This window comes from Tyto alba, unplaced genomic scaffold (genome assembly GCF_018691265.1).
Source record: "Tyto alba isolate M040663 unplaced genomic scaffold, T.alba_DEE_v4.0 Super-Scaffold_1, whole genome shotgun sequence".
Classification (NCBI taxonomy): Eukaryota; Metazoa; Chordata; class Aves; order Strigiformes; family Tytonidae; genus Tyto; species Tyto alba.
Genome location: NW_024881261.1, coordinates 19,161,461 through 19,218,698, shown reverse-complemented (window position 1 = coordinate 19,218,698; position 57,238 = coordinate 19,161,461). Strand labels below are relative to the sequence as shown.

General features: G+C 39.9%; 1 protein-coding gene across 1 annotated transcript; it reads left to right on the top strand.

Annotated features, from left to right (window-relative positions):
* The first annotated feature begins 801 nt into the window (after positions 1–801).
* TNKS2 (tankyrase 2) lies at positions 802–37,387 on the top strand. Its single transcript, XM_032984150.2, has 27 exons — positions 802–1,159; positions 7,050–7,274; positions 8,251–8,346; positions 8,661–8,697; positions 9,012–9,087; positions 10,410–10,504; positions 11,691–11,757; positions 13,432–13,618; positions 14,504–14,625; positions 15,137–15,228; positions 15,315–15,393; positions 16,416–16,587; positions 17,292–17,371; positions 17,770–17,915; positions 18,334–18,499; positions 18,799–19,018; positions 19,952–20,061; positions 20,789–20,977; positions 21,775–22,027; positions 22,664–22,746; positions 23,347–23,467; positions 26,016–26,113; positions 26,765–26,839; positions 27,846–27,951; positions 29,543–29,729; positions 31,151–31,307; positions 31,601–37,387. The coding sequence occupies exons 1-27, from the start codon at positions 952–954 to the stop codon at positions 31,661–31,663; spliced, it is 3,510 nt and encodes a 1,169-aa protein (XP_032840041.2). The 5' UTR covers positions 802–951; the 3' UTR covers positions 31,664–37,387.
* The last annotated feature ends 19,851 nt before the right edge of the window (positions 37,388–57,238 follow it).

The following is a 57,238-nucleotide window of genomic DNA, read 5'->3' as shown; positions in this document are numbered from 1 at the left end:
TGTTCTTCCAAAACCTCAAATTGGCTAAGTCAACTAACAGTATTTTCTAATACCTGTTTTCTAAGAAAGAAAACTATCTAATTTATGGCGTTTAAGTTCCATTTCATAGATATTATGCAAGCACTTAATGTCCTTTTGAGCAACATATTTTGCTATCTAAGGATCATGACATTATTAGCACGTAGTTGTCACCTCCTATTCTACATTTAACTAATGTAAACAGCAAAGGAACATTTGTATTCTTTTGGGACAAACTGCTAGCACTGTACTTGAACTTTTGTGCTACAAATCTTCCCTTAGAAAGGAGCAGGCAGCAGATTAAAGACAGACTATGAGTGGTATCTTTTATCTTGCTTTCTCTCCAACTTTGAAAAGAAATGTACTGAAAAGGTGTCTCGCATTAACAGGAATCCGGTTGCAGATTTCTTCTGGAGCAGCAAGAGCCTTCAGGGTGGGAGGGGAAGGAAGGAGAGAGGCCACACTTTCAGACAAGCTTCGCGAAGTGGAGAAGTCCACTAGGCCGGGAGCGCCCTCAGTTCAAGCACCCCAGCAGCGGCCCGGCCCCGGCTCCAGGCCCCAGCGACGAGCGCGAGCGCCCGCCCCCGCAGCGGCTCCCGCAGCTCCAGGGAAACACCGGCTGCTGCGGGACGCGACGGGCACCCTCCGCTCCCCGACCACCGCCCGGAAGCCACAGCGGGGCGGCCGCAGCTGGACGGCCGATACCGCGACGAGCCCCCGCCTCCTCCCGGCACCCCCACAGGCTGGCGGCGAGCGCAAGCGCAGTACGGCCAGCAGCGCCGCTGCTGCTGCCGGCGCGGCCGCTCCGCCCGGATCCCTCCGCCGAGATGCGCCGGTCCCAGCGCCCCGCCCAGCGGCGCGTGCGGAGGGGTGCTGCGCGCCGCGGACTGTGAGCCGGAGCTGCGGGGCCGCCAGCGGCGGGCCCGGCCCGGCATGGCGGGGCGGAGGTGCGCGGGCGGGGCGGCCGCCCTGGCGGAGGCGCCGGGCTGCGGGGCGGCGGCGGCGGCGGAGCCGGCTCGAGAGCTCTTCGAGGCCTGCAGGAACGGGGACGTGGAGCGGGTCAAGCGGCTGGTGCGGCCCGAGAACGTGAACAGCCGAGACACGGCGGGCAGGAAGTCCAGCCCGCTGCACTTCGCCGCAGGTACCGGCCCGAGGCCGCCATTACCACCCCTGCGGGGACGGGGGAGCGCAGAGGGCAGCCGCGCCGGGCGCCAGGCCGCGCACCTCTGCCTCCCTCGGGGCGCGGGGCCTGGGCAGGGCGGGGGCCGGGCCGGGCCGCGGGGCTGCGCTCGGTCGCTGCCGCCGCCTCCCGGCCCGGGCGCAGCTCCGGGGCTCGCAGCGCGCCTCCACCCCCCCCGCGCCCAGCGCCCGGCCCGCGGCTGTGGGCGCCTGTGGGTGCGACGCCCGCTCTCGCGTGGCTGATAAGGCTGATGAACCACGCGGTGGTGGTTGCTGAGCAGTACAGGTGGCGTCTTGTTTCTGCCTTTTTTTTTTTTTTTTTTAATAAACTTCAGCTGGCGTTGAGGACATCTGGACTGGGGTTTAGACAGTTCGTGTTGTGGCATGTGAGCTCTGACAGGTGACATATGTCCCAGGTACTGTTTCCATTGATCTCAGCAGGCCTACTCATTTTTAGAATTCCACATATGAAGGGTGCCTGTCAGATAACACCTTTTCTAAGCTTTTTGCATTCTTATCTTTAACAAATAGACTTTGTTAACTCAGGACTTAGGTATGCGAACAACTGCTATCACTGGTAATAGGCCAGAAGATTGTATCCCACCTTTTCAGACAAAGACCTGACTGTGACTGTTGTTTTCGTTTTGCTTGTTTTGATTTGATTACAGCATTAGTTGTAGGACCCCAAGGCTGGCAGGCTGCAGAAGGCAGCAGCAGCTTTTCAGCTATGGAAAGTGGATAGTAATAAGTTTGCTTCTTCACCAAATTATTTTGGAAAAGGTTTCTGCTTAGATGTTCTTTTCTCATATTCAGTAAACTTAACAGGTCTAAGTTCTTGAAAGCCTCTTCAGGACAGCTGCATTTCACAGATTTAAAAAACTTGATCAAGGAGAGAGCCTAGGAGACAAAATACCCTGTCAGGAAAACAATTTTGCAGCTATCTTTTTATATGTAGCAGTCCTGCCTCTTCACTAATAACCTCTGAACTTCTAAACAAATGAGTATGTTTTAGAAGATTTTGGGCAAGTGAAGGGTTTTCTGTTTTTCTTTGTACCTAAGGAGTTCTTCATGCAATGTAGTGACCTAGTTTATCTCTCTGGACATGGGTGATCTGTCGTAACTTTGAAAAACACAACTCCTGAGCTACAGAAAGCTTTTTTCTTAAAAAATGCATAGCAAGAAGTTCATGTAGTTGTTAGACTTCTAATGTTAAACAGGTCAGTGTGTAAATGGGAGAGACTGTTGCCATGCTTATGTCTACTTCAGACTTGATACAGAGAAATTAATTGCTCCTCTCACAAGACTGTAGGAAATGCCAAAAGTTTCTGATTAACATGTGACATAAAATACTTGCATAATTGCTTGATTTAACACTCTTCCACCACTTCAGGTAGAACTCTGCTGTTGTCAGCCTACCTGCGATAGACACAGTGTGAAAGATGGATATAAGTAACTCCTGTCTTTTGGGGTTATTGGTTTTGTTTGGCTTTTCCCCCATTAGTCACAGCTGGAGTAATACTAACTTCTTTTGTCTTCTGTCTCTAAAGGAATTACATTCCAGGAAGTAAAAATCTGTTGTATTCTTGCTTTGTTTAGCCTAGGTGGCTAGATGTTCTTAGAAAATACATTACAAAACTTCTCTGACTTTCATTTAGTTTCTAGACTTGTTTTTTAGAAGAGGTGAAGCTGAAATAGGAAGATGGGTTTTGTACTACCCTTTTTTCTTTTTTTAGTGCCATTCTGGGGTCTGAACTTGGGTGCCATTTTTTAAGTCTTTTCTCAGATCTTACCTAGCAATTTAAAGAAATAAATTCCTCTTTTTCCATGTGTCATTTTGTAGCGGTGGATTTTAAAATATATTTTAAAAATTACTGCAAGCTCTCACTGGGCACGTGTCATCATTAGAATTAACACATATTGGGATCTTGGTGAAGGTTGTGCTTTGGATTTTGTACTATACAATTTTGTGTGTAGTAGTTAAGTTGTACTGAAGTGTAAGTCAAGAGCCCACGACCCTTCACAATGGAATAGGCTCAGACTTCTTGCACCATAAGCTGCATCTACTTCTTCAATTTAATCCTTTTTGTTGCAGTGTATGCCGAACTTGAAAGTATCACAAGGTTTTAGGGACTTGGCAGGAAGCAATATGCCCTTCCTACAAACTAAAATTCATCAAAACAATGAAGGCCTGGGGCAGGGGAGAAGAATTGGATCTCAGTTGTTTCTGTTAGCTTTTCATCCAGTCAAAATTAGGTGAATGTAAGTTATGACACAACAGTGACTGTAAATAAATAAATTTTGTAAAAAAAAAAAAAATTATACAGTTACATGTTTCTATTGTGATAAATATTCAGGATTTGTCAGCCAGAAGTTTGTAACTTTTCTGGGAACAAGTACAGCGAGCTACTCAGCTGTCATAGATGGTAGAAGAGCATCAGCTGGAAACCCTGAGTAGCCCTTGTGCTTTGCAGTAAGAAATAAAGTGTTTGTGATGATGAGACAGTTATCTTGCACAGTTGCAAGCTGTGATGCCATTTAGTTGGTCTTTTGATAGAAGTTCAAGAGCCAAAAGAACCCTCCTGCCCCTTAAAAACTACTTTTTTTTTTTTAAGTGTTGAAATTGTTTTTGCAGCAGTGTACTAATGGCAAAAATGAACTGTTACAGTAGGTAGTGGCCCCCTTCCCTGTGCCAGCAAAGGCTGTCCCCTCTTTCTACTCTCAGTGAAAACAAGAGGAGGGAGAGATCATTATACAGTTTGGCTGCCTGCTCTGTACACATACATCATTTAGAAAATAATGAGAAAATACTTCTCCTTCCATATATGGTGCCCTCTTGTACAGATGCTTCCACAGGGAAGTAAGGAATCCCTGCTGTGCACTCAGTGCTGAAGAGAAGTCACAAAAATTGGTGTGATGCAAGTGAGCACATTGAAATAACTGCAGGTGGTTCCGGGGTGTTGCTATACTTAGGGTATTTTCTGAATGGATGCAGGCTTTGCACAGAGAGAAGCTACTGCTTGTTCATGAGCTCTATCTCTGATTGAACCTATGTACTAAATAGAGGGCATCAAGGTGAATTCTCTTTGGCTATAACGAGGTTTACTACAGCTGATTTTCAGTTATGGTATTGATTCTTGCAAAGGTTGGCATTTTACGTTTAAAAACATGGCTATACATCAAAGCTTTGAGGGATGGGAATGCCTTTTGTATAAGAATGAGTGGTTTAGCTACTGGACGTGTAACTTCTGGACAGAGAATTTGATCAGTGGCTTTCCTAATATAACTAAAGCAATTCTGTAAAACTTTTTTGGTGCTGAAATACGATTGTACCAATCAGTCTGTCATCAAGCAACAGCTTTGATGATGTGTTTGCAGGACTCTGGGACTTGTAAAAAAATCTCATCTGAATGGATCCTTGAGGAACTTAGCAAATTTTGAGTATACATTCAACCCAGAAACAGAATTTTTTAAATTTTGAAGAAAGAAGAGTCAGGAGGACACATTTAAGAAAAACAATATTCGTATTATCTAGTTATGAAAGCTAAATTTATTTAAGAATGAGAAATATGCTGCATATAGCTTACTATAAAGACAATATGGTTGCCTGGGTATATATTGTATAGGTACTTTTTTTTTTGGCAGCAGAAACATGCATGTATGTGCAGTAAATGTGGCTTACTGTGCCTGTGCAGATAAATTGCTTTTGTATGGACCATATGTCTGATCCAGTTCTCCTCTCAAGTGTGCTGAGCTCCTGTTCTCTGTTAGGACAGGCAAGGTGTCTTCTGTTAATTAGAAGATGGGTAACTGTAATGGTGAGACTCAAAAGTGAATTTTCGGTATAGTTTGTGGTTCGATTGACGTTAAGGTGCTAGCAAGCTGAGATTTGTGTTATTAGTAATGTATTTTGAAGAATTAAAGCACATCACCAATATAGTCTTGTGTCTATTACTTGAAAATACCTTGGAGTTCATTCTGGGATTAAAAAGTTTCACATAGAATTAGTTTTATAATAATCAGAAATCTGTGGGGAATGTGGTTCTTTACCAGACTGCTGAGGGAAGAGGAGGGAGAAAAGATAAAAATTAACAACGGCTTTTCTGAATACCTTTCCTGGCCTCTATCTTTGGCATATACAGCTTGCATATGAGATCTTCTCTTAACAAGCAGAATTCAGAAATGGCTTAATGGCAATGTTTGTTTTTTGAGCTGCGAATAGCAAAGGTGAAAGTGCTTCTTGCTCCAGCATTTCAGTTGCTGTTGGTCTGGGAGAAGGATTTACTGAATTGTCAGGTTTAGTGAAGAACATACTATGAAAAACTTAAGTTGCAACTAAACTAAAACTAAAACATTCATTTGTAACTAAAATCTGACAATTCTCACACAATTCTGTGGCTTTGTCACTGAAATGCTGTGTAGTTACTAGGAATAAACATAATTTCTAGGTTAAGGTTGCAGGGATTTATACCTACCTACTGACCTTCCAGGGATGATTTGTAACAAATGTAAAATTTGCTACAATCTGAGTATTGCTGCTGTTGGCAACTGTGGAATGAGTCAGTCTGAAGCAAAAGCTCAAGGCTTCATTCCCACCCAGGAGAACGGTTTGTAACTCAGAAGAGCCAAGTCCTGCACACACAGGTTGTTTCCCAGAAGTTACTTGGCACAAGTCTCATATATACCAAAATATGGCTCTTACCTGTCCTAATAATCCCCATGACCCCAAAATACCTCCATGGAACCTTTGAGGGATTTCTGTGGTCAGTGGCCTTTGGAATGTAACCAGATGGATAAAATGGCTACAAGCAAAAGCCCTAAGTCATTCTGGCCTCTTGTGAAGATACTAGAGAAAACAGATAAAGTTTGATATCCTGGTTTATTTTCTGTTACATAAATGTGCAAAACACAGCTGAAATTAAACAACAGTAGCTATACAGTGGGCTTATAAGAGCAGTTACTTTATTTATGTTATGTTTCTAGCCCCAAATGTACAAGTGGGCTTATTTTTTTGCTCTCTATGAACTTGAATAACAGTTTTGTAAAAAAGTGCCTTGGAATGTATAAGAGAATTTTTGTGCTTCATTAATGATCAAATATTTATAATCATTTTAGACATCACTGAAAATAGACATTTTGAATATCTTTAAATTATAGTTGTGCATAGTCTCATGATAAATTTCTTCAATGGAGAATTGTTTCAGGTAAACATCTTAAATCTCTAAAGGTTTTTTTAAGTGATGGAAACTGTGTGCACATTATGTTAATTAATTCTTAGAAAGTGAATAGCCATGTTTCTAGTTTTAACCTGAGAACAGTGCTGCTTACTTGCTTTTGCTTTTTTTGAAAAACAAGCAATGTGTTTCTGTAAAATACTTTTCTTGCTATAGGAATCTTTCTTTAAAAGCTTAGAATATGAAATGTACATGCATTGGCTTGTAGCCAGTCTCATCCTTACTGCTCCCAGGGCTCATATATTGGTCCATCCACAAACCGGCTGTGGGTTGGCAGAGTATCATACAAAATATCATTTGGCTTAATAGCCATATGAAATGACTAAAAAAGGGGGTTTGTCAGTGTTTTGTTCTTTTTGTTATTTTTTCAAGAAGCTGTTGACTCATGGGAGCCCTATCAAGATACTAATTGTTCCAGTAATCTTGAATATTATTTTTCTACTGATTTTAATGTAATTTTTAGGGGTTTCAAAAACAGCCTTGGTATGTAAATGCTCCTTTAGTAAAGAATGACAGTTGTGATTGTTTAGAGTGGTTACTGTTATTTAAGTTGTTGTTTTAATCTGCATATGTGGGACAGGGAATTCACCCCACCCTGACACCTTTTCTCCTCTCTTCCAGGTTTTGGTCGGAAGGATGTAGTTGAATATTTACTTCAAAGTGGTGCCAATGTCCACGCGCGAGATGATGGAGGCCTTATTCCTCTTCACAACGCTTGCTCTTTTGGTCATGCTGAAGTTGTCAATCTTCTCTTGCGGCATGGTGCAGATCCTAATGCCCGAGATAATTGGAATTACACTCCCCTTCATGAAGCTGCCATTAAGGGCAAAACAGATGTCTGCATTGGTAATTTTCTCCCACTCTTCTTGTGACTGACTCATTTCTTTTCACTGTGAAAAATCAAGAACATTTAAAGATGGTTTTTACTCAGGTGAAGCTATGGCTGGTATAAGGATTAAAACTAAAAATCTTTCATAAACTTAAATTCATATGCCAGTCTTCTAATAAACAAGTTTTTAGATACATTTTTGGTAATTGCCTAAGTATAAAGTTTCACATTGACATCATGGGAAAAGAGCTTTAGAGTGACATGATGGAGCTAGATTCCCTTCTACTTCAACCTAGACTCTTACGCTGCCTTCTGCTGCTACTTGCGCTACAGTGAAAAGAACAAAACTGGTTTTATGAATTCATTCTGTCGCTATGTAGTAGTAATGTTAATTTGGTTAAGGATAGGAGCTAAACTTCAATTATATTGACCACTTGTTTTGTCTACACAGTTCTTAAGAGTCAGGAAGAGATAGGAAGTTAGATATGTGGTCAAGAAACTAATTTTTTGATTGTGTGGTTTGCTCTCATTTACTTTACTACGGAGCACATCTGGAGGGTTGTGTATACAATATTGCCTGTTTGGCCCCAATATGAGTGCAAGATGCATGTCCTCCTACTGCTGTGTACAGTTTAGGGCACAGTCACTTGTGGATTTGAGGCAGCATGCTCTGAATCTGGTGGTAGCTGCTGTTTTTTGTGGTGTCAGCCACACAGTCTTTCAACTGAGACTGCCTCCTGCCAGTCTGTGACTGTTGCATTTATGCTCTGCCTTTTTTTTTTTTTTTTTTCCACAAAATGTGTCTAGGCATGTTTCAGTGGTTAAACTGTTCACAGGTGACATTAAGGAATTCTGACATTAAAAATTTGAGAGGGTAAGTTAGGATCAGTACCTGGATGTTTATTTTGTTGCTTGTGGCTTACAGAAATGATAGATCTCATAAGTCTTGTCTTACAGAATTGTTTTGTCATGGAAAACTTTGTCATTTTCTAGTACTGCTGCAGCATGGTGCTGAACCAACCATCCGGAACACAGATGGAAGAACAGCTTTGGATTTAGCAGACCCATCTGCAAAAGCAGTGCTGACTGGTAGGTGATAATCTTTAGATTATGTTATGTCTAATAACAGTCAAATAAATGTAATACAGTATTTTTGGTTTTGTCTTTCTGATATTACTTTAACTTCTCTCTGTTTAATAATTCTAAATAGAAATTACCATATGGCTTTCATCTCAGTCATGGAATGTGTTCTGGATAAACAGCTTATTGTGCTAGTTAAGTAATGGACTGTCAAATTTTTAGCGCATATGTTCTCTAAAATTTTGGAAGAGGAGTATAAGTAGTGAACTTCATGTATATAAATACTTATTTAACAACTAAAGAAACTCCCTTTTGTCTTCCAGGTGAATACAAGAAAGATGAACTCTTAGAAAGTGCCAGGTATGCATGTTTGGAAGATACCTGGAATTTAGTTACGTTTTCAGAATTGTATGTAATTAATATATATATATATTGGCTTTTGAGCTGCCATTCCACCTAGATGCTAAGCTTCGGCTGTTATCCGAGAATAAAGCTACAAAAACAGTTATATAAATGCATTTTCGCTTTTCTTTTAATGCTGGCAATACAGAAGTGATTGTATTACTTCAGAACAGATCTGCTAAACATTATAGCAAGAAAAAATATAAAAACATAATAAGCTACTAAAAACTGGAATAAAAATAGTTCTGCCCATTTCATATCTTGTTTTTCAGGAGTGGAAACGAAGAGAAGATGATGTCTCTTCTTACACCATTAAATGTTAACTGTCATGCAAGTGACGGCAGAAAGGTATTTTTGTGTAAAGCCCAGTTAAAATTAGTTCACTCTTACATGTTTCACAGTATTTTTTTTGACCAGATTTTAAGCATGTTAAACATAAAATCTATTTTCTTTAATATATGTGGGAAAATAAGATTGTACCTCTCTAGCAGCTAGCTGATTTTTTGTTTGTTTTTTAACCTTAAAAGGACTGTGTAGGTATTTACATCTAGGAGCAATAAACAGACACATTTTCAGTTGGAACTTCTGCTTGACATTCACAGCTGCAGTAATAAAGGAGGAATGCCTTTTCATAGATTCTTGTTGCTGTCACAAACAGATAGACACAGGCCCCTTATGTGCCATATGCTCTCGGCAAGTTACCACTGCTGTTTCAGAAACAAGTCATTCATCACTATAAGTATTGGTAAAGAACTATATGAAGAACATTCAAAATCTCCATGCTAAAAATTCCTGATAATCTCCTGGCTTCAGCCCCTAGCCTACCAAAGGTTCAGATTATTGAGTATCAATTTTTGTCATCCTCAGTGTTCTCATTAAATATGTGTACTCATTCACTTAGGTTTTGTTCAGATGAGTTTCCATGTTTAAGGCTTTGTGGTAAGATATTGGGATATGCAAAACACTTATGCATCTCTTTTTTATTATCTTCTAATTATGAGGCTCATCCTCTAGGAACTGTATAAATCCAGGTCAGTTGATGGATTTGTAAACAAAGAGGATAAGATTTCTCTTCACTAATTTGTAGTTCAGCCCTTGGTGCTGCTGCTGAGTATGCTTGAGTTGATTTCCTAGTAAAGATCATAGAGCAGTTACCCAACTGTGCTGTGGAAGGTGAGAATTTAGAAAAGAAGATTAAGTTTCCCGTGCACCCCACTAACTGCATTCACAGATGTAAATAACAATCTCTGTCAATAATTTCTAAATGTAATCTGTTGATTGGCAGGGAGACCTCTTTATAGTTTAGTGGTCATTGTTTCTAATAGCCATCTTATTTCCCCTTTCACATGGGACGTAGTCTGTCTCAGGAAAGTATAGTTATGGTAGGCTAAAAGACAAAAATGGACTGCAGAAGTCAAAAATCCTTTAGGGAGGAGAATTGTATTAATGATGGAATAAATTCAGGATTTGTGTTTATGATAACTGCAAGAGTAGTTGGTAAACAACATAGTTATCAAATGTCTGATTCAAGCACGCTGTTGGTTTTTTAACTGTTGCAAGTACTTTATGGACTTCAGTAATTACTACTGTTAACCAGTTTTGAAATAAATAAATATAAAATCAACCCTTGATTTTGTGTTACTAATTACTTCTACATTCTGTCCTTTCAGTCTACTCCTTTACATTTAGCAGCTGGGTATAACCGTGTAAAAATAGTGCAGCTCTTACTGCAACATGGGGCTGACGTACATGCTAAGGATAAAGGGTAGGTTCGTTTTTCCTTTGTTCAGAATAAACGTGATTTGTTAAAAATTTAGATGAAGTAAAGAATAGTTAGTATTACTATTTCAGCCATTAAGAATTTCTAACTGGAGACCATTATGCTATCTTTAACCTTTCTCTTATGACAAAAATACAGTGCGTACAGGCTTAAGACTTGTGAATCAGTAGAAACCAAATTGATGTCACAACAGAACATACTGCCTTTTAGGTATCACTAGCCAAATTAATATCTCTTGTTTAATAAAATACATTCATACACCACTGTGAAATCAGCAAATATTTCCATGGTTGAGTCAATCCTAATTTTCTTTCTATTTTTAAGTTTCTGTGCTTCTTTTTGCAAAGAATGTGGTAAAAATTGAAGATCTATTTCCCAGAGGTTTTATTTGGGCTATGTTTTTAAGCCTTTGGGTGTTACGTGAGGAAATGTAGTGAAATCTAGACATGCTGAGTTTATTTAGTTACATAAAATATAATAAAACCCGTGTTTTTATGTACATTAAAGATTATGGAAAACGAGCTCTTATTCCTCCTTTTTCCCGGGTTCACTTTACAGCTACATATATAGCTGCCTGATCAGACAGCTTTAATTGTCCCCTTGGAGCTGGAATTCACTTCTGTCATTTCTCCCTTACTAGCCCACAGTGAAAGGATTCATTTTGGGCAATTTCTCACTTGCTCCTAAGATCACTGGGTTTAAGAGAGTATGAAACTGACTTTAAAAACTCTAGCTCTGCTGTTACTGTAGAATATTGTACAATTACTTAAACATTAGCCAGTAAGACTTTAGTTTCCAAGGGAGAAGATAAGATTACAGCAATGTTCTTGTGAAAAAGAAAATAATTAATGTCACTCCTGAAAATCCCCTGCAGCTACTTCTTCCTGCTTAGGGTTCTGAGTCTGATCAGAACCATTTCGTTTGCAGTAAGATGGTGCAATTAAATTCTCATCTTTGATTATTTTACATGTTTATTTTTCTGAAAAATCCCAATGGAATTTTCTGGGTTCTTCAACTTCTTATTTCCCCTCAACTTCATTTGGACATCTCTGATATTATTTTTGTAAAATGTTCAAGGTGCAACATAGTACCGTTTGTAATGTTATAGATGCATTTGGAATTGAAATATGCATACTAAAATAATTATCCTCCCCTTTTCTCTCCTATATAGAGATTTGGTGCCACTTCACAATGCTTGTTCCTATGGTCATTATGAAGTAACAGAGCTTCTAGTAAAGGTTGGTCTTTGAAGAGATTAAATTGTGTATTATTAAATAAGAACAGCTTATAATGGACTGATGCAAGTTGCATATTTTTTTAAATTTGTACTTAGGTTTACAAAATTTAAAGAATTATAGATTGCCTTTGTTCTACATGTTAGTTAGCGATCATTAAGCTGGAGCTACTGAATCTTCTTCTTGCAAGGAGGCTTTTTCCTTATAAATGTGCTTTCTGTTTTTAACTCTCTCTGCTCCAAAGTTTAATGTTTTTGTACCAAGGAAGTGCTTTTTGTCTCAACCGTCCCACTCTCACCCAAAAAAACCCCCTCAAAAACAGCAATATTGTGAGTTTGTCAATAGAAAAATATTTGAGAAGACAGAGTATTAAGAGGTTTTTGACAAGAATACTGGTAAAGATTGTAAATGTTTTAAAATTAGAGTAATCAGTCTCGCGAGGGAGTGAACTTTACAACATTAATTCTGTCCCTGAATTGTAGCCTTCACCCCAAAGAAAGAAAAAGGTGTCAGTTTTCCTAACGTAAGTGAACTCTCAGAACTGAAGTGTCTTACCTGAATTTTGTTAATCTTGAAGATAAAGTATGATGCACATTAAATTAGTGGCTCGAAGTGTGTCCTGCAAAAATCTGTGAATGTTGTCCACCAAGGGACTTTTGAACTGTGCCCATTCTCAGCTGCTGTAGCAAGTCATGATCATTGTAATAGCTGAGGGTGTTCTGTTAGATAACACTAGATGTTTGGGTGATCAGGGAATAGCTGTTGTTGCTCTATCCTGTGTCTCAGTCCCCACTAATTCCATGTGTTTTTGTATTTAGCAAAAATTAAGTAAAAAATTACTGAGAAAAAAAAAAAAACATATATTGTAATACATATAAAAAGCCAAGATTTTTTATATACTTCAGAAGCCAATTGTAAAGTGAATCTTTACAGCTGTGGTACTAGACAAAAAAAAAACGTCTTGCCTAGACACTATTGCATACCTTAAGACTTAAGCTAGAGTTGTATTCCCTGTTGGATTTCTGCTCCAGTGAATTTTGAATTATTTTTTTGCAAAGCATTACAGCTTTAACAGGAGCAATGTGAAGAAGTATGTCCTACCAGACCTGCTTACAGATAGAGCTCAAGGTGCATGCATAATGTCACTGGAGAAGAATTACACAGCTACTAATCATCCAAAAGTATTACAGAGTATTACTTAAATTAAGTCAACTTGGAGTGCGTATCTCCTCCTAGATACTTTGACATTCATATCTTGCGGGGTATTCACAGAACATGTATTTATCTCAGTGCAACTGCTTGCTCTAGACTTTTTCTAGAGCAGAAAGAAACAGGAGCTTGTTCAAAGGTGATTTGGAGTGTATGAATTAGGCTCTTTCTCCAATTTGACCTGTAGCAGAGGTACTCTTCCTTTAGAGACGCTGGAGAAGACCTGAAGAGACTAGCCTGCCTTTGGCTTCTTTGAATGTACCTATGAGACACTGGGATTAAAAACTGCAATGTGCTGAAATGTTGTATATTATTGAAAATGAAAGTCTGGAGAATGTCATGGATACAGTTTGCATACAAGCATTGATTTACTTATTTTAAGTCTATTGTGTTGAAACTAATGAGAGAAGTCTTTTTCTAATTATCTGGTTTTGATATTGCATCTTTTTTACCTCTTTCCCTTTCAAGCATGGAGCATGTGTGAATGCAATGGATCTGTGGCAATTCACCCCTCTGCATGAAGCAGCTTCTAAGAACAGGGTGGAAGTATGTTCTCTTTTGTTAAGTTATGGTGCTGACCCAACACTGTTGAACTGTCACAACAAAAGCACCATTGATTTGGCTCCAACACCCCAATTAAAAGAACGATTAGCATGTGAGTATAAAGTAAGATCAATTCTACAGTTAGAGATTGTAATGTGTACTTAGGTTCCCTAGACACTGACCTGCTGGAAATAAGGTTTGGAAAATGCTTACACGTTCCAAGCAATTGTGCAATGTTGGACAGTACGTTTCAGTGCTTATAATTTGAGATTGCTAGATTTTCAGAACATAGGCATTTAAAATAATGTCAGTTTTATAATCATGTGGTTGTGATGCGGTTTGTAGCTTTTCCTCCCTGAATACATGCTTTCCCTCATGACCTTGCCAGTACACTTTAATTTTCCGTACTTGCTCCTGTCATTGCATCAAGACTGTTGAAATACTCATTTTTATTCCCCTGTGTTTTGTTTAAAGAAAATAAAATGCATAACTGTTTAGAATGCTGAATATGTTTGAGTATGCCACAATCACTGAAAGTTCAAAGAAATTGAGGAAAGACATTGATTTTTGTCCAGCAAACTAAGGAGTTGAAAAGAATGCCCTTGAGTGGTCAGACAGTAACTTTCTGGGATATGTACAAAAACTATCAGTAAATAATGTTAGCGTCTAGAAAGGTCAGAAGCTGAGATTTATATATGCTTGAATTGGTACATATGCAAAGAGAGGAACTTAGGACAGTGGTGAGTGAAATAGATCTTGTTTAGCCAGTTTGGATATCTCTGGTTTTGGTTTAGAAACAATGTGCATTCCTGTTGTGTTTTGACTTAGCTAACAAGTGTCTGTCCAGTGATGTAAAAGCTTAAGTCTGGGTTGGAAATGTCTGCACCATGGTCTGTTGAATAAAATTAACATTTTTATATAACTGAAAGAAAATCCTCTTGATCCTTCTCAAATTAAGGAGTGTAACCTTATGGTATATATTTATTTATTTTTAAAGATGAATTCAAAGGTCACTCACTGCTGCAGGCTGCAAGAGAATCAGATGTAGCTCGTATAAAGAAACATCTTTCTTTGGAGACAGTGAACTTCAAGCATCCTCAAACACATGAGACAGCATTGGTAATATCTCAGAATTTATTAATTACTTTGCATATATTGTGGCTGACCTAAACACACTAGGTAATAGTTTAGAACTAAAAATTTCAGTGTCAAACAGTGTAATTCAGAGCAGCCTGGAATATCCAGTGTCTAGTTAAACAGATAACATTGGCTAATATTTTGTTCTTAAGGTTAATATTAAGACTAGTCTAAATTGCCTGTTCAATTTAGGTTGTCTGAATGACTGTTTTTCTGTAGAATGGTCTGGTTTTAACCAACAGCAGCCTACGTATGTTAACTTTGTAAAGCTTGAAGGTTTTCACCAATTATTGGAGAAGGAGCTCTGGAAAATACCAGAGTTAGAACCAAAAGCCCACATGGAATCTCCCGAATTAGTAAGCTTCTACATGTTTTGGGTTTTTTTTCTGTTGACTTAGCACACAACCAGCTCTTAACTGCCAGCTGATCAGCAAGCAGTAAAACCTGTGTATTGCTAGCTAGTTGCTAATGCTACAATTTTTAATGTTCTCAGCACTGTGCTGCTGCATCTCCATATCCTAAGAGAAAACAAGTATGTGAATTGTTGCTGAGGAAAGGAGCCAACATCAATGAAAAAACAAAAGAGTAAGTGGTTACAAATGAATACTCCTAAGTGTTTGTTTACTAGATTTTGCAAAATACATTTTTGATTTTTTTTTTCTTTCTTAAAGCTTCTTGACTCCTCTGCATGTGGCATCAGAAAAGGCTCATAATGATGTTGTTGAAGTAGTTGTGAAACATGAAGCTAAGGTATGAGTATTCATGCTTTTTTTTTTATTATTAAGGTTTGCCTGTTATATAGGCTTTCACACAATGAGAAAGGATAGCTGAGTAGACAGACTTTTCTAAAATAATTAATTTTGGAAGGTTGTCAGTTATACACTTAAGACAAAGGCCATCAATCCATCAGTATATTGAGGCATCATCGTTGTGGTCCTATTGTCTAAGAAGTACAGATGTAGTTCTTCTCACTGAGATCTTGTGGTGTCTTATTCAGTGCTTCATTATCCAGCAGTAGTAATGAAATGCTTAAGGAAAAAAAAAAATAAGGGATATATATGAACAACAAGAAGCTAGAGTTAACTGTATAACAGGTAGACTTTACGTGGTGTTGTGTGCAGTAAAAATTACAGTGAAGGCAAAATGTTAATTCATAACATAGTGTTTAGTTCAAATTTCCACGAAAATAAAAAGTGGAGAGGTGATCATCTCTTTAATGCTTGAATCCTCCAAAACTATGAGTTGAATCTCTCTCTCATGGAAATTTGATTACAGCCCGACTGCTGTGTTTTTTCCAAAGCAATGATCAAAACCAGAGGAACAGTAGAGAACACAAGTAACCTTTGGGTGCAGAGTTTTAAGTTGTTAAATATGCCTTGACTGAAACACCTAGAAAGTCTTCAGTCTGAAAAATCACAATAAGCCAATGCAGGTAAAAGCTGTTCTATGTGTTTGCACTGAGGATTTGTGCTGCTATGAGTAAAATAACAGCTTGCTTCTGTATGTGGTAAAATTGCTGTAACTGTTTACACTGGATTATCCACATGCCTTTAAAAGGGGCCTGCCTGTTCTTCCTCAGTAAGTGTAGTTACAACTCTATGAACTGCTTTGGTTTAAATTTTATCTTTTGAAATGTCACAGCCTTTGGAGATGTGCTGACTATGTTCTTTTAATTAAAGTAAGAAGAATGCTTGCGAAATTCTCCCCATCAGCAATAAAACCAGCTTTAATACTAAGTTTTGATGGTGATATTTCTTGTCTGTTATTTTTAGGTTAATGCCTTAGATAACCTTGGCCAGACCTCTCTTCATAGAGCAGCACATTGTGGTCATCTTCAGACGTGCAGATTGCTGTTGAGTTCTGGATGTGATCCTTCCATTGTGTCTCTTCAGGGCTTTACAGCCTTACAAATGGGGACTGAAAGTGTGCAACAGCTACTGCAAGGTATAACTGTTTTATTCAAGATCCACTTCTGAAGTAATGTGGTGCTGCACTTGTCATTTCAAGTGCTGTCAAGGAATAATAGTGAACACAAGTCAAAAAAAAAAAAAAGTCCTTTCTACAAAAGACAGTACTGGGTTGTGCAGTTCTTATTGCACAACCATGTCCACAGAGAGTGCCTGCTCTAGGTGTAGTTAACAATATCATTTACTCTGTAGTATTCAGCTACACAGATTGTCAGAGAGGCTCAGAATGTTTCCCCGTATAGTCACCGGGAATAATTTTGGAAAATTCCTGGTGTAGGCAGGGGGGAGTCTTCTAAGTAGAAAATGAGTTTCAAAGGCAAAAAATGGCTGCTTTGCATTTGTGAGTAGGGACAACAGGGTACATGGATTTTCAAGAGTAAGATTTGGACATTATACACATAGACTGCATCAGGAAGCTTAGCTAATTCTGAAACTGAAATAGGAATATTTAGTTGGTTTCACAGTACTTCAAGATGGACAGGAAGCATGTTGCTAAAGGCAACTTTGGAAGCACTGTTAGAGCTAATAGCTACAATAGATAGTAAGAAAATACAAAATTTGTCTATAATTGGTTAACTTTTTTTTAAGGGAAATACTTGAAATATCCAAATGATTTCCTATCGTAACAAATTCCGTCATCTACATACACTTGCCTGTTATGCAACTTTATTTATTTTGCAGAAGGTATCCCATTAGGTAATTCTGATGCAGATCGACAGTTGCTGGAGGCTGCAAAGGCTGGAGATGTGGATACTGTAAAAGTAAGCTTAAACCTGTCTGAAAAACAAGAGGAAGCTGTAGCACAAACTATCATTTCTCAAAACAGTCTATCAGACAGCCCTTCGCTGACTGTTCTGGAGTTGTGATACCTTTTATAAAACCTTTGTATTGTGCAAATGCTACAGATGAAAAAATGTAATGTTCACCACCGCCAGAAGTTTGTCTTATATAAAAGCGTAAATGAGAAGTCACAGGTGTGGATTTATGAGGAGGGAGTATTTAATTTTTTTTTTCTTGGGACACAATCTATGAAAAGTAAATGTTTTATGTAAAAATAGATGAAGAAATAAATTTTATTTTTAATGAAACCAATTTTTCAACTTAAAAGTGTGTCAACACTATATGTAGTGATGTATGTTTTGTTTTGGGAATTTCACAGAAACTATGTACAATTCAGAGTGTGAACTGCAGAGATATTGAAGGACGTCAGTCTACACCACTTCATTTTGCAGCTGGATATAATAGAGTATCCGTTGTCGAATATCTTCTTCAGCATGGAGCTGATGTGCATGCAAAAGATAAGGGGTAAATACTCAAATGTATGTTTTCTTGGCATTTGTAATTGCTAATACCTGTCAGCTCTTGAATATTGCTAGCTGATAAGCATCGCACCTTTCTTCAGGCATTTAAATTTTTGTTTTCATGGAAAGTTCTGTCAGAATCAAGATGTTCAGATTATCCACAAAAGCATTTTGCAGTACTTGAGACTAGAGCATCAAGAATTTCTCTGGCCCCGTGTTTTTACTTCTCTTCAGTGCCACTGCTGATTGTGTGTCTACCACTTTGGCAGTAGATACTCCTACTATATTAGACTTGTGGAAAATTTTTTTTTTTTTTAATATTTTTGTTACGGTTTGATGATTGAAGGTGCATTGCATTTTAAGGTTATAAAAAAGACCCAATTTTTAAAGATAATTTTTCTCTTTTTTTTTTTTGTTTTCAGAGGACTTGTCCCTTTACATAATGCTTGCTCATACGGTCACTATGAAGTTGCAGAACTTCTGGTTAAACATGGTGCAGTTGTCAATGTAGCCGACTTGTGGAAATTTACTCCCTTGCATGAAGCTGCAGCAAAAGGAAAATATGAGATTTGCAAACTCCTGTTACAGGTATTACATATGCTTATGAGAAGTTACTTGCTTTTCTTTCTTGTTCAGTCTGAAATGTGATTGGACTTCTTTGAGAAACTGATTTGTGTTTTGTCATTTCTAAATGATAGTAGTTAAATGTATGTTTTCAGTAAAATGGATACTATTAGCAACCGTTGTCCTTTCTCACACAGTAAATGGAAGACTCTCTCTAAAGGATTTGAATATGTCAGAATATTTGCTCAATAAGGCATCAGATGCATAAGATCCAATATGTTTATTCTACTTACATACTTGTCACCTGTTTTTTATGTACACAGCATGGAGCTGACCCTACAAAGAAAAACAGAGATGGAAATACTCCTCTAGACCTTGTTAAAGATGGTGATACTGATATTCAGGACCTACTTAGAGGAGATGCAGCTCTACTAGATGCTGCAAAGAAAGGTTGTTTGGCCCGAGTGAAAAAGCTGTGTTCACCTGACAATGTCAACTGTCGGGACACTCAAGGACGGCATTCAACACCACTACATTTAGCAGGTCAGTGTTTCAGTTAACTGGTTTGATCAGAGTTACTGGTTCCTGTGGCTGAACTTTCTGTAATTAAGGAGGTTTAAATTATAGCTTCAAGCTAGAGGATTACATATTTTTTCTTTAAAAAAAAAAAAAAAGAAAATTAGTATTTTATTGTCCTGGTTGGGGCTGGGCTAGAGTTCCTGTTGGTCTGGCAGCAGGAGTGCTGCAGCACCCTGAGACCCCAGGGGCTCCCCAGGTCCCAGTGCCCTCACCTGTGTGCGGGGGCGGGGGGAGCACAGCTGGAGGGCTGGGCCCCGATTGGCCGATAGTCCATGTCATGTGACATTGTGCTCACTATATAAAGGCAGGAGAGGGCCGGGAGAGGCTGCCACTTCTGGGAGTGTGGCTGTGGGGCCTTTGTGTTTGGGATCGCTGGCCAGGAGCAGGCGGGTGTCGGTCGGCGGGTGGTGAGCAGCTGTATTGTACATTACCTGTTGATACTGCTGTCAGTGTATTATTCTGTTACTATTATTAGACTGTTCTTATCTCAACCCGCGAGTCTCCCTTTGCCCCTCCGATTCCCTCCCCATTCCCAAGTGGGGGGAGGGTGGGTGAGCGACTGTGTGGCATTTAGCTGCTGAGTAGGCTCAAACCACAACATTTATGCATATTCATCTTATGTTCCTCTTCTAAACTATTTAATGACTTTAATTTCCTGTTCTCTCTAGCCAAAAAGGGTCTTTTATTGTTTATCGACAGAGGTTTTAAAACCAAATACTCTTAAATACAGTTAAGCGTCCTCTCTAATAGGTAATGCACTGTCATCACAGGGATTGACATCTTAACTTTCAAGTAATTTAAGTGAATTACTACTTTTCTACAGCCTGTTGAGTTGTTTTGTTTTGGTTTGGTTTTTTTAATATGTTCTGTCTGTTGTGTCCTTTTGCAACCTTCCAGCTGGCTACAACAATTTGGAGGTTGCAGAGTACCTGCTACAGCATGGAGCAGATGTGAATGCACAGGATAAAGGAGGTTTGATTCCTCTGCATAATGCAGCATCTTACGGGGTAAACATCTCAAACTTTGAGGCTTGCTTTATTAAAAAAAAAAAGTGATAGATTTAATTGACAACATTGTGAGCCAATATTCTCTAGAAAGCTTCTGCCATTGAGTTGTAATGTCATCTTATTTGTAAAACCTAAAATGCAAAAAAAAAAAAAAAAATCTGTTATAGTCAGCTCATTGTATAGGTGGAGACTTGATTTTGTAAAATCATGGTTGGATTTTAAAGAATTGAGATTTCTGAGCATGAATGCTTAGAAAGCCAGCAGCCTGAAAGGTGTTCTCTTAAATGCACTTCCTTACCTGTGCCAGTTGAATTTATCGGCAAGATCTCATTTTTACTTATTTGGCTGGTGTTGAGACACCAGTTGTTTTTCTGGACTTCCTGGATCTTTGTGCTTGGATCAAGTCTTTAATCAAAACAGTTGAAGTACTTTCCAAACTGGAAGTTCAAATTCAGGGTTTTTTCCTTCAGATTCCCCTGGATTTGGGATTCTATTGTAGTCTATCCTTTTTTTCACAAGAGAGTAAATCTTAACTTTTTACTGGTATGTTATAGGTGAGGAAGAAAACAACTTGTTTCAATACTTGTTGTTGTTGTTGATCATAATTAAAAGTACATCTAAGAAAATGCAAAACAAGGATTACAGGGAAGTGTCAGAAATAGTTCTGAGATAACTTAACACAATGTGGTACCTTGGATTTATTTAACAGGTGTTTTTTATTTTCCAGCATGTTGATGTAGCAGCTTTACTTATAAAGTATAATGCATGTGTGAATGCTACTGACAAATGGGCATTCACACCTCTGCATGAAGCAGCTCAGAAAGGAAGGACACAGCTTTGTGCCTTGTTACTGGCACATGGGGCTGATCCTACTCTGAAAAACCAAGAAGGACAAACACCATTGGACCTGGTCACTGTAAGCAATGGGGCTGCTCTTAGGAAATCTGTACTTACCTGCCATTTGTGGCAGCTCATCTAAAAACTGCCCTTTAAAAAAAAAGTAGTAATATGGCAACTTCTTAAAATTTAAAATACTGTGGTTTCTCTGCTGTTTATATGTGCCTGATAAGGAAAGTCAGTAGAGCCTTTATAAACCTTCTTTAAATATTTTCTTGCTCAAAATTTCTTATTTCAAAATGCAGGGGGGGTGGAGAACAAAAAGGAGAAAAAAAAAAAAACACAAAAAAAAACCAAAAAAAAACCAACAACAACAAAAGGAATTCATGCTTATAATTTGATGCTTTTAATTCGATACTAATAGAAAAATTGTGGCAATAAAATGTAAGCAAACTTTGTAGCAACATAACTTTAGGAAACTATCTGTCAGTTAAGTTTTTAGCTCTAAGTGTTATAATACAATTCAAAGCTATACTCAGAGTAACTGTTTTGTTTCATAAATGCTGGTTGCCACTAGAAGCTTTTGTTAGTTCTTACTATAAAATGAATTCTGTTTAACTGTCCCTAAAGTTTTTTTTTAAATATTCCAGTCTTTTTACCTTATTACAGCTTTTATTTCTAAGCATTTTACAGTTTCATGTATGCTGTTAGCACAGAAGGCCATTTGTAAACTGCATTGTAAAATACATGTTTTTCCAATATGCATTGATTTATTTTGCCATGTACTTAGGAAGTCTGAAATAATGATAATGTGTTCTAGGACAAAATGCTGTGTAACAGTGTTCCTGTTCTGATAAGTTGTTTTCTGCTATTTAGGCAGATGATGTCAGCGCGTTATTGACAGCTGCAATGCCTCCTTCTGCCTTACCGTCTTGCTACAAACCTCAGGTTATAAGTGTGTCTCAGACTACAGGTTCTACAGCTGATGCCCTGTCTTCTGTTCCGTCCAGTCCATCCAGTCTGTCTGCTGCAAGTAGTCTTGACAACTTGTCTGGTAGTTTCTCTGAACTTCCTTCTGTTGTTGGTACAAACAGTGCAGAGGGAACTACTGTTCTGGAGAAAAAAGAAGGTGAGGCTTTCGCAGTTAGGAATGAATAACATTTTCTACCATATGGTAAAAAGAATACATAAGTGTGAAGTTTCCTACACAGTTACTATGACAGATGCAGTATCCCTACTCCTTATGATGTCGTTAATAAGGAACAGAAGTCTAAAGTCTTGTAGTATAAAATTTTAGTACTTGACCCTTACAGAATCTTTAAAATGTTCCTTTTTTTGCTGTACAGAACCAAAATGGTGAATTGTGTTTCAAAAGAGAAGTCAAACGAAATTTGGCTCCATACCAAGCAGTATTTTACTACAAACTTTATCTCATTTTTAAGAGGCCATTCTTAGATCAGATGTCTTGAAAAGGTTACTTCTGTAACATTTTAGTTCTCAAAATATTTTCTGTTTCTGGTAGGTAGTTAGTTGCTTATCTCATGGAGGCACAAAGACTGCTCTTGGAAGGACTAGAAATCTTAACAGTACTCGGGTAGATTAATTAATAGTTGCCACTGGTTAGCAATACAGATATTTATTCCCCATTTTCAGAAGACCAGGAATTTCTGTCTCTTTCTTTATTGCCACAGACAGTGTAAGATGTGTATGCTTTATTTTAAAGTATGTCTATGAATGTTCATTGTGAGTTTTTTTTCTCACTCAGTTTCAGGTGTAGATTTTAGTATAAATCAATTTGTACGGAACCTTGGCCTTGAACATCTAATTGACATATTTGAGAGAGAGCAGGTAAGTAGCGTAACTATTGCTGGATATTCAGCTAGAAAGCAAAGGAATAAATACTGACTCTTTAGAATAACATAATGAGACATTTAAAATGAGTGAATGTCAGAGGGAGTGGAATGAAGGAAAGGAGTGTAACTGGATTTTTTTTAAATGTTATATATAATATAAATATATATCAAAATATATATATAAAAAAAACTGGGGGCAATAATTATATCAGTTCAAGAGTGTAGGCGTGCTTTCTTTCAGCAGTATGAATGGTGGAGTAAATAAGTAGTCAGTGTTGATCAGTAATTTCTGGGTTTGTTTCTGTTGGCTTGAATACATCTAGAAAACTATTTCTCAGTCAGAAACATAATCCTTGCAAGCAATAAGAGTTACACAATTGCAGTTTGTAGGATATTTATTTAAAGACAAAAGTTTGGAGAAAACAGTTGAGTAAAAGTGAAGTATGAGAATAATACGATAAACTCTAATGTTCATGTTCTTTTCACACTTGTTTTTTATCTCAGCTATTGAGAGGTATATTTTCACTGTCATTGGCAGCTGTTTTAGTCTGTTTATGCTGTTATACAAAAAAAAATTATGTTCCCTTCATTATAGATAACACTGGATGTATTGGTCGAAATGGGACACAAAGAATTGAAGGAAATTGGAATTAATGCTTATGGCCATAGGCATAAAATCATTAAAGGAGTTGAAAGACTAATTTCTGGACAGCAAGGTATATACTTGTTTCAAATTATTATGTAATACTGCCTTTATAGAATCCATTTTTATAAATGCTTTAGATTATTCCAGATTGTATCTCATTTAAAAAGAAGTGATAATAACACTTATCCTAGAAAATAGCACTTCAAATTATATTAATATCTTTTGACTTGAAGCATAAGTGCTTTTATTTGTGATGTGAACTATTGTGAATCTTGCCTTTCAGTTCTCTAGTGTATTTTTTTTCATTGTAATCACTGTTTTGTGTTTACTTAGGTAAAGTGTAGATCTAGTGTAAAATGATTGTAAGCTTTTTGAGGTAGGGGAGTATTTATCTTCAGATTACTGGAGAACAGAACACATTTTCGATTGATGGGTTAGGGACTGTTTAGGTACTGTACCATTGGGTTCTGCAAAAGAATACTGTGTTTGCTCTCTCAGAAAGCCAACTGAAATTCTTACGTATACTTTTCTGTAAAAATACAGTTGGTGTTCTTCAGTGAACCAAAATTAACGTAACTGCTTTGTTTAACAGCTTCAGCTTGTATTGGAGTTTATGCTAAAGCCTCTTTATTTGTGCAGCACTGTTGATACCAGCACAATCTTGGGAACAGTATGCTTCATTTAACTATGGCGGCATAACAGACAAAAAAAAAAAAAAAAAAAAAAACACCCCAAAAAACCCACCACCACTTTTTTTTTCCTCCTTGTTTCACTGAAACATCACTTACTGTTGTCTTTCTATGTTTCATAGAAATTGAATGAATTAGTTAGAATTGGTAGGGGGGTTTTCCCCTCTTGAGACAGTCTGTGAATTCTCACTCTAAAATCTGTACTCCATAGTAATGAGTCACTATCCCAAGCTCTAAATTATTTTTTGCTCCTTAAAACAGTATTAACGAACCCTTAAGCTAATCCTTTTCCTAGTAATGAAGTATGTAAGTGAATCTTCAGAATTTTCTTGTCAGGTGTTTTTTGACAGATTTATTGAGTATTTTGGACAGAAGTTACTTTATGATGACATGTCAGCCTCATGTCCTGTTTGAGTTCTAAGTTTACATAACCAGTGATCATATACAGGTTTTACCTTCCAAGTAGGACTGATGTATTTTTGAACGTATGTATATCTGTACATATTTTAATATGTCTGTATATAGACAGAATGTCAAACATCTAAATCCCTCAAAACTCCCACCCCCATTCTTTCTAGACTCTTCCTGTCTTGCCATAAAAGGCCTGACATTTTTATTTGTAACATTAACTACAGGCATAAGTAATTCAACAGAATATTTGAACAGCTCTTGATTTTTTTTTTTCTAGGGTGTGTTTTTAGAGTGGGAAGGATTGTTGTTGTTTGGTTGTTCTGTCAATTTTCTATATCTTGCTGTTGTGCTCTTGCACTCAAGTATGTTAGCATTGGTATTTTGGCATCTCTTCTGAACACAGTATAGCCATTATTTCAAGGTTAGTAGGGCTTTTTTGGAAGAGCTTTATTTTGGTGCTTTCTTGCCAGAGTTTCTTGCTCCTGAACACTATTCCAGTTGCATACTGCTAACATTAGGCTCCTGACTGTGGATGAATCTGTAATTTCCCTTTTCCCCACATTATTCCTTTATAGAGAGATTATGACAGACCCGGCATCTAAGTTTGGTCACCTGCTAGTTGTCTGGGAAGGCTGAGGGCAAAGATACTCGATACACACTGTCTTTGTATTCTTATGCTCAGTAATTACATTCCTGTCACTTGCCAGTTCTGATTGAAGTCTGTATGTAAATCAGCAATGGATTCTGCATAAAAATCCAATTTTATTTTGCATATTTTAAATGATAGAAAAGTTCTCTTTAAGCGTTCAGTATCCTTCAAGTATTCAGTACCAGGTTCAGGCCTTTTAGCTTCACAGATGATCTTAGTTCTTTGGTCAGCTCTTTCTGCACGATCCATGGGAAAAATATTCCTACTGCATTAGCACTTCAAATCAGTTCTCTTGTTCATGATACCATTTCCATCAGTAGTCACAGACTGTACAGGGACAGGTAGCTCACTGTTTCCCTGCCTAGAGTTGAAATGAGCTCTTAAGCAAGCAACTGCTTATATACAGTTTCCCTGTCCTGTACCTAAACATACTGAGATAAGAACAGGCAAATGGGTTAGTGTGTCTGCAATGTTTATTCTTGTCGAGAGAATGATCTATCAGTATCCACAGATCAATAAAAATGATTGCCATTAATCTGCATCCATCTGCTGTTGTGTTTCTCATGGCATTTATAGTGTATGCATGATAATGTAGGAGTAGAGTTTATAAACACAGATGCTGAAAAAGTTTATTTGAAACCAGTGAAATTATTTGAGGGATCACACTTTGACATATGCAAAAACGTATGTGGCCGATGAAAAGCAATTACAATCATTGGTAATCTCTGCCTTAGCAGCTAACCTCTTTGTCTTGTAAATTGAATTTTGAGAAAACCGTCCCTTTAAAAAGAAAAATCTCTTACTGGTTAGCACTCCAGCAGTTTTAAAGCAGTTTCTGAAACTGTTCTTGTGTTTTGTTATATTTACAGGACTTAACCCTTACCTGACACTAAATACTTCTGGTAGTGGAACTATTCTCATAGATCTTTCTACTGAAGATAAGGAATTTCAATCAGTAGAAGAGGAGGTATGCCCTTCTTTGTAGTCTTTCAGTATTTTTGTTATTTCTATAAAGAAGTAGATAAAGAAGTATTGGTAGATAACAGTGCAATAAACATCTCTAAACCTAAGAAAAACTTGCATAAGGATACTTCAAATTCCAAACTTTGACTGCATCACTTATAAACTGTGCTCATGACCTCCATATTTTTTTTTCTTATGTTATCACTGCTTGTAGTATTTTTAAAATCTCTACTATATAGAAAAGTTCTTTGATATAACATACAAATTCTGTGCTACCAACTGCCTGTCTGTTATACACAGTTTTAAATCCCTTCCTTCCAAAGTGTCCTAATCACACAGGACAAAATTCTGAAGAAATGATATTCTAAATGGACTAGTGACAATATTTTTCAATTTGAAAACTAGACTGTGGGCTATTCAAGATAAGGTTTTAAAAAAAAAAAAAAAAAAATCATTAAACCTGTTTCCACAGGTCATCCACAAAATCTGTCATTACTTAACATACAGTCATTGCCTAAAATTTTCTTCTGTGATTTTTTTAAAGACAGAATTAGTTCCTTTGATTTCTTTTTTTTTTTTTTTGACTGTGTGGAGGATATATGTTTTGAATGTATTCTGAAACAAAGTGATCCTCCTTAAAATTCTTAATCTTCAGATGCAGAGTACTGTCCGAGAGCATAGAGATGGAGGACATGCTGGTGGAGTCTTCAATAGATACAACATCTTAAAGGTAGCTGTGGCATTTTTATGGTCAATGGTTACACCTTTAGAGTTTTGGCTGAAAAGAAAATGTCCATAAAATCTTCTACATTTGTGGTAAGATATGCTGTTCTGAGCCATGCACAGGAAAAAGATCATCTTCCATGGAAATTCAAAGAGTAAGATTATATGGAAAAACTGCTTATGGGTTAATAGTCACTAAACATTTTATGAGACATTGACATAGAAGGACCTCACAGGAAACTGCAGAATGGTTTAAGAAAAAGACAGAAGATTTTATGGGAAACAAAGGAAGATTTCTGTTGAGGAAATGGCAGGGCAGAAAACAGCAAGAAGTGAAGCATGGAAGTAAGAGTACATATTTTGGCTTGATATAATGCTGAAGAAGCTTAAAACACCAGCTAGTAGACAACCTTGCTTTAAATAGTTTAGTGGAATTTTGGTTTGCCCTTTTTTTTTAACCTGAAGAAATGTTTTTTTTCATTACAATTACAGGATTTTGATTTGAAAATAAGTACTAAGTTTTATTGTGAACTAATGTTACAGTTTCCCCAGTGGAATTGATAAAGTATTTCTGCACACATAAAGCTTTGTCAATGTCCAGCATACCTCTGCAGAGAGTATATAATTTACTTTCTTTTAAAATGCTCTAGAAATCTTTATGGAAGACACTTCCTAGTTTACTAGATGATCATTTTACTAATGGTTTGGCATCAAGCTGTGTTTGGAGTGATACTCAGGTAGGATTGTGACTAAGCCTGCTAAAATTAAATTAAGATGTATTGCTCAACAGATGTTTAAAATTAATTGATTCTTAATTAAGCATATAATTATTATTTACTTAAGTTATTCTACAACAATGAACTTCTGCAGCAAAAGTTAGAGAATTTATGTTTCATTGAGTTCTTGTTTAAGTGGCAGTGGAAGTGTACTGTGGTATAATAGGTTTAACATCTGTCAAGTAAAGGAAACGTATTCTCAGTTTCAGGGCAGAACTTATATTTTGACTGTTTCAGATTCAGAAAGTGTGCAACAAAAAACTGTGGGAAAGATATACTCACAGGAGGAAGGAGGTCTCTGAAGAGAATCATAACCATGCTAATGAAAGGATGCTGTTTCATGGTGAGATACTGAAATGCACCTTATGAACTCATTTCACTGTCAGCACTTTAATGGAGGGTTTCTGCTGGCTCAAACAAAGTAAATTTTCTCAGTGGAAATAGGTTCTAGGGTTTGCATGACTTTACATGAACAAGCGTTTGTATATGTCGCAATGGGGACTTACAACACACTGCATCTTTCTTCTGAAATTTCCATCTCCTCATCTCTCCCTAAAGGAGACTTCAAAGTCCTAAGTGAAAACATTTTAGCAATTATGAATGGACGTTAAGGGATATGCCTGCTCCTTGGTTAATTTACTAATTCTGGTTTATAGGCTCTATGACCAAAATGATTAAAAAACAACCCCAAAACAACCCATTAAAAATGCTATGGGTTGTTTTGGGGTTTGGAGTGGGATTTTCTTGGTTTTTTGTTTTTGTAATTTGAGAAGTTAATTCTTGTTCATCGTTCTAGAAGATACAGCTTATAATTACCAAATTAAAGCCAATTGAAGGCTCTCCTGTGCACAGATGTTTAATTTGCTCACCAGGAAAAATTATATAAGTTCACAGTACATCCTTACAATGAAGGCTACATAGTTCCCAACATATTACATTACTGTTGGAAGCAGCAGTAACACAGTAATTAACTGCTTGCTCAAACTTACAGATATCTAAATTCTGTCTTTTGACTGTGGTCTGTACCCCTGTAAGAGGAAATGGCCTCTTACAGGAATGACCTGTCTTTAAAAGAAAGTCTTTTAAATTAGTTAGATAATAACAAATTATCTCTGGAACAAAGCCACTAATGCCTTATGAGTGGGGTTTTTTCAGTCTTTAGTTTATATAAATTTTTTAACATATGTTTTTAACCATGTATGCCATTTGCAGAAGAAGATGAGCAATTGCCATAGGTTTTTTCCATTCTCATCTGGAATGTTCTTCCGCTTAATATAAAGTTTTATCATCTTTAGGCTGGAGGATAAGTCTTTGGATTATTTTTCCTATAATTCTCAACGTAACTCTGAAATGCTGTGTTCTCTTAGATAAGGTTTCCTCTACAGGTGCTTTCATATTTATATGTACTGTTATAAAAATCCTTACTAAGAAAACCCTGCACTTGCTGTGAAAATTAATGGGCATCAGGTGTCCTGAGATGCAGAATCCAACCATTTTGAACAGGTTATTCTTTAAGGCTAAATTTTATGACAGTTGTAAGTAAATAAATATTGGTTTACATTTATTGCTTTTTAAATGCAATCTGCTTCATGTTAAGAAGGAGATAGGATTTGTGTAGCAATGCATTCAATGAATCTTGGTTAGAATGAAGCTTTGCCAAAGGGAATATAGATTCATGGAGCCTTCTCTTGCAGCAAGAGTTGTCTCAGATATTATCCTTGTAAATCTTTGTTTACAACGTACACTTACTAGCTACTGTCATTTGTATAATACCTCTAGTGAACTGGCTGTGTAAATCTGAATCGGAATTTTTGGAGACTGATTTCCTTGTATGTGTAGAAAAACTGTACTGAAAAGTTGGGAATGGATGATTGGATTGTGACATACAAAAATCTGTATACTGTATTTTCAATATTTTACTTGCTTTCTCTTAGGCTCCCCGTTTGTGAATGCAATCATTCACAAAGGTTTTGATGAGAGACATGCTTATATAGGCGGCATGTTTGGAGCTGGGATTTATTTTGCCGAAAATTCTTCCAAAAGCAATCAATATGTGTATGGAATTGGAGGTGGCACTGGATGTCCAATTCACAAAGATAGATCTTGTTATGTTTGCCACAGGTAAGTCATTCAAAAGAATCTGATTTTGCCTTTGTATATTTTGTTCATAGACCATCAAGTCAGCAGTCTCTCTCTGAAGAAAGATTTGCTTGGTAACCAAACCTTCTCAGCACTCTCTGTATGCTGGACCTAATAGACTTGCAGAAAACTTTGATAGTTAAAGTTTCTTTAAGACTTAAATATCTTCAGTGCATTTAACCAAACTTTTGCCCTTAACTTTTTGTAAAAATTTGACTTAGGTGGCCGGAGAGTGAAGAGGATCTGCTAGATGCTTGTGTGAAAGATGCAGCAATGTGACGGTTTAGTCCATGGCCTGTTAGAGAGGAAGGAGAAATTCAGTGATATTCAAATGCTGTATTTCTTGAGGAGGATGTACTTTGTAGCTGTCAGCCCCCACATCACTGCTGCTTCACACACTAAAATACAGATGTGAATTTGTGGACTTCGTACCACTGAGTTCTTCAGGCCACTTGTCTGCAGAATACTTGTTACGTCTTATTGACACCATCAGTTCAGAATAAAGTTACTGTTATTTCATAGACTTAACTGTGGTAGTGGCCACCGTCTCAACCAGGAGAATACTTTGTGTGTTTGCATGCATACTGTTTTACATTGGTATCACAGGGATAAGGTCATTCTTCCAGTTTCCTTTCTTGAATCTCTGCCCCTTTTCATAGTGCTTATTCTTTTCTGACACTCTCAAATAAAGAGAATAATATCATAGAGTTATAGAGGATGTCAGAATCTTTTCATGCTTTCCAAGTAAGGTTTTTTTTAATTTGTCCTCTGTGAAGAGTTAGAAAAGCAAGGGTTTTGACTGAGCAAAATAGTACCTAACAGTGGTCTAAAAAAATGCTGAGATTCCATTGCCATTACTGTAGTACATGGGTAAAGAAATAAGTACCCTTGTTCTGTCTCTTTATAAAGAAAACAACATAACATACTGACAAATGCTAGTATGAGGTATTTTGTGTTGACCTAGAGTTTCCATTTGGATTTGATGTTGATTTGGTTGTTAGATATAAATCTGATGTTAGAACACAAGTGAATTATGTTGTTAGTATGAGTGATGGGAGTGTGGGAGCACCCTCAGAAAACTTAAACCAAACAATTTTTAAAAAGACATGGAAAGGTAGGGATAATCTTTGAGTACATTTTTACGCATGCTCTTTCCAGTAATTAAGATAAACATTTTTTGATGTTATTACCAAACCTTTCCTCAGACTAAAGAGCTTTTCCAAAGGGAGTGTAACTTTTGTCCTTCAAAACAGAACTTCAGAATTCTGTGAATTACAAAGTGACTAAAGTGGCTTTAAAATTCCACTGTTCTCCTTAAGTAAAAGTTTCAAATTATTAAGATAGTCTTTCTGGAGTTTCATTAGCATATTGTATTCATGGTTCTTTTTCCCCTTTTAACACAGGCAATTGCTGTTCTGTCGTGTAACACTGGGCAAGTCTTTCCTGCAGTTCAGTGCTATGAAAATGGCTCATTCTCCACCAGGACATCACTCAGTTACTGGGCGACCCAGTGTAAATGGATTGGCATTGGCAGAATATGTCATTTACAGAGGGGAGCAGGTAAAGTGCTTTTTTGTTTGGTTCTTCGGACTTTTTAAATAAAAAGGTATGTAATGTTGGGGGGTTTTATTCTTACTTTCGAGGTGATAGAACTTGCTTTTGTCTTAAAACAAACTCCAACTGTGGTTGCAGGTGAAAGGATCTGTGTTTCCTTAATGCTTCAGACATTTTACCTTTGACACTTTGCCTTTTTTTCTTTGGCATAAATACTTCTTTTCCCCTCTGTAGCAAACTTTCTGAATTTATCCAGAAAATGAAATCATAATAAAAAAATGTATGTGTCATTCTTTCAGGCTTATCCAGAATACTTGATTACTTACCAGATTATGAAACCTGAAGCCACCACTGAAGCTTAAGACAAATTACTTGTGGGGGAAACCATAAGACTTTGGATGTGAAGATACCAATGGCTGCCATGTTGTTAATTACAAGTTGTTGAAAAACTTTCATCTACAGGTGGTGCGGTAGCAAATGTGAACAAAATACACCATTTTTGACTTGATAAAGCTTTAATAATGTACAGTATGTTTTTCTAAAATTTCAAAAATGTCCTTTTTTTCAGCACTTTAACAAATACCATTCCAGACAAACTGGGGTTTGGCTGTACTAAATTATAAACAAAAATTAACTTGAAACAATGGTTTTATACAATACTACATTGAAATTTAACAGAAATTATAATGCTCTCTACAGGAACTCATTTTACTAATACTGTGTTCTTTAAAACACTGCATTTACACTGAAAATGTTTTCATTTGTAAAACTGTAAATAAGAGCTTTTGTACTAGCCTGGTATTTATTTACATTGCTTTGTAATATAAGTGTTTTAGAACTGCAATCTTGTACAAAATGTTTTTTCCAGATGTTGGTTTATTCATCTGTGTTCTCATGCACGATAGATTTGAAAAGCCAATTTTTTTCAGGGTTTATCACTTATTTGTGAGGGAGAAAGCAAATTTTATCTGAAGAGGTTTAGAAATACCCAACTTTAGATTGAATACGCAAATTTTTGTTCTGTGTTTTTATTTATGAAATATACATTCCTGAGAATGATGGGCTATGAAAGTAGAGTGTTCCAGCTGAATACTAAAGTGTTTTTCCACCTACTTCCTAGAGTTGCATATTTTATTTCTGTAAAATGTCGTCTGAAGTTTTTATTTAATTATAGGTATAGTTAAAGTGTATCCTCACTTCAAGGCTAGTAAACCTTGCAAGTTACAGTTTTAGTAAATTATTTTCATTGAATGTAGTTGGAAAATTAACCTCAAGGAGGTCTTTCTTGAGTTCCTCTTGCTTACATTTAAGCCGGGAAGTTAAATAGTTTATTCCTAATATGAGGGCAGACAACTTGGCCTTTTTTGTATGCTTATTTTGGTAAATTAATATACCTGTTGGTGCCCTCAGGATATGAGTATTGCGTGGTGGAAATATTAAAAACCATCCTGTCATCTCCTGTGTTTGTTCCATGTTAACATTCAAGCTGTAGTTTAAGCAGGTGCGTAGAAGTGTGTTTATCTGCAGTGGTTTTGGCTGAGTGGAAGTGGTCGGGTGCAAGGTTCCACTCCCTGTGCTCAGCCAGCGGTGCAAGGAGTGTGTAAGTGGGATGAGCGGTTCTTCCACAGCAGCAGTTGCCTTCGGTAGCCCTGGTAAGCCTGTTTGGGTGGAGGAAGAGTACAAAAAATACAACCCCCTGTTCAAGTCTCATTCGGGATTACTGAATGCACCGATCAGTTCAGTCAGCCCTATCATAGCTCTCTTGTGTATTCTGCTTCTATTCTGTCTGCAGTTTTTACCTACATATTTCAAAAATATGTAAATACAAATTATAGTTCATTTGGGGTTAAAGTGGTTAGGAGTATATTTTAGTTGTTTTATATTTCTACATACAGGACACTGTCCCAGAAGACAATTTGTTTGCAGGGCATGTTATCATACCATGGTTTTAAATGTAGTAACTGGTCAAGATAATGAAATCGTCTTGCTGATGTGGTGGTTATGTGATTATGCTCTACGTAAAAAATGTATTGAACCTTACCCAGTTATGTGAGGAATCTGAATAAGATTGCATAACTCTTGCAGAAAGTAATATTGGCTATAAATAAAAAAAGCTTTGATTTTTAGGTACTTTCTCCCAGCATGTTGCCTGTTCCTTAGGTATAGTAATGCTGGAATTCTTGTTCATGCAAAATCTGTTAAGTATGTTTAAAACTTTTTGTTATTGCTAAAATGCTTCATTCTCTATGAATGATCACTTTAATGTCTTGTAAAATATTGTGGTATGATATCATTTTAAGTGGTACCACAACGTTGGTTTTGTCTGTTTGGGGATTTTTTGAGCTCTTTTTTTTTTGCATGATATACCTTGCACTCTGAAGATGGAAGCTGTAATGATTTGATAATACTGACTATTGAGGTGAACCTTTAATCTCTTGTGCAATTAGTTCTGCTTTACTCATCTTGAAGTGTCTTTACATGTACTGTATAACATTCCATATCCATTTAACACTAAATAAATTTAATTCACTGGTTTTCTAGTAGCATGGGAGTAATTACAGACATAGTGTGTCAACCCATTGTTTTAAATGTAAGCATGCACAATACTATAACTGCATCATTAGAGGGGAAATTAATTGCATTAAATATAAAATATTTTAATGTGGATGAAAAACTGTAAATACTGTGGAAGCTTGTAGTTTGGTATATAGCTAACAGCGTTAGCTACCAGTGAAAATGTTTTAATAATAAATCTAGAAGTAAGCTTCAATTTATGCATTTAAAACTCCATTATATGGTCCAAAACTGAAAAAGAAAGCTGCTTTACTTTTCATTTTAAAAAAACAATGTAACCTGAAAATTCTTTTCAGATAACTGCATAGGTAGCAGTATGACACATACGTGAGCCACAGCAAAATTACTGCTTAGATCACTTGTAGTATCACAATAAGTAAGTAACTTTATTTCTATAGGACCACTTACATGATAGGACGTTTCAAAAACCAGACTTGCATAGAAGATTTAAATAGATATGGGCACTAGAGGGCAGGAAAGCAAATGGCTAGTAAGATCGAGGGTGATGAAACTTTCTCTTGGAAGTACAACTTCTAATAAAATTGCTTCTGAAAATTTCACTAATTTAGGTTGTAAAAAATTGAATTTTAACTTTCCATTCTGCTTAGTTTTTTAAAAACTGATTAGTATGAAAACAACTGCTGCAACTAAGCAAATTGAAAATGTTAGTGTTTTTTCTTAAAAACTTTACTCATAAGTCCTTATAAATTACAGTAATTTAGCTAGACTCTTCTGTTTCATATAACTGAAAAACTTAAGCTTGTCCATACAATGCATGTTCAAGAGTTATGTTGGCACTAATTTTGAATGGAAATAACTGTGTATAAAAGGCGTTATCCCTGTCTTTTCTACCCTGAACTTGCTCATTAAACACCATGCTGTGTGTGTATATATATATATATGAGTACACACCCTTGTGCATTCTCACTCACTGTATTCACCGGGAAGCTGAGAAAAAAGTAAAAAAGTGACTTTTTGAGCAGACCACCATTGTCGGTGAGGGTGCTGCAGCCTAAGAACCGTTTCCCTTTTTCTGCTCATCTCCTGAACTTAATAAAACAGTTTTTTCTCTTGCTGGAAACAACTCCACGGGTGGCTTGCCTCCTGCCTTCCAGTAAAAAAGTATAAAGGCTTGATTTGTTCTTGTCTAATGCAACAATACAGCAGACTGTTTTCTTACCTTCAGTGAACTGGAAAATCGGACCGAGTGAGCTCTGCCGCTCTGTGGTTCTTGGAGCTGTGCTTTTCCTGCACACAGGGAAGTTGCAGTAGGAGGTGGAGATCCTGTCAGCAGGGGAAGTGCTATAGTCGAGGGTGTGGAGGGAGGCGTGTGCCTCTTCTTGCCCCTCTCCAGCAAGCATAAGCAGTGGTACTTGTGAGAGTATCAAGGGGTTACTACCCTCTGCCTGTGGCACACTAGATCAGAAAAATCTGCAGGCAGCCAGAACAGAATGCAAGATAAAAAGAAAAAGCACGTAGATGACTGGTTTGAAGTTAACATGTTCTGCCCTTAAAAAGGGTAACGTCGGTAACAGAGAAGACAGACAGGAGGGGAGAGGTACTAATAATGACCAGTAAAGAAAGGCAAGTTCTACAGCACTGAAAAGTTATGGTAAGAATAGCTAATAGGATTATTAGAAACAGCCAGCTTTGAGTTAAAGAGCAAACAAGTGTTGATGTGTAGGCATTACAGGAATTTCAGAATAGCTCTTCTTGAGAAAAGCCACACGTTTAGGAGACGTTGCAGCAAATTCAAAACATTAACATTAGACCTGGGAAATAATGTGTGCAAGAAAAAGAAATGGGATTTAAAAACTGAAGGTAAATGTCCTATACAATAGTTCCTAAAAGAAAACATTGCTTTTGAAGTATTAATTATCAGAGACAAGCTGAAAAACCACAATAGATAGACTACGAGTAAATTAAAGGATGTCACATTAAATTACCTACCTGGGTTCTGTCTAGTGGTGGGATGTGTATGGAGAGGTGCAGGTGTGGATTTTAATGCAGGCAGAAAATTCAAAGGAGGAAGTGGAGGTCAGATCCATCTCTCCATCTGTAATCTCGATAAAACACTAGATTTATTCAGCCACAACTCAAGTGTGTTTCAGCTGGGGTCTTAATGGGTGGCAGCAATGGAGATTGCAGTGGTTTCCTATATGGTACAATTGCAGTGTGCACAATGTTACAGCACAACGCCCTGCTAGGGGAACACTTCCCGGCAGTTTTTCGGTTAGGACCATGAAGAATTTTCAACAGATTATAGCAGTAGTATTTGCAAACCTTAATATTTAAAATAGATGTAAATTGTTTAAGGAGCAAAAGAAAATGCACTAGTGCCTAAGAACGTATGATTGAGACTTTTTATAGTTGGGAAAATGGCCTCGTGTCAGCTGATAATGCTGTTCACAGATCTAGGATGGTACATGCGGGAAAGGATTAGTACTGAATGGTGAAGCTAAGAGAAATAGCCCAGGAAGTGGACTTGAAAGTAGTCACTTATGCCTGAGTTAGCAGTGTATGGTTTTATGTTGTCTAGCTGCTCTTCAAAAATGTAACATTTTCCAGCAATAAATTTGAAAGCTTATTTCACAAGAAATGTGTTCAGTTTTGTGAGGCATAGATCAATAGACATGTATAAAAGTAGCACTTCTTACTAGCCTGATAAAGAAGGAGGTAAATAAATTAAGCAGGTAAATAGGATTGACATGTAAGTAGAACTGAAATTACATCAACAAAGGGAAAAAACGGTTTTGTTGCAAAAATTAGTAACAGTAAATCAATTGGTGTATACAATATTTATGATCCAACTGAAGAGAATATTGTATGGAACAGTTTTTAATTACTGAAATAGTCAAAGTGGAAGCTGACAGCAGTTAAGTGTCATTTTAATTAACGAAAGAATGAATTCCCGAGCAGTCCAAAAGTGTCATCTTTAAATAAATCTGTGTATGATGACCAATACCAGATAATAGTGGTTCCCTATGGGAGTACTTTCACTGAAGCATTGCAAATATGTAATAGAATAAATTAGATTTGGGCTGGTATTAAAGAGCTTCATTTTTAATAACAAACATTCATTAGAGCACCTGTTTTCATAAAGTCTAGTTCAGGATTTAGGGAAAGAACCAGGAGAACTTAGTTTACTAAAACACTAAGATTTATAAATAATAAAAAAACCTACATAAATCAGGGCAGTTTCACAGCTAGCATCGTCCCAGTAATAACATGAGGCCCCTGAAGGACATAGTATAGAAGTATAGTGTATTTAATGCAAGGATTCTAAAACCAGGAATCAGACAATGAAATAAATCTGACTTCAAAATAAGGGGACTAATGGTAAAGCTTATCTCAAAAGACGAGGAATGTGAAAATGCACCAGAAGCTTCAAAACAGGTTTTAAGAAAATAAATGGTTCTGCTATTAGGACTAGAGTCTCTGAATGGACAACAGGTTAGCACTTTACTAGTGAGATGGATTTGTAAAGGTGCAGAGCAGACAGACCTTGAAGATAAAAATTGAGATAAAAAGGGGGGAAGGGGGGGAATTGCCTGAGCATCGCCAAGAGTGGTGGCAGGTATGTTAACAGAGAAAATCTGGTTAGTGGTATACCAGAAGATTTGAAATTACCTACACAAAATTAGAGTGAAAGGCACTAAGTGTCTTGATAAGGAGGCAAAAATAGAGAAGAGTGATGCTCTTAACAATGGTGAAGAGTAAGTCAGATTGCCGAATTTCTCAAATAAAAAACTTCAGTGAACTTTCTATCCAACATCTTATTTATATATGCCATGGAATCATTTTAAGTATCTTTAAAAGCCCCTGAGCAATTATGTAATCAGACTCGAGATGGAGTGGTGGAATCATGAGCTGCCACTAGCACACTTCAAGCAATCCTCAATAGTAGCACAGAGCAGACTAGTCCCAGGGGGGAATTCTAGTGGAAATAATATCGATTACGCATAGGATTGGACAAAAAATATGGAAACCTGCTCTTTTTATGTAATCATGTATTAGACCATATTCCAAGGCACTTCTGAAATATCACCCACTATTAAAAGTGCACTTAATCAATTATAATTTAGGAAACACCTAATAAAAAGAGCGGATTTTTGTAAAATACAAGGAAGAAATAGTAATCATTTTAGACCTGGAGCAATTAAAATAAATGTTTTACACTTACTGTAAATTGAAAGATTTATTCAGGGACATGCTTTAAAACCAGTTTTGGATTTTTTTATAAATGTAAGTACCATGTGTCTGCTGTAGGGAAGCAGTCCAGCAGGAACACTGAAATCATTACAGTAATTTGCAAGAGATAAGACAACCTTGTACATGTGGCAACCTTTAATAGCCAAGGACTTGTACAAGATAGTCTGTAAACAAATAGATACGGATTTAGGTATGCCTGCTTGCTGCCTTCCGAGACTTACCTCCCCATTCTCAGAAATTGCCAGCTTTTCAGCAAAGGAGTTTAACAAAATGTATGGATTAAACATTTTATATATCAAGTTTTGATTGTGTTCATTTTTTTGAAAAGAAGAGAGTAATGATGCGATGTTGTACAATTACTAGCTTAAATATTATTAACTGTGTAATAGGGTGCATTGTTATGTATTGCAGATGTTTTATTGCAATATCAATAAATAACATATTTTCCTTAAAAAAAAAAAAATTTAGAAATAATGCTTAATATGTCTCCTTCACTGGACTGATTTTACAGTACAGATTTTGGGGAGTTCGTGGTTTAGCACCTTTAACCTACTTGAGATACTGTTAAAATAGTGAGTTTAGACTCACTGACCTACTAGTTTTAGCATAATGAATTTTCTCTTATCTGTAAACAAGATGAAATTGCATGTATGTCTCAGAATTCTGTTATTTTCAGAAAAAAAAAATCATAACTGTTTTTATACATAACCTGATTTAGCAATACAGGTATTTTAAGGTTGTTAACTGGAACAGTTGGCTTCTCAAACTCAGGCATAATTTATACTCCCCTGTTGTATCTAATTCTGGAGGTAAAACATACTGAGGATTTTCCAAGCAATTTCATAAAGTATGTCCTTTAGTTTTAAAACTCGCTTTATTCTGGTTTCTTGTTTTTCATAGCATTTTGTTTCTTTTGACCCAGTGGAGTTACTTTATTTACCTGTGGCTACCTAAAAAAAGCCTCACTTCGTTATCACTAGTTCTGCCTTATACTGGGATCAGAATGGGGTTTGGCAAGCAATACTGTGGGGAAAAGCCTGTACACACATTTTTCTCTAAAATTTACTTCCTGAACTAAACTTCTGCTTGTGTACATCCGGAGGAGCTTGAGGGTAGTTCAGGCAGCCAGGAGATCTGCCTCTCTTCCCTGAGCAATACCGAGGGGTCCATATCACGTTCTCCATCATCACTGCTATGGGTTGCTCCGGAGTCAGGGCCACTGTCAGAGAAGCCACTGAACAAATGGTGGTGTAGCCGGCATTCACCTGAAAGGCTGAGGCTCCCATCACTGGCCTTCTGCACCTTCTCCCTTGTTACAGGCCACAGGGACTCACTGGCATTAGGAACCTCGGCTGCTCTGCTGTAGGCTCTGTCCCTGACCTGAAGAAGCGCTAAAAGTCTGTTCCGTATGGCTGGAGCCCCGTGATCTAAAATGTTTGAGTGATGTGGGTGGCATGTGACAGGAATACACACATCCTAAATGAACAGCAGTTTCCATGGGGATCTCTCTACCTGTAGATAGCAGACAGCCCCATATCATTTTTATTGCTGGAAATTCCTGTTTCTCTACAGATGCTTCTCTACAGCATTCTCTATTATTTTGCCTGCTTTATTTTTTCAGCCAAACTCTGTAATAAGGCAATTTAACTCAGAGTTCTGTGATAGTCACAATACCCACTGAGAAGCTGAAAGGCTTTTCAGTTTAGATAAAAGTGAGCTTCATCCAGCTTGCTCCCAGGTAATTTCACACAAAAATATCTGCTGTGGCACTTTAATGTACACCCTGTAAAAACAAATTATCGTAGAATCATAGAACGATTTGGGTTGGAAGGATCATCTAATTTAAAGGCCATTTAGTCCCACTCCCCTGCAGTGAGCAGGGACAACTTCAACTAGAACAGGTTACTCGGGGCCCCATCCAACCTGACTTTAATGTTACCAGGGATGGGGCATCTACCACCTCTCTGGGCAATCTCTTCCAGGGTTTCACCACCCCCATCATAAAAATCAGATTAATTCTGGTGGATACTAAAGAACCAAAATTGCAACTGGAATTTTAAACCTATTATTTGAGAAGGATGAGTTTATATTTCTAGATGTCTTTAATTTATAGAACTTTGCTTGCTTGGAAATAGGCAATTTCTATTCTCGATGTCAAATCGTAAGAGTAAGATCACATCATCATAAAAGCTGTTTGTCATTTTAAGTAGTTTTGAGTAAATAAGGAGTATCTGTCTGAGAGAAAAGGAACTATGTCCAGCTTGTATTTATAGTTTAGGATTCAAGAAATTGAGTTGAGGAATACACACCACTAATTGTTAAGAACAAGATAGAATAATCTGCATATTAATGATGTAAAATGCATGTAAAATCTATAGCTCCATATGTGGAAAGCAGCACAAGCGAGAGCACCAGTTCTGCCAATCAGTCATTCGCATTTCCCACTGTTTTCCTCTATTGTAGCAAAATGTGAGAAGCTGCTCTCAGGCCACACAAACAATGCCCTTTATTGGTCTTTACTGAGGCATGATCAGGCGTCTGTGCTGAGACTGCCAGCCTCAAAGCAGTGCTGCTGGATGACATCTGGCAGCCTGGCTTTGCTACAGATAGATTTATGAGCTGTGAAAGATGGTCAAATTAACATCTTCTGCATTCTTGATAGGATTAGGGTTTCTGGGACATGCAGCCATTTGCATATTGCCCTGATTTACCACATTAGTATTGTGTTCATGGCTCATTTTAATAGATGGGGGGGGGGGGGGGGGGGGGGAGGGCTTTCTCCCTTTACATCCTACTGTTTTTCAGTCACTATTGGCAGTGACACAGCTGTGTTGGTTTAACAAACTTATCAGAAATCACACTTCTTCCTCTGGCTTCTTCCAGTTACAATCTTAATGTAAATCAAGAGCAGCAGCAGTTTTAATAACCTCTTTTACTCAGAGAAAGATGCTCTTCACTAGAGCTCACGCACACAAAGTTGAATGCCTAATGCACTTCTATAAGAGTCCACAAAAATCCCTCAGAGTTAAAGAGAGATCTGACCCAAGCTACCTTTTTACAGCCTTCAGCAATTACTTAAGTTCTTGGAAAACTTTATTTCATCAGTAAAACTTAACTAAAAACCCTGTTAGCATTAAATGTCTGCTCTTTTCCCTCTACCCTTCCTCCCAAATACACACAAGACTCAGACCACATTATTTTTTATTTTGCAAAGCTGGTCATCCAGTGTTGCTAAAAGATAGCCTGTGCTTGTCGCTAGACTGGCGATAGCTTCAGATTGCTGTGTGTGCGCTGAGTGACAATGGCCACACACCCCTCAGCAGCTCCCCAGTGTCCTGCCTGGGTGGTGGCACCGGACAAAGCCTCTTCCTGGGGAACAGGGAAGGGTCTGGGCTGGAGACATTGAGCAAGGCTGACATCAGAGGTGGGAGAGGCGGCTTGTGGGGCCCCCATGGGATAGCAAAGCAGGTGATGGCTGGTGGGGCAAGAGCATGGCCAGCGCTGGGAGATGCTGTAAGACAGCACAGGCCACCAAGAGTGACCGTCGTCCCTTCAAGCCTTCAGGAGTGGGTAGGAGTGTTAGTAATGGTTGTAAAGTGTGGCTCAGATGCACCATTATAGCCCCATTAAATGCAGGGCCAAGGACTGTGTTTAATTCAGCTTCTGATCAAGATACTAGCAGGGAAACTATTAGCTTTTGTCAGTGAAGCCATGATTTTTTTGTCATTCCAGAAAAAAAAAAAAAATCCCATTCTCTTCAGTAGTCTAACTGGTTGAACTTCTTGTCTGAGTGATCAACCCCTTTAAACAGCTATTTTTTCTGCCCTCCAGCTGTTTTCCGGTTAGAAATCAGTGATGTAAGCAAGACACACCGCAGCAGAGTGCTGAAAGGGTGGTTCAGCTGCACAGGCAGCTCACTGCCTGTGGGGCTTGGAAACAACAGCAAGCAGCCAGCCCAAGCCCCGAAAATACAACTCAGAGCATTTACAGACAGAAGTCAAACAGAACTGCGGTTAATTCTGTGTAACAGCATAGATTTCAAGTTTTTCATGATCTTTAGAGATAGAGATCCATGGACTTGCCATGCTGCTGCTGGGACAGCCTGGCACCCTCCAGATGCTCTGAAAAATGTGCCTGGGGAGTTTGTTAGGTACACGGGGTTATCTTAACTCTGCTGTGTAATTCCCTGTACATGATGCTAAGTGAAATATTGCTGGTGGCTAGTTTGAAATCATCCTTCAGACCAGATATAGGAAAACATAAATAAATGTGGACAAAAACATAAATCTTTGTGGACCCCTAATTGCATTTAGTTGCAAGAAATTAACAGCTTATGCTGTAGATTTACAGCCACTTCAAAGGAGTCTTGTCACCAGTCTTGTCACTGAAAGAGCTAGGCTCACCTGCCTTTGGACACTCACCTCACCTCCTCTGCCACCCCTTCCCTGGTGCTGACATGACCATCTAGGGAATCCGACCCAGCCAAAACCCTTCCTGCCCCAGAATGCTTCAACCCAGACTGGTTACCTGATCTTGTTTGTGATGTGGCTGCATAAACACTTGCACTGACATAAAAACATGGGCAATAGCAAAAAAAGGAGAAGGACAAGGCTGACTCTTCCAGCTGCAAGGCCAGCTTCTGCTGACTGAAGTTGATGGCGTAAGCAACATTCCCCAGCCTTGGGGTGCTGGTGCGAGATAACCGGGTTAACTGCACAAGTATGTGGCAAATGAAAGTATGTTTTCCAAAGTGCATAGAAAAGAGAGAGTATCCAACAAATCACTATTTCAAATTTAGAAATAGCACTTAATAAGCACTTAGTCCTTACCCAAACTATGTAAAAATGAAAAATAAATGAGCTATACTTCTTCAAGAACTTATGACTTTTCCAGCCTTATCTTCTGATTTCTCCAATTTTTACACTCAGTTCCAATCCAATTTAAAATTATCTGATGCCTTCTCTCTAGAGCCAATTACTTTTGCTGCAAGTGATGCATGATGGAAATATTTTCGTTAACCTCCTTCAGGACTTAGCTCCAAATTTCCAACAAGAAGTCTGCTCTGGCATCTTAGTTTAAATAACTTGACAGGATTTATCATCTCGGAGTCCCACCACTCCGTCAAGTTGTGGGCAGAAGAACTACAGAGGCAGAAATGTACACGATCATCTGAATCTAATTTCCTTGGTATCAAAGAGCATGAAGGCAATGAAACATCTGCACAATCATGGCAGGTGAGGACCCACATAAAAGGCAGAGCAAGTTGTGACAGATTATATTCTGGTGACACTGGGTGCTTACTCCTAATTTTGTGATGTCATTTTGTTCCTAAGACACTTTTGCCATGGGGGCATAATAAAAGGAAGGCAGCAGCTGGCTCCAGGCGGTTCGGGCTCTCCCCACCATCCTGGCGCTGGCAGAAAGGAACAGCCAGAGACTCTTGGTGGCCCAGTGATGTGTTGTCCCCACAGGTGGCCCCTCCACACAGCTGGCCCCAGCCCCAGGGCTGCCTCATCTCCTAGAAATGAAAATAGGAGCCTTTATCTCCATTAGATCTATAATAACTTCTTAAACCGAACCATTTTCTGTTTCCTGGTACTGTTTTCCTACACGGCTATGGCACCATAAAGTTCCTGGCTCAGAGATGCCCACTGAAACAAAACGTCACGTTACTGCTGCTGTTTACCCTGGACTAATAAAGATTTTTAAAGCCCCCAGAAGCTATTAAGATGCCGTTGATGTGTACATGTGTGGCGGAGCCGGGTACCAGAGGACGCTCATTGGCCCCGCACTGGGTGGGATGACATCAGGCCCTGCTTTCCATAGGGCCTCCAGCTTTCCCCGACGTCTGCTGAGGGCTGCAAGAGAATAGAGCTGAGGGGAGAAAACCTCCACGCTACACCCTCCCAGCTCCAATGAGAACACAGGCAGCTTCAGCTAGGGATAAAAGAACTTAAAAAAAAAAAAAAAAAGCAAAAACAAAAAGAGGGAGACTGTAATCTTGGAGCAGCTATTAATGGGAGATGAATCACAAGAGACCATTTCATGCCGAGGGACTTTAGAGAGCAGCATCCCCAAGTGCCATTAGCTCTCAGCGAGAGTCGTGCTGAAGCCCTTTGCTGTCAGGACAGAAGCATGCATATAAATTTTATACCATTTGTCTTTGAGCAGAGACAAAAGATCAGCTCTAAATCCTCAACATCTTGTCTCGACTAACACGAAATAATACTCTCTTGTGTGGCTGTCTTGTCACTCCTTTCCCATCAAAAGAATACTAGTGATAAATTTATTCATAATTTTGAAAGGTTTTGCTCTTAAAATTAAAAAAGAAGCAGCAAACACATGAGGTTGAGGCTATATTTATTCCTGTTAGTGCAAATCATGCTGCTGCTAAGAATGGTGACTTTGGGAAGCACACAGTACTTCTATTAACTGAAAAGAAGCACAGCTTTAAAAAGTCAGCTAGGTTTTCTGCTGCTTTTTACTAAACTAACTCTGAGGAAGATACATCTCATGTATTTCTAGGTACAAGTGCAGTCTGAAAAAAGATAAGAAATTACTGTAGGATTTTTTGCTCTTTTTCAACATTTTGGAACCCAAGACCAAACATAAGAAATTACTGTAGGATTTTTTGCTCTTTTTCAACATTTTGGGACCTAAGACCTTCACTTATGCATGCAAGAAAACCTGCTGAATCCAGTAGCCAGACTAATAGGGACTCTGGATATAATTTGCAGAATATAATGCTTTAAAATCTTTTTTACTAAATTAACAATGTGTACCAAAGTAGATATTACATACAATTTTACATTTTAGGATTTGGGTCTCTTTTATGGGACCAGATTTTGTTCTAGGTATTTCCTTTGTTAAATAGATCTTTTAACTTCAATACTTTGTGAACATGTAATAAGAAATTATTTAATTCTGTCTTCACTGTGGCACTTTCATCAAATATTTTCTCATTTTATGACAGTTTAAATAGAAAACAACATCATGTTAGAATCTGAAATTAATTACAACATAATCCTAATAAGCCTTATTTTACAAGAAGCAATTATTCCTCGATTTCCTCCGAGAGATGAACATAAAACTTCTCCAGCTGGTCCAACAGCTACCCTACAGTGAGTGTAAAATGGGTGACTGAACTGCACGACGCAGGTGCTCGTGTGGCAATGGTGCTGTGCGTCTCGGGCGCTACCCAAGCAGGCAGGAGAGCCCTCTGCTCAGGGCACACGCCAACAGCAAGTTGTTATTAAATGCATGTACCCGTCCAGGGTGCAAGGACCAGCAGCAAGGACAGAACTCTGAAATATATATCTATAAAATATAGTGCATATATAAAAATATGGAGTGTTTTTTTTGCTGCCAGTGAAGCACCTGTGTGTTTCCCTGGTGCACTGGCCGACCCTCAGTGTTGGTCCCTGCTGGCCGGGGCCGCTTGGGGCGCAGGGGGATCTCCCCGTGGGAAGACTGGATCCGACAGTAAAATCAGAGCCTGGTGTTCAGGCCATGCCTCCCGCTATTCAGGCAGTAGGATTGTGGGCTGAGGTCAGGCTGCGCCTTGCTGACCCTCTCACGCCCTCTCCCCCCACGGAGAAACATGCATCATTAACCTTTGAGTGCTTGAAATAAATTGGGCACAATATTTGCCTTCTGAGAGGCCAGAGCAGACTGTACACACTTCACAAAGCATAGCACATACCGAACAAAGTTAAGCTCTAAAGCACTGAATTACTTCTAAAGCCGTAGATATTTCATACATATTTGTACTTAACAGATCCCTTCCATCGTAAGGAATGAGTGTGAGGGCTGGGAGAGTTAATCTAAACTCTGCAATACTGTAAGGTTAAAAGCCTCTTTCATGTAACTGCATTCATGAACGGAGCTTGGAATTCTTAAAAATCCAAATTGTGACAAAGGGATTTGTTGTTTGGCAAAATGACAAAACCTGCCTTTCACTCATCTCTTGTATTGCTTGACTTTACAGTGAGTCTCAGACAGGGCCTAGAATATGTCAGAGGCATTTAAAGAGAAATTGCCAAAGATTTCAGGTTCCATTATCTAACCGGCTCTCACTTGAATGGTTGTTTGTGTGTGTGTGTGTGTGCATGTGTGTGTGTGCCTCTGCCTTATTCTTAATTGTCAATAGCCTGATGGCTTTTAAGTTCTGTCACAAATCTCCAAAAACATAGCATCCCTTTGTAGGCTCCCTCAGAACAAGTTGGTCGTAAACTCAGGTAGAAAACACCAATATCGGATAATCAGATGTGAAAACATTAAATTTGCAGACACAGGCATGTATTGCTGGTAGAGCTAATAGTTGAACGGAGGCTGCCTGGCCAGATTTCACTTGCTGAAACTGAATTATTCAGAGGAATTGTGAAGGCATGAATAAGATGGAAATTCAGCTCTCCTCTTGCTATGGCAGTGCAGGAAAGCAGGTTAAATCCCAGTTTGTGTCAAACACCTGACAGTTAAACTCAGTTTGTGCCAGACTCTCTTTAGCTCTTGTTATCTCATAGGAGATTGAACTTTCTCATTCAGCCCATGTGACATTCAGCCTCAAGGAGGGTAGGGACACAGGCTAAGTGTAAGTCCTGGTAGCCCAAAACACTAGTCACATCCTCTTTTCCAAAAAACAATTTCTCACGAATATCCGTAATAATTAAATGACTTTTCCTTCCTAGCTGAGGCCTCGTTTTAATCAGCTTTTGGAATAAGCAAGATTTACACACATGCCCTCGCTAGTTGTATAGGGCCTGGAGCGCTAGTGCTCGGAGGCAGCACTAAGGGCTCCCACAGAGAGATGGGGGATGTGCAGGTGCTGAAGCTTGGGCCTTGGAAGCCCTCAGCACCCACCCCTTGGCCAGGGCATTGCGACGCTGGGGGCAGTCTGCAGGCTGGCTGGGACCAAATATGTCACAACAGATAGTACTAAGTACATTTTTGCACTGCTGCATATGTAAATAATGACATCTTTCTCAAGTATATCTCTCCTTATTTCATCCTCCTGCCTTTTTCCTAGTATCGGGCCTTTTCCACATGGAAGCGCCTAGCGCAGAACCCACAAAAGAGTAATTCCTGTTTTGCACTGGGACAAAAGACCGCACTGCTCAAAATTTGGGGTCTGCAACCCCAGAGCCATCCTGGGAGCAGCCACCTTGGGGTTGGCAGCCGTGCCAGGGATGTGTGTGCCGCCAGTCCCCATGCCACGTCTCCTGGCAACCTCCTCTGGCAGTCCACCACTTTGTTTTAGGTTTCATGGCCACTGACATTTCTGGGTGAAACTCTTTGTGGCTTAGGCATTTCAAGGGTGTTTTTTTTTAAAAATTGACCTCCACAGACCGCTTCCCACAGTACCGTGGTGCTTGTGCTGGCACTGACCCAGTGCCACTTGTGGGAGTATCGTCCTTAATCTGTCTGCACTGAGATAGCACAACCTGCTGCCTTTCAATACTCTGCATCTAACTTTGCATGTCCCAAAATGGGTTGGGAAGAGGTGAGCAGGAACAGGAGCAAAGATCGGTGCTGTTTCTGCAGGCCCTGAGTATATAACAAAACAGAGACAGTAATTTTCAGAGTCAGTATTAGTAATGTAGAAGTGTGTGAGAGTACTTGTGTGCTTTGGTGTAGTAACTAATCTGCTGAGGATGCCAGTGCTTGCTAAGCCAAAACTGTAAGTATTTAAAATATGCTTATGACAACTCAGCAATACTGTGGCACCTTAAATTGCAGTAGGTATACTATATGTCACAGTATATTGGCATGCATTGGATTATTTTAATTTCTGTTTCCCTTTACAAACCAAGAATAAATGGATGGATAGTCCTTCAGAGGACAAGAGCTAGTCCCGTTGTCCAGACAGTGCTGAGCACAGTAGCCTTTTGTGGATACTGGACTTATCTCTCACCTCAGTCCAGCATAACTCACAGGTGTTAAGCTAATTTACAGAAATGGAAATGCTTCCAAGTAAGACACAGCCTGTCTGTCTAAAGCTGCCGTCACTGTGAGCATCACTCCTATGCTGAACCTTTGGAGATTTCTGTTCTTAGCCCAAATCTGCTCAGATAGTGAAGAAAGATTTAATTTATTAATTTTGTGAGGTTATTTTATAGGAAGGGATTGTTGAGAACAGCAAGACAGCTTACTGACTGCTTTAAGCTCGCAAAATGAGAGTAACATCTTGCAATTGTCCCTTCAAGATCAGAAAGTGGTGAAAGAGAGATTATTAGTTTGCTATTTAATAGGATCAAGGGTTTCCTATGTATAAAAAGAGTAATTAAAGCCAGCTGAACTAAAAACATACCCAGATTCAGCGTCACTGATTTGTCTCTGATGGAAAATCAAGAAATAGTATTTCCAACTCTTGAGATTCTGTTGGAACCTCCAGACACTAAGATATCTGTTTGCATGGTCTCATGAATGCATGATGAACTGTGAATGCAAACTGGCTACCATCTCTACTGAGCAGCCAAAGGAAAGAAAACAATACTGTGTGTGCTATAAGGCACAAAGGCGATTTTAATTTTTTTTAACCCTGAAAAATTCCAAAGAGTTAGAGATCCCAGAATTCAAACTCCAGAAGCTAAAATGTTGACTGAGTCTTTTTGGTTTTTTGTTTGTTTGTTTGTTTGTTTTAAGATAGCTCATGCTTTTCCTCGAATGACACACCTGGTATCCTGATACATTTAGCTGGCACCACCCTTATGACAATAACCCTACCTGCAACTGCATGTGGGGAAGGTGCCTTCTCATTATTTCTACCCAAGACCACCTGGCTCTGGAGTGGCAGAGCTTATCAGGCCTGCGGGGCAAGCAGCAGGGTTTGCTCTGGCAGGTGGTTGTGCAGGCTCTTCTTGCTGAGGACATTAGGTGTCCAGGTGGAACTGAGGAGGGAAGGATGAGATGACAGAATTCAGCCAAGCCAGGAATCAGAGCAGTGTTGAAGGACCACCACAACAGCAGTGGGAGAACAGAGGTAAGGCTGGCTGCAGAGTGGGCAGATTTGGGTGTCTGAACTAAATCTATAGGGAGTGATAAGTACATGTTGTGGTGGAGCTGTCATAGGGCTGGAAAGGAACAAATCCTGTTGAAGGGGAAGATCTTGGCTACAAAGCCTCCCTGTGTTTGGTTGGCTTAGCTGGTGGTGTCAGTTCTCACCTAAACATGGGAGATGGTGAAAATGTTAAGCAAAAAGATGCAGTATTCCCCCTTAAAAATAAATCTGAGAATCTGACTGTTTTTCTAGCCTTTGGGATCTGCAATATCCAAAGTATAAAAACTGAATATTTGTTGCCATTCAGCTCTAGGCATTGGTGTTATTAACCACAGTAAATGCAATGAATTTACTTGGGTTGTTGTGCTTCATTACTTGGTGGTGCTATAGGAAAGACTTTGAGGTCTTTTGGAGAGTCAGGGGAATAATGTTGTGAAACACGGAGCAAGGGATCCTCTTCTTTCTTCTCCCTCTCAGGTAAAACTATTAATTTGTTCCAGGTTCCTAGTTGGGTTCTTAAACACAGGGTGATGTGGATGACCAAATCAGTTGCCATGGCATTCCACCTTTCCATCTGATGGTGTGAAATATAAGTTCTAACAGCACTGAACAAAGCTGCTGTGCCAGTGCCACAGAAGTAATACAAAGCTGCCTATTTTTGCAAGATGCAGTGCAATGCTATGGCCAGCAGCCTGCTGTATGGCTGTTTGTATGACATACATGTGAAGGAAAGGTGAGCTGTCATTTGAAATTGTTTAAGTCGTGTTCATTGGTGATCAAGCTTTTACAAAGTGATGCTGAGCATTATTCAAGCTACTTGCTGTAAAGGAAAATCCCTTGGCACTCAGAGCTCTATGCAATTGCCCAGATCCTCTTGAGAGTCACTGGGCAGATCCTTATTGCTTCTTGGTGGCCTCCTCACAACCATCTACACAGAAAGTCTGCAAGTGCCCCAGTCATGGGCAGGCACCTGCAGCTGTGTAGGACCACAAGCACCTCAGTGTGCCAGGGGACAGTCTGGGGACAGCTGAGGACTGCTTTGCAGAGCAGGGCATGGTTGTGGCTGCCCTTCTACATCCCCTCACCTGCACTTTGGCAGTGCTCAGGAGTGTCTGTAGCACTGGGTATATGAACCGGGGTCAGGGACTGCAAGCAAGGGGTTTCAATTTGAATACTCCTTCACTGTTAAACAGAGATTAGTGGTGTGGAAGAAGGGCTAAAGGACAGATTCTGAGGGTACACATGCACTTATAGAGCTACATAAGCAATGGTTCTGGTTTGGTGCTTTTGTTGGCTTTTTGCCTTTTTATGTGGCTTTCTTCAAGCATGTTAAGTTGTAGGTTGGGTGCATTTAGAGATTGTCTGGACAGGCCATGTTTAGGACTAGGAATAAGGAGCTCATATTACATATACTTTTTGAATACTGTAGTTCAGCTTTGAAAAGATAATTTCAAAACTAACACTGGATTTGTCTCTAGGCAGTATTTCATCAATCTCAAACCCTCTGATTGACCAATTATGTCATGAACTTACATTAAGGAAAGTGAATGCTACTTGTTATCTTGCCACATCTTGAGCATCAAAGTTGCAAGGGCTGTAAGTCAGCAACTGTTTCTCTCCTGTCTGGGTTAAGTTCAGTTTCAAAAAGTTAAAACTCTGGTTTAGTTCAGTCACATCATGTCTGTAGGCTGCTGTGCATACCTGTGAAGCTGAATAACATTTTGTCCTAATAAGCTTGCCAACTGTGAAATTCAAGCTTTTGCAACATATTACCATTAAAAATAAAATATCTGGTGCTTCCCAATACGACTGCTCCTTTGAACCCTCTTGTTTGAAGGGGACGGGGTTTTATTTTTGACACTGCTCTGTCTGCTTTATGTACCATGTGGTTGTTTTACTGCACCTGTCAGGGATTTGATGTTTAATCACTGGTCCTGTCATGTGTGAGGGGACCATGATGGGTGCACTGCTGTTGCTGGGACGCTGCTTCTCTGTGTTCAGTCTGCTTATTCATTGATGTGTTCTGGTTCAGGAATAATCTATGAGAAGCAGCCCTCTGAGTGACTGCAGAGCTAATTTTGAGATATTTCAGCAGAACAATTAGATTAATATAAGCCTTATCTCTCTGCAGACAGGTATTGTTCTAGTTTCTGCATGAGTGACTCCCCAGGAGGTTTGTTTGTTTGGTTGGTTGGTTGGTTTTTTTTATGAATGAAGGGGGTAGGTCCCTCCCACATTTACCTCAAGTGCAGCTGTGCTTTCTGCTTGGCTGTACTGGGCAGTGGGGCAGAGGAGTTGTTGATGTGCAGTCAGGTATGGGCAGTAGAAATCGTGATCCCTTTTTTAAGAATCTGAGTGGCATGTGTCTAAAGGAGATAAATCGGGACTGAGGAAAACCTGAGCTTTCCTTGCCAAAATGTACCATGGAATTGTGCTCCAGTAAGTGGATAAAGTATTTAACATCCCAAGCCCCTATTCCCTTTTGGTTAAACAACTTGCCTACTTCAACGCTCTGTCCCTCTAAATGTGACTGATGCCATGGCCTTAGCTCATTAGCTAGATGAAACACCACTAATCTCCCAAATCCATTTTGTGTACCTAGCTGCGTCAGAGTTTCTCAATCTTTTCACAGCTGGCTTCTCACCCAACTCTGTTCACGCTCCTGTTTGCAGTCTGTCAGTGATCAACTGCTCTGTGGAAACAGGACCACACTGGCTTGTTGAGCTTGTGACATCTCTGTATGCAAGGAAGTTTCTTCTAGGACTTAGTGTTCAGTGAAGTCCCAGTTGTTCCTTATTTTGCTATAAGTGTCTGGTTTTCTAGATGGGCATTTTCAATGTAACTTTAACCTTTAGGTGTTACAGAAATTTATTTGGGGGAGGGAATCCCCGTCTCTCAGTGTTTACGTCCTTTGAATAACTTAAATGGACTCAAATACACGAACTGTCCCTAGATGCTCTCATCTCAGTTAGCTGCCCGATGTCACGCATGCTGCTCAGGAGCAGGGCTTTGCCGAGAAAGGAGTGACGTGAGCTTCTTGTCATAAAACAGTCACCACTTTATTGGGGAGGAAGAGAGGACAGCTGACAGAGCCGAGGGACGCCGGTGGCAGCGGGGTGAGGGCAGGGAAGGCTGGGCGGACCGGGGCGGCCGGCCGGGCAGAGCTGGGCCCCGGCCCCGGGGACGGGCGGCCGCGCTCCCACCCGTCGGGCCGGGGCCGGCTCAGCCCTCCCAGAAGCCGACGAAGAAGCTGCACAGCGAGTGCCACCGCTCGGCGCAGTAGGCCTCCTCCGGCTCCGCAGCGGGCTCCGCGGTGGCGGCGGGCGGGGAGGGCCCGGGCCCCGGCCCGGGCAGCAGGCGGAGCTGCGCCTCGGGCGGCGCCCGGCCCGGGCCGCAGAGGCGGGCGCTGAGCGGGCCGGCGCGGGCGCAGGGGTGCCGCTGCCGCCGCAGCCGGCCCAGGATCTGCCGCCAGTACTGGCGGCTGCGGGCGCCGTAGGCCGGGCAGCGCCGCGGCTCCCCGCGGTAGGCGCAGCTCCGCGCCGCCCCGCCGCCCGCCGGCGGCCGGCAGCTCAGCCGCAGCTCGCTGGCCCCCGCCGCCGAGCGCAGCTCCCAGCTGCAGCGGTGCCGCTCCGGCGTGGAGAACCGCCCCGCCTGCGCCTCCGCCTCCCCGCCCGCCCCGCTGCCGGCGGCCCCGAGGGCGGCCAGGGCCAGCAGGGCCAGGGGCAGCCTCATCTCCTCGGCGGCCGCGGGAACCTCCTCCGGTGCCTCAGCGACGGAGCGTCCCGGCCCGCCGCATCCTCCGCGCCCTGCGGAGACACGGACGCTGGCGGGCGGGTGCCCCCGCTGCTCTCACCCGCTGCCCGCCCCGGCGGGAGCGCAGCCCCCGGGGTCGCGCCGGGCTGAGCCAGGCGGGTTTTTTTTTGTTTGGTTTTTTTTTTTTTTTTTTTTTTTTTTTTTTAAGCAGAGGGGCGCAGAGTGGGCTTGTCCCCCCAGGACCGGAACCCTCGGGGCTTTCAGATTGTTTCCCCCCGCCCTCTTGGCTCCACTGACGGCGGCGGGACCCCGGGACCACCCCAGCCGGGAAGCCGTAACCCCGGGGCAGCGCGAGCCCGCACCCGCCGGCTGCATCGTCAAAGCGGCGAGCGGCCGCCGCTCCGCAGCCAGAGCCGGTTCCAGGCAAACCGCTCCCCTCAACTCCTCTCGCTTCCCCCCGAACCCGGTTCTCCGCCCCGCCAACGCACCCCGGTACTTTGGACACTCACGGCGCGCTGTGGGGCGGGCAGAGGTGCTCGGCGCTCTCCGGCGGCGGGGCCGGGCGCGGGGGTTATCAAGGGCCGGGGGCTGCCCCCGCCGACGCCCCTCCCCGGCCCGCCGCCCGCGGGGGGACCGCGCGGCGACACGCGGGGAGCGCCGTGCCCCGACGGCACCGGCTTGCGGGAAGTTCCCCGAGCCCCCCCCCCACTCCCTTTCGGTTCGAGGAACCCGCACGCCGGTACCACAGAAGTAGCCCGGGACTGCGGCGCCCTTGGGAGGTGGTGGAGGGAGCGGGGTGGGGGTCGGGTGGCAGCGGCTGTGCGGAGCCTCGCCTCGGGCTGTCTGGGGGGCGGTGTGTGGATTCTAATGGATGGGACTCCATTTATTTATTTTCCTTTTCAATTGATGTAGTTAGATCACAAAAAAGGATTCTCATTTCGGAAGTAAGATATCAGTGTGGCTTATTCTAGGATGGTTATTTTCTGTTAACGTGGAGACAGGCTTCTATATTGGGAGGTTGTGTTTAAAAAAAAAAAAAAAAAAGGCAGAAATTTCAAGAGAGCGTAGATGTGATCTTTATGTTACTGCAGTTTTCGAAATATCAAAAGCCAGTCTGTTCCATCCTACTTACTGCTCTGACCCTCTTACGGAGATCGAAGACAAGCCCTCAAGTGCCCAGTGGTTCCCCGCTGCCGCGGCAGCAGAGCGTGTCCCCACTCCGCACACCGAGCCCAGCACCGCATGGCAGGCGCCCCTCGCCCAAGGCACTTGCAGGGGAGGGCCAGACTAACCCCTGAGCGCTCACAAGCTTTTGGAAAGATTATTACTGAGATGTATATATAGATACGCTCATATCCCCCCATGGATATTTATACCATGTATTTACATTGATGTGGAGATATTATCCAGACCATCGTACTGTTGGTGCAATGCAATAGATGAACTGCAGCTACCCAAAAGCAGGCAGGGCTGTGGGCGCAACGTGGGCTGGGGCAGCCCTGGTTCTCACCCTCCCGGTGTACCCCCATGTCAGCCTCTGGCCGGGGCGGAGCAAGCAGCACAACTGGGGGTAGAGCAAAGCTAAAATGAGTAGCCGCCTTTGTACAAAGAGGTAAACGTTGCTGTAATGGGGACTGACTGGGACAGTAACATCTGCTCTCGGCTTTCTTCTTGTGTCACCCTTCCTTTTACAGTGACTTCTTTAAAGATCCCATATGCTTATAGTAGGGTAAAGTCTGGCAAAGCATCCCAAAAGAGTGCCTCAGTTACACATGGGTATTTGGGGGTACTGGTACTGCTCTAATCTTTTCTCACGGGGCTGGTCTATTTTGGATAACTGATATTCAGTGGGACTCAATGGAAGAGAGAGGGACTGATAATGGCTCATTTCTCTTTCTGTGCAATAAGTTCGAAAAAGGAAAGACTTCCACAAAGACTGACTGAATGACTGCTGAAGAAGAGGTGGGATGGAGAGTTCTTTATCCAATTTGGGAGAGGGGGGAGCGTTTTCAGATAGATGTCCCATTTTCTAGCTGCATTTCACACTTAGAGCTTTCCCTAGCTCTCCCTGGTTGGGGGAGAGGAAGAAGAGCAGGGTAGAGGGGGTCACAAGAAGGAAACAGAATGGCTTTAGACAACAAACCATAGGAGTGGGTTTACAACCAAGAATCTCAAGTGGAAGCTGGTATGTCTTTTTGTCCTGGAGTTATGTACATAGCTATCGCTGAAGGACAAGGCTTAGCTGACCATTAGCTGTGTACGGCTCCTTGCTCAGCGTGCTGGATTGTGTAAATCCCTTTCATGGATGCTGAAGACTTCCCACAGGCTGTAGGAGGAATCTTGGCATTTAAGTTAGGGCTGTGGGTACCATGAGGCATCATAAAGAACTGAATTGTGACTTTTTAAACCTGTGGCTCCGGTGAACATAAAGCACATCATGTGCCTTAGCTTATTAGTCCACCAAACCTTGGAGTTGTTTTCAGATTAAGTTCTGACCACCTGCAATTGTTATATATTACGACTCTGAGATCCTTGTCCGTTTTCCACGTTCTTGATATCATTTATGCAATGTGAACTGGAGTTGTCTAATATGTTTGAGGTCACTTTCAGTTATACTAAGTGCATCAGGTTTGGAGGGAAATATTACTGTGTGTTTTAATGAATGTTTTGCTGTTATACTTTTTGGACAGTTTACTTTAAATCTCATACAAGTTATTACTGTTCTGGAACCAAGGAAAGAAAATAAGAGAATGAAAGCTTTCCTAGCCTCCCCATATAGTAATTTTATTCTCCTTAATCTTATTTGTCATGTTCTCCTGGTACATATATTTACACACACGTTTTCCTTCATGATTGTGACTCATCTTTTGCAGTAAAGCAGATGTTAGTCTTTGATACTCATTACTTCTATATTAATTTTCCTGCACATGCTACAATTTTATCTCTTGGTTTTGATGGGGATATAAGGGGGGGGGGGGGGGGATCATTCTTATATTACTAAAATCACTGTATCCTTTTGTTCTGTGTTTGCAGTTAAAATAATCTAGTTAGTCTGTGTTGCTGCTGTAGCTGGATTTTGACTTCTCTTTCCCTCCTGTCCCACTCACCTTAGAATATAACCTTTATAGTTCTAGACGTCAGCTGGCTATGTAGATATCTTTGAAAACATGAATGGGGGGGCACTGTGGCAGAGATACTTGCCTTGTGTCTGCAGAGAGACTGAAACAAATCTCTGAGTTAATAGGCCTGTCCATCTGAGTAAACAAAATAGTGTGCTTACTATGTGACTCCTGCAAGGAGACTAAACTGGAAGGAATTAGAGATGTACCATGTTAGATTGCAATTTGGACTCCAATTCAAGATTCTAACTCAAATTCAAAGCTAATGAGCACACTTACAGGAACAGTCTAAACTGTAGGATTCAGCTCAACAGAGAGAAGTGTAAGATACAAGTCTGAAACACCTGCACAAACTCAAGGTGATGGATGCTGATTAAGTAACGTGTCTGCAGGAATGTATGTAAGGCTACAGTGAATCACAAGCTGAATGCGAGACATTTGTCATGCTACTGTGAAAAAAGCAGACACATAAATAAGGATATCGCCTGTAATAGAAGTAAGGCATAGGCTAAAGCCAGGCTTTGACTGGGTCATTGTATCCAGTTTTAAGCATTACTCTTCAAAAAAGATGAAGATCAACTGGATTGAGTCTGCAGAAGAGCAATGAGAATATCACAGACCTAGTGAACTCGATTTACGGTTAAACTGTTTGAGCAACAGGCTTGTTAACCTAAAGAAGAAAAAAACCTAAGATGGCAAGTAGAGCAAAATATAGTAAAAATTCAATCACTGCTTAAAGCTGTCTCCTTCTTATGCATCTTTCCATTTCAGAAGATCAGACCATAGCTTTAAACACAGTTTTTGTTGGCCAATGAAGAAATTATCCTGTAAAAATCGAACTCTGAACTAAAAAATATATATTAGAGGCCACTTCACCCATATTGAAGGTATAGTACAGGAAACTGGGTTAGGGCTTTGACTTCAGGGTTTTGAGCTTTGAAAATTCAGGTGAGTTAACCATTTGTTTTTTTATTAAAGATCCAGTCACTATGAAGAATAATACTTATGTCTCTTATTCTAGCTCCTAGGATTGCAGCAACAATTGTTAATGGTTGCAAGAATAGTTTTGCTTTACAAGTGGAAAGTAGCCACAGTCTCCAGCCCTGTCAATTACAAGCTCCTTTTCAGAGAAGTGCGTGGTGTAAAGAACAATGATTCATAAACCTGAATTGTTTTAAACATACAGCATGAGCATAGCTGTGTTTAACCTACTTGTTTGAGCTACCAGTTATCTGTTTTCTTGTTGCTGGCTCAAGAGAATAAAACCATATTTAATGTGGTAA

Coding starts and splice junctions, on each gene's coding strand:
- TNKS2 (XM_032984150.2), top strand. CDS start 952: ATGGCGGGGCGGAGGTGCGCGGGCGGGGCGGCCGCCCTGGCGGAGGCG. Junction 8,698..9,011: donor GAACTCTTAGAAAGTGCCAG/GTATGCATGTTT, acceptor CTTGTTTTTCAG/GAGTGGAAACGAAGAGAAGA. Junction 26,840..27,845: donor ATAGATACAACATCTTAAAG/GTAGCTGTGGCA, acceptor TGACTGTTTCAG/ATTCAGAAAGTGTGCAACAA.